Source organism: Scomber japonicus, chromosome 9 (genome assembly GCF_027409825.1).
Source record: "Scomber japonicus isolate fScoJap1 chromosome 9, fScoJap1.pri, whole genome shotgun sequence".
Classification (NCBI taxonomy): domain Eukaryota; kingdom Metazoa; phylum Chordata; class Actinopteri; order Scombriformes; family Scombridae; genus Scomber; species Scomber japonicus.
In genome coordinates this window covers 39,762,170-39,834,258 of record NC_070586.1, presented here as the reverse complement: position 1 = coordinate 39,834,258, position 72,089 = coordinate 39,762,170, and the positions used below count along the sequence as shown (strand labels likewise).

At 41.2% G+C, this 72,089-nt stretch overlaps 1 protein-coding gene across 1 annotated transcript; it reads right to left on the bottom strand.

Moving 5' to 3' along the window:
• Window positions 1-32,028: 32,028 nt before the first annotated feature.
• LOC128364333 (myosin heavy chain, fast skeletal muscle-like) lies at window positions 32,029-42,501 on the bottom strand. Its single transcript, XM_053324872.1, has 39 exons — window positions 42,295-42,501; window positions 41,992-42,135; window positions 41,745-41,901; window positions 41,607-41,634; window positions 41,415-41,526; window positions 41,239-41,331; window positions 41,095-41,158; window positions 40,874-40,972; window positions 40,680-40,783; window positions 40,446-40,584; window positions 40,221-40,339; window positions 39,971-40,120; window positions 39,714-39,884; window positions 39,327-39,630; window positions 38,825-38,904; window positions 38,653-38,740; window positions 38,450-38,567; window positions 38,221-38,344; window positions 37,988-38,124; window positions 37,620-37,875; window positions 37,224-37,466; window positions 36,930-37,106; window positions 36,664-36,809; window positions 36,488-36,578; window positions 35,980-36,369; window positions 35,702-35,828; window positions 35,500-35,618; window positions 34,891-35,087; window positions 34,612-34,795; window positions 34,358-34,523; window positions 34,058-34,182; window positions 33,638-33,946; window positions 33,354-33,557; window positions 33,114-33,239; window positions 32,860-33,030; window positions 32,622-32,726; window positions 32,435-32,530; window positions 32,177-32,308; window positions 32,029-32,087 (listed from the first exon to the last, which is right to left on the bottom strand). The coding sequence occupies exons 1-39, from the start codon at window positions 42,499-42,501 to the stop codon at window positions 32,070-32,072; spliced, it is 5,820 nt and encodes a 1,939-aa protein (XP_053180847.1). The 3' UTR covers window positions 32,029-32,069.
• Between the last annotated feature and the right edge of the window lie 29,588 nt (window positions 42,502-72,089).

Sequence of the window (72,089 nt, the reverse complement as noted above, 5' to 3'; positions counted from 1 at the left end):
CAGGCCTAGGCACTGTGACTTCAGGCATGACAGTGCCAGGCCCAGTGGTGGTTCTAGGAGTGATGTAATGAGGTCCAGGGGTCAACCGGAGTTATGATGAGCCGTCCAAAAACCACAAATACTTATACACTTACACTTGAAAGTTTTTCTAATACAATAGATTTCTTTTTCAGAAGCTGTAGTGTCAGGAACAAGGGACAACTTCCCTATGTCCACAGCAAGTAAGTTGAAATTTTCAAGGAATGTCAAATGAAATAGTACTGAACGGAACAAGATGCATCAGAGCAACACATTTTTGTTTGTTGCATCAGAATTTCAGTAAAAAGGTGCTCGCCAAGTTAATTGACATCCATTCGGAGATTAAAAGCCTTCACAGGAGAGAGCCTGCCCTTTCAGCCACCAGCATTAAAAGGTTCGAGACCATGGAGGACTTTAAGAGAGTAGAGCAACGTATGGATGACAAGCAAGCTTTTGACACCTTGGTAGGATTTCCATCAGGATCATAAAGATTAGTATATGCCATATGTTCCCAATTTAGCATGGTTTAATGGGGTGAAAATGAGACTATTTACAGAGTGCTTGCACCCTTCTATAATTGAAGAAAGCAACAGGTTGAACTACACAACCCTGTCGCCATCTGTGTTTGGGTGTCCTTTCTGCCCCATATTCACCACGAAAAGTTAAAGTGTCATCCAGAGGCACTTGCTGAATCATGTGGCAAATGCAGTGCATTTCAAGGGTATGGTCATGAAGAGTATCTTTTTGAGATTTTGAGCCTTTACATGTAATTTTAAATGATTTTTTGATTTGCATGTCTAAGGTCATATTTTAACCAGTGTTATACTGGGTTGCACTCCTTTGAGGTCTATGGACAAGTTTATCACAGAAAGCAAGTTACTTTCTTGTGATCCCTAAGGAAAAATACATCTGTATATCTATAGGATGTTAAGTAAATACGTGTTTCTCAGGTACTGTATGATTTTTAAGACAAATTATTTTAAATTATTCAATCTGCACTGCAGAGATGGAGGCCATTTTCACTGTCCATTTTGTGGAACTACAATAATCCGGAAAGACGCCATTACAACATATGTTATACAATGCAAAAATAAATGTGATGTGGCCAAACTCACATCAGTTCCACCTTCTTAACCGCTTTCACCTGAGACCCACTCTGCTGCTGTTTTATCACCAATGAGTGTGGAACATTCATTCTCACTACCTTCTGTATCAGCCATGAAAATTGACCATTCCTATACAAAAACAACATCCCTGAAGACCCCTGCAGTTGCTCCAGTCACTCACAGGTACAACCTCAGAGGAGCCCATTGCTTCAGAGGAACAAGTCACTGTGGGATGTCCCAGCAACCCATGTGAAGTGCCCGCACTGCCCAGTTGTCCTGTGCAAGAGGAATTTGTTTTTACATATCGAAAGAAAACATGGCAAAGCAAAAGGACATAACGGTACAATCTCATTTAAAAAGTACATCTGTTGACCAAAGTAACGGCCTCTATGCCGTTAGAAAAACTTGCAGAGGCGGAAGAAGCACGTCCCCTTGTCTGTACTCGTTGACGTTACTGGTTCCAAAAATCATATCTGCCTTTCCATTCATGAACTGAAATTACACCATTATAGCACTTTATGGAGAGTCTTTGTAACACATAACATTAAAAAAAAACACCTGGCATTGTCCCTGTGTAGTTATTATGCAGTCCTATTGTGAGTGTGTGTTCGTGTGTGTGAGAGTGAACCCCCCACCACCACCACACAAACATAATATCCCCCTACCACCACCACAACACAAACATAATATTCACATTTGTATTCATAATGTTGATATTAAAGTTAAATCCATGAAACGTTAACATGATAACTTGATTAGTGTAGGCTTCTAACTAACTTCTGAGTTTTACAGTAGCCTATAAACTTGTGGAGTCAATTAACTAGTCAATCATACCGTTACAATAAACATGTAACTGCAACAAAGTTCATAGATTTGTGTGTAAACGTATGCCAAAATTGTTACTGTTCTGGAAATGGAAAAAAAGTTTGGTTTTGTAACAACTGGACATAACGTCATCAAATTTGGTATTGTCTGTACCTATAGCCAGATATTTGAATGTGTCATTACTTTAATATTTAACCCAAATCAAGCTTACGTGTCATTAGGTTTGTTACGAAAATGGAGATAGGAGTTTTGTGCCGTCACTGATTATTACAGGTTACAGAGTTTATTGTAACTATTTGTGCGCTGTTTCTCCTGTTGTTTAATACATTTGGCCAACATCTATTATAAAAGATAAGTGCTATTAACATGTCAATGATGGACTAAATTGCACTTCAACCTACCGTTTTCACCAGGCTTCAAAATAAATCATTATCCTTTACAGCGTTTGTGTAAATTAAACATTGTATATGTATTTATTTAGTCTAACATTACAAACACCAGCAGAGTGTCTCCAATCAACAGCTTGCGTTATTCTTCGAAAGTTGGTTGAAGCAATTACCAACATTTCTGGCTCAATACCTGCCTACTGGCAGGTGAACAAAACTGAATGAATATTTTCTAACACAATATATTTCTATTGAAAAATGCACAATAAATAACAATGGCACAACAACAATAAATAACGCCATACATAAGAATAATGCATAGACATAGAAAACCTGCCAACCAACAATACACACATAATGAACATTAATATGTGTGTGTTAAAATGATTTTAACATTGGTAAAACATTGGTAAATTATCATACAAAATGAATACATTATAAACATGATTCAAATAGATCTATATTTTAAATTATGATGTGTGTGCGTGTGTGTAACTTCCTGGACAATAAACACCATGAACAGCTAATAAAACATTAAAAGGCCAGTGTGTGTGTGTGTGTGTGTGTGTGTGTGTGTGTGTTAAAATGAATATAACATTGGTAAAACATTGAAGTCCATCGTCCCATTGATGTTCTACCTAACAACATGCAAAATAAATGACACACCAAACATAAAATACAAATTATAATTTTACATAGATTATAACACCTCATTTAAATCCTATCTCAGCACACTGCACTTTATATTATCCTGAAATAAATCCTATCTCAGCACACTGCACTTTATATTTATATTGAATTGCTATCAAGCTCTCAGTGCTCTTTCGTGTTGCTTCTATTATGATTTAAGTAAACTTCTTAATGTCTTGTTGTGATGTTATGATATACCAGCATGTTTTATGTAAATGTGTTTTTAAAGTCTGTGTAAATATATGAAATTAGGCTTCAAATATACATATATCATATATCACGTTATTTCCCTCTAAATAACTCCACTGTGTTTAATTACTGCTCTTTCTCTCACACATAACAGGATGAAAATAACTGATATTAATAATCTAAATAATGTCAGAGTAGGCTGCTGTATGAAGCTTTCTTCCCAGATCTTTTAATATTGTCAATAAACCACATCACTAACGTGACATGTATCACTGATGTTAGAATAGAGGTTAGTACTGTGAAGGTAGTAGCGTTAGCAACAATGCTAACGTAATTTATACATAGGCTGAGCTACTCCTCTGCTTTGACTTTGCCTTCAATCATATTTGGTCTCAACACCTTGTTAAATACTGTCAGGCTTATCATCACACTACTGCTACTGTACTATCAGAGAAATAAATGCTGCTATCAAACTGAAGCTACCGTCCCGCAACAGATGCTGAGCTGCTGACTGAGCAGGATCAGGGTTGTTGTGCGTAGTGATAGTAAAGACACCATTTGGTCAGAAGCCGAAGACCCCGCCCTCTCTCCCTTGCAAGTAGCCAGTTTCCTTTGCGACACCCTGTTTACAAAACATTACCACGTAGTAAACCTGTCAAAAGTCTGTGAGCTCGCGCAAGCACATGCGCATAAGTACTTTTGCCGCACAGCTTGTGAAAGTGAGTTTGCAAGCCTGTGTGTCTATGCACAGACTTCCAAAACGGAGTTCGCCGGCAGCAGACAAAATGTACAAGTCTACAAAACTATGCTTACAGATACAAACTTAAATGCACATATTTGCAAAACTACCATTACGGATACAAACGTAAATGTATACATTTACAAAAAATCTGTTTACAGATACAAACATAACTGTACAAATTTGCAAAACTACAGTTACGGATACAAACATAAACGTACAAGTTTACAGATACAAAACCCTGTTTTCAAGTACACCTTTTTGAATGATATAATATTCCATAACCAAGTGTCACCTGTCAATCAAAGTCACCACCTCTACCAGAAACATGGACGCTACGTCTCAGAGCTTTCTGCTGCTAACTCAGCTAACTGGCTAACTGTAGACTGTAGTAGTAGTAGTAATGTGTGATGAATGTATTTATACCGCTACAACAGCAGGGGCTAATTGATGATTTTCAGACCCACCCACTAAATCCTGAACACAGAAATGTTGAAACACAGTTTGTGAAGCCTAGCTCCACAATTCAAATCTAAATGGTTGAAATGCTTTTTACACATTTTTTAGAAATACATTTATGACCTATTTAATGTGTTTAGAAGAAAATGTCTGAATTCACTTTACACAGTCTTTAAATGGTACACAAAATGAAGACAGATATCTGCCTTCTGTACGCAAAAGGTAGACTAAGCATTTTCTATTCTATTTAATGAAAAGTAAATGTGCAACATCATGACTTTTGACGGACTGGTGAGAGAGACCTTTTTTTTAGATTGATACCGTAGTTACCTGATGGCTCTGACATCGTGGACAGTGGGGTCACCAGGTTTGATCCCTGGGCGGTTAGACCTGCAGAGCCTCAGATTGGTCTTGGTAGAAGGTATGATCCACATATTTGACTTCATATGGGTTGTGCTTGGACCGCGCACTCTTCATCAGAGCAACGTATTCAGCTGGGACATAGATTTCCTGGTTTCTCAGACGTCTCTCGATGACACTGTGCAATGAGTCACATTCCATCTGTGTGTGTCCCTTCTACAGGAACTTCTGGGTTACCACATTCTTTGTCTCCATGCAGAAGTTCAGAAGAGCGTTGCTGAGCACTGAATGGTGGTTTTGGTACCCACAACCGTCGCTCCACAAAATGTATTCTTCATGCTCCTTGTGCTCAGAAAGGAAATTGGCGACACAGGACGCAAACTCACTGAGTTCCCTTCACCTTCATGCCAGACATTGCAAGTCGTGTTTAGTTCCAAATCTATATCCCCAACACACACACACACACACACACACATATATATATATATATATATATACACACACACATTATATAAGCTTCCACAGTGCAATAGCCCTAACCCTAACCCTTTTCTTCAGGGGCACACATCTGCGGAAAGCCGTGTCTAGCCTCTCCATAACTGGACACAGTTTGTTGCAGAGGAATGTATGTTTCCTCAGACATCCTAAAGTTCTGCAACCACTGGGCGTTTGTGAAGCCGGGAACGATCACATCCCACCATTCGGAGGCTCGGTTGAACGCCCAGACCGACAGTTTGCGGCGGCAACTTTGCAACGAGAGAACCATCTGAAACGCATGCACAGCATAAAAGTTAATAATGACATCATTACAACATTTTACAGATGGACTATTGTGTACGAGCTAGCTAGCAAGCTGGCCATAGCTACCATTACCATACCCTCATACACCATCCCTTAGCAGCTCGTATCCTCTCTTCTTCGGCTTCATACTGCTTTACGGCTTCCCAAACTCTCCTGTACTTTTCTATTATGTTTTGTCTCTTTTCTGGCTCTCTTCACTCGCTTTGTTTGTGATAAAAAGCCACAGAACAAGAAGCAAGTCACCTCCATGACCTCCATTGTTTGTGTTTGTGTCGCACATAGAACAACGTCATGGCAGTTTCGTGCAGCCGTGCTATGATGACCCCGCCCACGTTGAGTAGGTACTTTGTAATGGAAAAGGTCTGTCCTGGAACTGTGTTGAGCAGAGCCAAGTCGAGTCGTGCTGGAACTGTGTAGTGGAAAAGCGCCATAAATGTGATGTCAACAGACTGCCGGCCACTGATTGGTCAGAGAGTCTTCACTGGAAGAGTCATTAGCTGCCCCACACAAGAATCAAACCCGGCATTTTTAAAATACTGGCAACAGCGTTACAGCCATTCGGCTCAATTTTCTTGCTTTGTGTGTGACAAAAGCCCCATACAGCAGCAAGTACACCATCGCCTCCATATCCTCCATTGTTTATCTGTTTGTGTCGTGTATAAAATGAAGTCACAGCATTTTGCGCAGCCGTGCCATGACGACCCTGCCCACGTTGAGTAGCTACTTTTTTGTAATGAACTGTGTTGAGTTGAGCCGAGTAGTGCTAGAATAATATAGTGGAAAGGCGCCATTAGGAAACAAGAACAGACAGTTTTGACAACAACACTTAGAGCCTAGATTCTAGCTTTGCTCATCCTTCTTATGTAATAATACTGCAGGTGTTTTCTTTTTGCACTTGGCCCAGATCTCTGGCACCACACAGAATTGTCTCGCAGATGAAGAGGAAGGCAGTGGTTCAGGGATAATTGCTTTGATGTCCTCCAAATAATACCAAACCTTCTCGCCAGCAAATCTTCTTGATGGGATGTAGAAGCAGTCGTCTCCAGCACAGCTCATTGTATCAACCTCGTACAGACCACTGGCAATCTGGATTAATGAATAAAAAAGATACATTAAAACAGCATAAAGTTGAACATCAACAGCATTAAGTGTAACAACTTGTCCAACACATTTTGTTTTGGTGTACCCAGGACCCATGTTCCTACTTTCATGGTCTCTTCAGACCCCTCTGGATCCCTGTGGGTGAAAACAAACTCCTTTGATTTCTTTACTCCATTTGCAAATGTAATTTTCACATTAATCAACATGGACTACAACATCATGTTCAGTCAAGGTTTCTTTCAGTTGTTTAATACACATGAACTGGTGCCCAGTGTTGTATAAATGAGTACAGACACGGGGCAGGTCTGTCTTGGTTAGCTCTACAAGTTTCTCAATCTTAGCAAGGTTTTCATGTTGAACTCAGTCGTAGTGCCATCCTGCAGTTTTTTGGTCATTGGTGTTGACCTTGTCACTCACTCCATGACACAAAGTTGTTTTTTGTTGTAGGATCCATGACCACAGGGAATTGATACAGCCAGTGGCGTGCACAGACATTTTGGGGGGCAGGTGTTCAGTGAAAAATAAGGGCACTTTGTGCGGCAACAACTAAATAACTCAGGCCACAAGGGCAGCAAAGAAAACACAACAGGAACTAACTCACAGGGAAACCAGAAGACTAAACACTGTGCAAAACAACACAGAGATTCGGACAAAGACTGAACTGAAAACCAAAACCTATATAAACATGGGGTAATAACGAACAGGACACAGGTGAGAGAAACACATGAGGCAATCAACCAAGCCAGGGGAAACACAGGAAGTAAAACTAACAAAACACATAAGGATAGAATAACATTTCAAAATAAAACACAAACTACACCAGGATGTGACACATGGAGAGTTTTTTAGTTAGGCAGCTACAATGATAGATCAGTGTACTGCATCCAAATAAGAAATATATGTTTTTTCTCGTCAGAACAAAAGAAGTGTACAAAGTGTTATTTTATGAAAAGTGAGCATTACCATTTTCTAAACCAGCATCCTCCTCGGTGCCATGTCTTTAAAGATTCTGATGACCTCACCATGATTTATCTGGATGTCTTTCTTTATGGCAAGTAGGAGAAGGTCAGAGAGGCGTTCTTCTCCACACAGACATCTTCGTTTGATTTTGATCATTTTCAGCTTTGAAAATGATCCCTCCACAGAAGCAGTTGTCACTGGCAATGTCGCATATATTTGTATCATCTTCACAAGAAGATGACCTGGCCGCTGGTTTCCCTCAGTATGGCAAAGATTTCTTTCTTTTGCAGGAAAGCTGGAGTGGAAGACCTTCTTAGTTCTGTCTTCAGCTTGTCCTTGTCTGCTCCATAGAAATCACAGAGAATGTGGACAGATATATAAATGCATAAAAAGAGATTTGATGCAGTGAAAGTAAAACAATTTTTCAATATATTATTTAATTTTTATTACACTTTAATGAGAGGGAACGTTTTGGGACCTAAGGGTAATAAGAGTAACTTCATTTTTAAGGGGCCTCAAGGGTTAATATATGGCTGCATTTCCTCTAAAGGCCAAGTCAGCATCTGTTTCTGCTCCCTCCCTGACCTTTGACACAGATGTGTGTGACGTTGAGAGGACAGAATCCCCTGCACACACTCAAAAAAAAAGAAATGTCACTGTTGTTGGCTATAAAACGTAGTATTATATTGTAATTACTCAACTTGAGTTAGTTGTGTTGTTTGAAAGCAAAAATATGTAATGTCAGGTTTACTTGGCATGGTTAGTACTCCAACTCAACTCTGTAATGTAAAAATGATGTCCAACGGAAAGCACTACATTAATGAAGTAGTTTGTCCTTTTGAGGACACCGTACATATCATCTGCCCTTGTTGGTAATTGGCAGGTGCATCTGTAGTTAACTGTCTTCTAAATGTCAATGTCAATGACTTTATACAGTATATTTCCTGTTGTGTTTTGCAGAACGACTCCATCGAAACAAAGAGAGCTTGCATCCTCCAAGCACTAGCTTTGTATCTCAATGAAGACCCTGAAGAGCTAGTGAAGGAATAAATTGTTATCATCTGTTTTAAAGTAATATTTGCATTCAACATGTAATAGTGTGCTAAATATGCTCTGGAGAGGTGTTTAGTTTTACCTCCACATTCACGTTCATTGTGCCGACAAATATCGCAGAATATATATTATTTGTACACATTTGACAAACCTTTCCAATGCCAGTTGTTTGTTAGAGGATTTTTTTTCTCCCTTGAGAAGGTCTTTACATTTTAAACTTATCAAGGTGAATATTAAAATGGTGGAAGTTTCATGTGAATTATGTGCTTTTAGTGGGAAAGTTTTCATTAAATGATCTTGTCTGTTTTTAGAGTGAGAACCCTGATGAAACCCAGAGAGATCTGGAGCTGACGGTCATCGGCATGTGATTAAACATCCAGGTGCAGGTTTTGATCAGCTTCATCATCGTTGAAGGTGAAAAGGTGCTTCATGGACTCAAAGATGTCGCCACTGCATGTGCCTTACTGTTTGGGATCATCTACAACCTGAACCTGAGCTATCCAAATGACCTCAGGTACACTTTTGAATTCATTCAAAAGATCCTGATGGATTCACACAGGCAAACAAAATCCAGGTACTCAGAAACACACTGCTGGAATGAATGCATGAAGCTATACAGTGTTACTACTACTTACTTGAGCTGTTAAGATTTTGTTAATTTGGCCCACAGACACAAGAATGTTTCAGTTTTCTTCTTGTCATGATTTTTCTCATTATGTGTCTTTTATTATTATTATTATTATTATTATTATTATTATTATAATCACCCTTATTATAATAATTATTATTTTATTATTGTGTGTACAGTAGTTTCAGTTGTTATAAGCTGCCTCTCATTGTAGCCACTGTCAGCCCTACTGGCTAAAAGATTCTGCCAATCTCATGTAAACATGTAATGTTCATACATGTGAAGCATGTTATGCTTTGCAGTGGGGTTTTTTAATAACAGGCTGTTTTGAATGGTTAATCTGAAAGACAGTGCTAGCTGCTCATTGTATCAATACAGTTTAATGACATTTTCCAGGTGAAGATGCTGATCTCTTATCAGTGCAATGTGTGTAAAATAATCCAAAAAGATTAATACATACAGTAGATACTGCTTGATCTCTGGCTGCTTCATCCATGTTCATCATCATCCATATTCTAGTAATAATAATAATAATAATAATAATGCATTTTATTTAAAGGCGCCTTTCAAAGCACTCAAGGTCACCTTACAAGGCACATATAACACACAACAGTACATCCAAAAATACAAATCAGGTGACATTTAGTGCAGAGATAAAGAAGAAAGAAAAAGAAAAAAATAAATAAATATAAATAAATAAAGAAAAAGAAAAAATAAATAAATATGAACGTGACTTCAAAGTGCATTAATATAATAAATAAACAAGAATGAAGATTGCATAGTTAATGGGAGATAGAGTATGCCACTCTGAATAGGTGTGTTTTCAGGCGGGATTTAAAGGTGAGGACAGAGTCAGAAGTGTGAATGTCAGGTGGGAGAGAGTTCCATAGGCTGGGGGCAGATCGGCTGAAAGCTCTTGACCCCATGGTGGTTAAGTTGGCAGATGGAGCAAAGAGCTGGTTGGCAGAGGAGGATCGGAGAGATCGAGAAGGTGTGTACATGTGAATAAGTTCAGAGAGATATGATGGTGCCAGGTTGTGAAGGATCTTGAATGTGAGGAGTAGAATCTTAAAGTCAATGTGGGATTTGATAGGGAGCCAGTGAAGTTGCTGCAGGGCAGGAGTGATGTGTTCAATAAAGGGCGTTCTGGTTATGATACGAGCGGCTGCGTTCTGTACAAGTTGGAGTTTGTGGAGAGATTTCCACGAAAGACCAAAGAGGAGAGAGTTACAGTAGTCCAGACGAGATGTGATCAGGGTGTTTACCAGGATAGCGGTGCAGGTTGGTGAAAGTGAGGGACGGAGACGATTGATGTTACGTAGATGGAAGCATGCAGACCGAGTAACGTTATTGATGTGGGCTTCAAAAGATAGTGTGCTGTCCAGGATGACACCCAGGCTCTTTACTTGAGAGGATGGCGGAACAGTGGAATTGTCGATGGACATGGAGAAAGTGTTGAGTGTTGCTAAGGTTGATCTGGTACCAATGAGGAGGACCTCAGTTTTTTCACCGTTAAGTTTAAGAAAATTTAGTGAGAGCCATGATTTAATTTCCAGTAAGCAGTCGGATAGAGCTGTGGGTGGCAGAGTGGAAGTAGGCTTAGTGGAAAGATAGAGTTGGGTATCATCGGCGTAACAGTGGAATTGTATGTCAAATTTCCTGAGAAATTTAGTAGATCAATGGCAAGAGACCTGGCACAACCCAGTCCACTTGTCCACTAGTATGATAATATTATCTTCAGATTCAAGTAGAGACTGACAATGGCTATTACCCAGCTGTGGCTGCACAACACTGCCCTCTACTGGTTGTTCAGAGGAGGGTGTATTCACATTCCAATTTGGTGGTATTTATTTGTGGATCTTGGTGTGAGGTAAGAATGTCTCAAAATTATGTCATTGAGAGAAAAGCCAAAAAGCGATCCACTAATGCAGAATCCACATACAAAGTCAAGCATATTTATTTTCAAATCTCGAAAATGTATTTACAAATACACTTTATTTATACAAATTAGTTTATTTATTTGTATGTCACATTTTTATATTTCTATATCTGTATTTGTATATTGATAAATGTATGCATATTTAACCCTAACCCTAACCCATAACCCCTAATCCTCTTTTTGATATGTATAAATCTTTTTGAAACAATTCTATCTCGATAGCCTATAAACTCCATTTAAATTTCATAAAGAGAAATACCTTTTTCAGTGCTAAAATAATTTTATTTTACTTTCAACATGCCTGCTTTCATTAGAAACGTTGACTGTTAACTAGGGCTTTCAGCATTAACGCATTAATAGTGATTAGATTAATGCAATCCATAACGCGTTAATATTTTTTCATCGCATTTTAATTTTGCAAGCCTTTTTGTCCCTTCTACTCACCCGTAGACGGCTCCTCGAGCTGTAGCGCTATGCTTTGAAGTGGCTTCCTGCAGTAAACCTACCGCGGTGATGGAAAGTAAGAGAGCTACTGGACTTGACATGAGATTGGCAGAATCTTTTAGCCAGTAGGGCTGACAGTGGCTACAATGAGAGGCAGCTTATAACAACTGAAACTGCTGTACACACAACGGCTTGTTTAACTTTAAAACACTTCCAGACGGTTCAGTTGACAAGTCAAAAGTAAAATGCAACCTGTGTCAAACAGAGTTTAACTATCACCGGTGTATGTTGAGTTTGAGTTAGCACCTCCACGCTAAACACCCAGGTGCAGCTAAGCGTTTTGGAGTGTGGGAGTCGCAGCAGAGCCGTGATTGATTCCCAGTTAAGACACAGGTAAGAAATGCTTTACATTATGGGCTTAAAACTGCTTTGAAATGTAAAATAAGAGGATTTAAACCCTTCAACAGGCAGGGATGGAAAATGAGATGTAAGTAAAATATTTCCACTCATATTTTTAATATATTGTAACGTCCCTCAATAAACACCGAGACATTAGCCGTTTTTTGCTGGCTCTTTATTCCTTTTTATTACACAGGCTACTGTGGGCCGTAGCCAACACCAAAACAACCAAACCTAATGTGGTAGATCCTTAGCTACAGACGTGCTGCCGTCTTCTTCTCAGAGGCTAACAACAACAACACACCTGCACGCTAGCTGCAAGTCTCACTCTCAAGATGCGTTCACAGACACTTGGGAAAAACAGCGCTTTAACTGAACAGAACAGAAACTGGCTTAAACTCTCAAATTTTATAACACAAAACAGTAACATGCCCAGTTCGTTACAATATTTTGGATTTTATGAGTTGTATCTCCACCAGGATGCGTTGCCCTTATTAAGGTATAAAATGATAAAAACACTTGTGTTTAACACACATAGCAAAGTGATACAATCTGGTCATTAATATCACACATACTAGTTTCTAAACTGATTTTTATCAATTCTATCAAAGTATAGACCTACCACAAGCTTCAACAGGATGTTAAAGAGTCTGTATCTCCTGGTGCATGCTGCCTGTTTAAGGGTTAAACATGCAATTCAACATGCGATTAATCGCGATTAACTATGGAAATTCTGTGATTAATCGCAATTTAAAAAATGTATCGTTTGACAGCCCTACTGTTAACATATGCTCTTAAAAAAAAGGAGGAGGTGCTCATTCATGTCTCTCCTACATTAACTCAGTGATTCATAAAGTTGCTAATATAAATGTCAGTCCACTACTGCCTCCAAGTGCAGGCATGGAAAGAGGCCAAATTTTACCATTCATTAAATAGTGCAGAATATGGTTTGTGTACAATTCCAACAAAGATAGTTTTTGACTTAAAGGGCATGGCAGTTTAATCATGTAGTTAACAACAATTTTTATTTCATGTGCAAGCTTTGGGGTTGGTTTTAGAAACCCATCAAGATTCCACTGGTATTCAGTTGCAGGACACTGCATAGTTGAGATCTTTAATAGTTCACTTCTAAATGACACTAATAAAAGATAGTTGTCAACACTCCACACTCTCATATGACACACACATTAAATCTCTCACCAAATCTGCCTTCTTCCACCTCAGGAACATTTCCAGACTCTGTCCTTCACTCTCTGACTCAGTTGCTGAGACTTTCATACATGCATTCATTACTTCACGTCTGGACTATTTGTAATGCTGTCTTGTATCCAATAAAACGCTGGACAGACTCCAACATGTCCAAAGTTCAGCATCCAGGGTTCTCACTGAAACCAAACCCTGGCAGCACATCACCCCCACACTCAAACAGCTGCACTGGCTTCCTGTTAAGTTCTCCATTAATTTCAAACTTCTCCTCCTCACATATAAATCTCTTCATACCCTTGCACACCAGTACTTAACAGACCTCCTTCATGTTCAGCACCCTTCACGGGACCTGCACTCTGCTGACTTGGGCCTCCTGTCCATTCTCCGCACCAGAAGGCAAACCTTTGGGAGCAGGGTCTTTAGTGTGACAGCTTCTACCCTTTGGAACTCGTTCCCTCATGGCATTCGCCAAGCACCAACTCTGGACTCCTTTGAATCACAGTTGTTCCTGCAGGCTTTTGCAGGCTAAATGTGTGTTTTTGTCTGTACTGTTGTTGTCTGTGTTTCTTGTTATTGTGAAGCGACTCTGGGTTTCATGAAAGGCGCTATGCAAATTAAAGTTATTATTATTATTAGTAGTATTATTATTATTGTTGTTATTATTGACACATTCTGATTAAATACTTATTTTACACTTTTAATATAAACTATGTTATAAGTCTTGGGGGAAATTATTTGAAATGCTTCTTAATATTGCTATATTTACCTTTTAGTTTCATTATGTTAACAAAAACCTCTGTGATTCTGAGTTTGTCAGTAATACCAAAATTATACTCTAAAAATACTTCATCCATAATTCATAGTTGATTTGGAAATGAAGGCACTTAATTACTTAAGATTACATGACATTAATATTTTAAAAGGGCAATGTCAGCTACAGCCAAGGAGCTTGACTTTGTAAATATGCACTGAAGTACCATCCATAAAAGTTCATCCACCTGTTATATATCTTCTTAAATGGACATGAACACAGTTGCCAACTGTATTCAGGTTTTGGCCAAAATAAATTCCACATGCAAAATGGACTTCATCCAGTTGCTTCATTTGATACTAAAGTAGATATCAAAGAAATATGATACAAATGTTCTGGCAGGACTTGAACATGTTAGATGTTAATTTGGCTCACCAAATTAAATAAAAATAGAAACACTTAGCCCCGATCATGAAGTGAGTTAACAGATGTAATGTCTTTCTTAACTGTGTTTGACTAGTTTCATGTACATGTACACATGTATTGTGTGCTAGTCAAGTGCAACAACTGTGTCAAGATAGTAGTTTGACTAACTGAAAATGTGCATTATTATTTCTGCTGCTCTCAGAGGCACATGAGTAATTTCTTCTGGCAGAATGAGTTTATATTATGTATTCATTATGTATTGATATCCTGATGGTGAAGTCCAGATTTAATTACCCAGAATACAATCAGAGTGTCTTTTGAACACTGGAATTGTTTAACGTGCATTGGTCTGACCACATGATTGCGGCCCAATGATGGCGTGTTTTTCTGTCCCTGGTGGGAATTAGTCCTCTGTCATTCAAGATAGCTTTGCTGCTTGTCTTTCTCTCTATCTTCCTCTCTCACACACACAAACACACACTCACCTTCACTAACAGACACTGCTATGAATGCACACATGCAAAACAATACAAATGTAAACTTTAATAAACTTCATTTGTACCTGCATATACACACATTTACATACACACACTCACACAGACAATAACATTTTGCAAAAAGGAATTTCGGGGGGGGGGTATCACTCCAGTCCAGGCAGTAGTAGTAGATAGTATCACACACACCATTCAAACTGTGGTGTATTGATTTACCACATAGTTATTGTATGGTAACTGTTCATGATCTATGTTGGCTAGATCTATGTGTAACCAGAACAGGTCAAGGTGCTGCGCGCATGCGCATTGTTCAGTGAAGCAGCATGGCTGAATAAACAGTAATGATCAGCATGTCGGCCTCCCTCTCGTGCATACACTACATTGGCGACGAGGATAAAAAACTGTTTTCTTTACGGGGAAGGAAAGACACACGGTGTCGGTACTAGTGAGTACAATGGCCCTGTATGGAAGAATTGATGAGTTTAAGCCGGAAAACGAGCCGTGGTCGGCTTATATTGAACGGCTTGAACAGTTTTTTGAAGCTAATGACATAGCCGACGGGAAGAAAGTTGCTACGCTATTGAGTGTAATGGGCGCAACTACATATGGACTTTTGAGAAATTTAGTACAGCCCCAAAAGCCTAAAGACAAGACGTTTGACGAGATAGTGACTGTTTTAAAGGAACATTTTGAGCCAAAGCCGTTGTTGGTGGCAGAGAGATTCCGCTTCAACCGCTGCAATCAAAAAGCTACACAGCCGGTTGCACAGTATGTAGCAGAGCTGAAGCAGTGCGCCGCGAACTGTGAGTTTGGCACGAACTTGGATGCATCACTACGAGATCGGTTCGTCAGTGGAATAAGAAACGAAGCCTGCCAGCGGAGGCTACTCTCCGAAAATGACCTCACGTTTGCCAAAGCGTTTGAGATCGCCCTCAATATGGAGACGGCTGACAGGGACGCACGTCAGTTGAGAGGGATGGAGAGCGAAACAGGCGGAGCTGCAAGCGTCCATGAAGTGAAGCTGCAAAGAGCCAGGAACTGTTACAGGTGCAATGGGAAAAATCACAATGCAAATGAGTGCCATTTTAAAGAGACTAAATGCCATAACTGTGGAAAGATTGGACACATTAAAAAGGCATGTCGTGCAAAGGCAAGGGCTGAAGATATGAGATCAAGAGACAAAAGACAGCAAAAGAAGAACACTAAATATGTTACAACAGAAGAAGATTCTGACCTTGAAATGTTTACTGTTTTGACTGTCACAAGTGAAGATACTGAGCTGTATGAAGCAACATTCTCAGTTAATGGTGTAGACTTAGTGATGGAAATTGATACTGGTGCCAGAAGAAGCATCATTTCAGAGAGAACATATAGAAGGCAGTTTTCACACATACCACTACAGAGAGCTAACGTAAAGCTTAGAGCTTACAATGGAGGTCGCATCCCTGTTTTGGGTCGGATCACACCCACAGTTGAGTATCAGGGTCAGAAAGCAGTTTTGCCACTTCTAGTTATTAAAGGGCAGGGAGCAACATTATGTGGTAGAGACTGGTTGAGGAAACTTAAACTAAACTGGGCAGAAATCAGTTTTTTGAAGCAAACAAAATGTAGCTCAGTCGGGGAGTTGCTAAAGAAATACTCAGAAGTGTTTCATGAGGAGTTAGGTACACTCAAAGACATTAAAGCCTCAATCATGGTCAGACCAGAGGTGCCTCCTAAATTCTGCAAACACAGGCCCCTCCCATTTGCAATGAAGGAAAGAGTAGAGATAGAGCTCAAAAGGCTGGAGGAAGCTAACATTATATCTCCAGTAAAGCATAGTGACTGGGCAGCACCAATAGTTCCGGTGGTAAAGAAGGATCAGTCACTTCGCCTGTGTGGCGATTATAAGGTGTCAGTTAATCAGGCACTTGAAACAGACACTTACCCTTTACCTCGCTTAGAAGAGCTTTTAGCTACCCTTAGTGGAGGTAAGATTTTCTCTAAGATTGACTTAGCAGCAGCTTATCAGCAAGTTTTGCTGGATGATGACTCCAAGAAATACACTACCATCAACACCCACAGAGGGCTGTTTGTGTATAACAGACTTCCTTTTGGGATCAGTTCCGCTCCCTCGATCTTCCAGCGGATTATGGAAAACATAACGAAAGACTTACCTGTGGTAGTTTTCCTTGATGATCTTCTCATTATGGGACGCTCGGAGGAAGATCACCTCCACAACCTTCAAAGAGTCCTGCAACGCTTACAGGAAAATGGACTACGAGTTAAACGCTCAAAGTGTGAGTTTGGGAAAACTCAGCTCGAGTATTTGGGTCACGTACTGGACGAGCGTGGCATTCACCCTTCAGAGGAAAAGGTGAGGGCAATACAAGAGGCCCCTGCACCTACCAATGTTAAAGAGCTACAAGCTTTTTTGGGTCTTTTGAACTATTATGGGAGATTCTTGCCCCAACAGAGCACAGTGTTGGCACCACTGTACAGACTTCTTCGAGGAAATGTAGTTTGGAAATGGACTGAGGCAGAACAGTCTGCTTTTGTGAAGTGCAAGGACCTGTTGACGAGTGACCAGGTTTTAGCACACTATGATCCCAGTCTTCCTCTCACACTAGCATGCGATGCCTCGGCATATGGCATTGGAGCAGTGATCCAACACACCATGTCAAATGGGGAGGAGAGACCAATCGCTTATGCTTCCCGCACTTTGTCTCCAGCGGAGAAAAAGTATTCCCAAATTGACAAGGAGGCTCTTGGATTGATTTATGGTGTAAAGAAATTCCACCAGTATTTATGGGGTAGACATTTTACTTTAGTCACAGACCATCGGCCCCTATTGACACTTTTTGGCGAGCACAAGAGTCTGCCTACATTGGCCGCTGCACGCATTCAGCGGTGGGCAATTATACTGTCAGCATATGACTACAACATTGTCTATCGTAAGTCAGAAGAGCACAGTAATGCTGATGGACTCTCCCGTTGCCCTTTACCTGAGACCAGCGACACAGGAACTACTGTAGCATCAGCTACTGTCCACTCACTGCTAGCAGAACATCTACAAAAGGCACCGCTCAAAGCCACTTCAGTCGCCCAGATGACACGCACTGACAGTGAGCTAGCCCATGTCTACAAGTATGTCATGGAAGGTTGGCCAGACAAAGTAGAAGACACATTGAAAGTGTTTTTCACTAAGAGAAGCGAGTTATCTACAGAGCAAGATTGTGTCCTTTGGGGAACCAGAGTCATTGTACCCTCAAAAATGAGAAAAGCAGTGTTAAAGGAAATTCACTCAGGGCACCAAGGTATAGTGAAGACTAAAGCTCTTGCTCGTAACTTTGTATGGTGGCCAAATCTTGACTCAGATGTGGAGCAAATGTGTAAAGAATGTGAAATATGTCAAATGGAGCAAAAAAGGCCTCAACACGTTCCACTAAACCCATGGGAATTTCCTGGTGAGTCCTGGAAGAGACTTCATTTGGACTTTGCCGGACCTTTTCTGAACAACATGTTCATGATTGTCGTGGACGCTTATACAAAGTGGTTGGAAGTGTTTCGCATGTCACAAATCACTTCGCAGGCTACTGTGACAAAGCTGAGGAGACTGTTTGCCTCCTATGGATTGCCGGAGCAAATTGTTACAGACAATGCCACCACTTTCACTTCTGAGGAGTTTCAGACTTTTGTCAAGCAGAATGGGATTCTGCACACAACAAGTGCCCCAGGACATCCAGCAACAAATGGTCTGGCTGAAAGATATGTCCAGACTTTTAAAACGGGTATGAAAAAACTTGCCCACACAACTGTGAACATTGATGACAGACTGTCCCTGTTCTTGTTGCAATATCGGACGACACCAAACTGCACAACAGGACAGTCTCCAGCTGATCTGTTTTTACACAGACACGTCCGTACAAGGCTGGATTTCTTGAAGCCTTGCACAAAAGAGAGAGTGCGCAAAAGACAGTACCAACAGAAAGACCGCCATGACCGCAGTGCTGCAGACCGATCGTTTAGCGTGGATGATGCTGTGTACCTGCGTAGCACTGTGGGAGGAGACCCCAAGTGGATTCCAGGGTTGGTGGTGAGACAGACTGGCCCTGTGTCATATGAGGTCAGAGAGCGAGATTCTGACACAGTACACAGACGCCATGGAGACCAGCTAAGAGCTCGGGCCATGGCTGAACCTGACACTGTGTTAACTGACCCTCATGTTGAACAGTTAGTTGATAAGGACTGTAGTAGTTCTCAGGACGTTGTTGACTCCACTGTGCAGTCACCGGAGCTCCTGGAGCTTGAACCTGTGGCTCTGAGGCGCTCCACACGAGTTACTAAACCACCCCAGAGATTTATGCAATGAGACTGTATGTTTACACTGTGTAAAATGGTATTACATGGTTGTTGCCAATTTGCCAGAAGTAATGATACTGTATGATGTAGATCAGAAAGGATAATACCAAAAATGCTACATAATATTATTGTGAGTGATTTGAGTTCAATTGTAGCCATTTCTTGTTACTTGTCTCTGGACATAACATGTTTACTAATGAAACAGGAAAAATGATGTTGTTGATATTTCCATGGTTATTCTCAGCTAAAAGGGGAGATAATGTGGTGTATTGATTTACCACATAGTTATTGTATGGTAACTGTTCATGATCTATGTTGGCTAGATCTATGTGTAACCAGAACAGGTCAAGGTGCTGCGCGCATGCGCATTGTTCAGTGAAGCAGCATGGCTGAATAAACAGTAATGATCAGCATGTCGGCCTCCCTCTCGTGCATACATTACACAAACCAATCATGCTTAGGACTAATGTTAGAACTGCCCACCTCATTAACATAAGGAGACAGAAATACAGAAATAAATACATGTGGAAATGTAGAAATACAGAAATGAATGTAGGAAGAAATAAATAAATGTAGACATAAATAAATACATAAATGTAGAAATACACAAATAAATAAATACATGTAGAAATGTAAAATTAGCCTTTTTCACGACAAAAAAATATTCATTTATTTATCTATGCATTTATATATTCATATGTGTATTTATTTATGTATTCATTTATTGTTATGTCAGTTCAGGAGTGTAGCAGCTCTGTGGTAGAAGGTGTGTTTTAGTCTTGTTGTGCAGGCGCTCAGTGTTCTGTTGCGCCTTCCTGAGGGCAGGCAAAGTAGCAGTGTCCATGGTGTGTGCTGTCTCTGGTAATGCTCTTAGCCTTCTAGATGCAGCGGGTCTGGAAGATGTCCTCGAGTCTGGGGAGCTGAGTGCCAATGATCCTCTGCAGTCTTGATGATGCGCTGGAGACCTTTCCTGTTCTCTGCGGCGCAACCAGAGTACCATACTGTGATGCAGTATGTGAGGATTGACTCAATGGCTGACCTGTAAAAGCTCCCCAGCAGCTGCTGTGGGAGGCGTGCCCTCTTCAAGCACCTCAGGAAGTGAAGCCTTTGAAGTCCTTTCTTGGCCATCATCGTGGTGTTGACGGTCCAGGTCAGGTCATGGCTGATGTTGACCCCGAGGTACTTGATGTTCTGCACAACCTTCACTGTCTCACCATTGATGGTGATGAGGCGATGGACAAAGGGCTTCTGTTTCCTCCTGAAGTCCAGGAACATCTCCTTTGTCTTTGCTGCATTGAGGATCAGGTTGTTTTCTTGGCTCCAGCTCACCAGGTTTTCTAGCTCTGTCCTGTAGACGGTCTCGTCATTTGACGTGATCCTGCCTACCACGATGGTGTCGTCTGCAAACTTCAAGATGGTGTTGGCCCCGTGGGTGGGTTTGCAGTCCAGAGTGTAGAGGGAAAAGAGAAAGGGGCTCAATATACAGCCCTGTGGTGCATCGATGTTCAGGGTGATGCTAGAGGAGACCTGTCTCCCCATGCGCACAGTCTGTGGTCGGCCCGTAAGGAAGTCCAGGACCCAGCTGCTCAGGTGTGTATTTAGGCCCAGGTGGTCCAGCTTGGTGGCCAGTTTATGGGGGTGGGGGTAGGGGTTAAAGGCGGAGCTATAGTCTATGACTAACATCCGCACATATAACTGTCCCGCTGGTCCAAGTGTGGTGTGGAGGGTTAGTGACACTGTGTCCTCAGTCTGTCTCACATCATGGGGGCTCAGAGTCAGCACCGGTGGTGAGTGTCCCTGCTGTGTCCACGTGTTGTTGCTGCTGGCAGTGCAGTCAAACCTGGCAAAGAAGCGGTTCAGGTCGTCTGGGAGGAATGAGCTTTGTGTGGAGCTGTTGCTGTTGTAGCCGGTGATGGTTTTAATGCCCTGTCACACTCTCACTTTAACAGCTCGGACTCAGAGTCCGAGCTGTTAAAGTGCTCCTCGATACGCTTCTTGTAGCAGTGCTTAGCTTCCTTGATGCCTTTCCTCAGTCTGGACCTTGCTGTTCTATAGGCCTCTGTGTCGCCTGAGTGGAAAGCTGCATCCCAAGCCTTCCGCAAACCAATCACAGCACCTTTCATCCATGGCTTATGGTTTGGGAGTGTCAATGTTATCCTCTGTGTGGTGACATTGTTCATACAGAAGGTGATGTAGTCCAATATGGATGTGGTGTAGGTGTAGAGATCTGTGCGGTTGTTGTGAGAGGCAGCCTGTTTAAAAATGTCCCAGTCAATACAATCCGGGAGCAGAAAGTCTCAACAGTGTCAGGGGCAGTGCACCATGAGTTACACACATAGATACACACACAGCCACCTTTATCCTTACTGGAGTCGGGCTGGACAGGCTGGACAAAACTGTTCCGTCAACCCGCTTACCCCACTTTTGCTTCCTCTCCCGTCTCCGTCTGCATTGCTTGCTGCTTCGGCTTGTGATCCAAGCAGGGACTGATGTGTGGAGCAACTCCTCCGGGATGAGAGGTGGTGGAGGTGGAATGTAGTTTATATTCCGAATGTGTGTGTGTGCAGTCTGTCGTAGGTTATGTAACCCGTTCCCAGTTCAAGGGAAAGGCTCACAGTGCAGAGAGAGAAGAGAAACATTACAAAAAACACCTCAAACCGGCAACTAAGAAAACCCAACATTCCCACATGAGCAAGCACTTTAACAGGAAGAAACCTCAGGCAGAACCAGACTCAAAGTGGGAGAACATCTGCCTCGACCGGTTGGAGTATAGAGGAAGGAGAGGAGAGAAGCACATTGAAGGTCTGGGACTGGAATCTGTCATCTGGACGTCTACAGACCCAGATTACCTGTGAGACGAGAAAGCACAGACAACTCCGGGGAGGAAGTTTAGCTTATTGAATGTATGTAGTGGTACATGAATGTTGATGGATATAGATGGATAGATAGAGAGAGAGAGGGAGAGGATGAGAGAGGAGCTCATTGAGTCATGGGAGTGGGAGTCCCCCGGCAGTCTAACAGCTAAATTCCACCGGATGAGTCTGCGGCCTGGCTCCGCTCCAGCACGGAGGCAGATCCAATCCGTTTCCATTCTAGTCAATGTGTGTGCTTCCACCGGCTACGGAACGGCTCCGTAATGGCTGCCGACCGGCTCCGGCAGTCCAGAGGCCTCCGGAGCACATACGCAGAGCTTCTATTTTTGGCGGATGCCGGACCACGGCGCAGCAATTCAGCACAGAGCAGATCATGTGGGACAGGATGTCAAGCACAAATACCAAATATAAAGGTCCGGTTTCAAAACAAAATACACTGTGTTCACGGCGGATCATATTTCCCAGCACTATACCTTGAAAACAACAAGGCAAATCAACAGGTCAGCACCCCTACTACTTCTCAGAATGGATGTGTTGGTTTTGTGATAATCTTACAAACCCCCCTAAACAGATAGCTCCAGAACTCCTTTCCACAGAAAAATGCAATGAATTTGCTTTTTCTTTTTTTTCTTTTTTTTAAATATATTTTTTTTGGGCTTTTTTGCCTTTAATGTACAGGACAGTAGAGATAGACAGGAAACAGGAGGCAGAGAGAGGGGGAATGACACGCAAGATAAGACCACTTGGCTCGGGATTCAAATCAGGATCACCTGCAACGAGGACTATAGCCTCAACACATGGGGCGGGCGCTCTACCCGCTGAACTACGCCCAAAATCCAGCCCATAAGGTTAAATATCAACACAAATCAACAAAACAATAATATGATGCAATCCCTAAGACCTCCCAGGAATAACTTAACTACAATATCAGAATTTAAAACAGTTGACCAAAAAACCATAGAGGAAACAGTGCAGCATCTAAAACCATCAACATGCTGTCTTGACACAATGCCATCAGATTTCTTTAAAACTATTGTGAACTCTGTCCAAACTGATTTGTGACAAGTAATAAATAGCTCACTTAAATCAGGTGTGTTTCCTAAACTCCTAAAAGTAGCTGCCATTAAGCCACTCTTAAAAAAGAGAACGCTGGATGCTTCCATGTTAACCAACTACAGACCTATCTCAAATCTTCCTTTTATAGCCAAGATCGTTGAGAAAGTGGTTTTTAATCAACTCAGCAATTTCTTGAACTCCAGTGGACTTTTTGACAAATTTCAATCAGGCTTCCGACCTAACCACAGTACAGAAACAGCTCTTATTAGAGTGTTAAATGACATAAGGTTGAACACTGACTCAGGCATGGTGTCAGTTCTGGTCCTGTTGGATCTCAGTGCTGCGTTTGACACTGTGGATCACAGTATACTGTTGAACAGGTTGGAAACTTGGGCAGGACTCAGCGGAACAGTCCTAGACTGGTTCAGGTCCTACTTGGAAGAGCGGAGTTATTTTGTGACCATTGGAAGTCATGAATCTGATCGAGTGGCTATGACATGTGGAGTTCCTCGGGGGTCAGTTCTTGGACCCCTTCTGTTTAGTCTATATATGCTGCCCTTGGGTCAAATTCTGCAGAACTCTAATGTAGACTATCACAGTTATGCAGATGACACACAGATATACCTAGCACTGTCCCCAGATGACTACAGTCCAATACAGTCATTGTGTCACTGTTTAGAGCAAGTCACTGATTGGATGAACCAAAATTTCCTTCAATTAAATCAGGACAAAACTGAGGTCATTGTTTTTGGCAATAAAGAGAAGAGGATTGCTGTCAGTAAACATCTCGAGTCACTCTCTCTAAAAACTACGGACCAAGTCCGAAACCTTGGCATGCTGATAGACTCAGATCTGACCTTCAGCAGTCACATCAAATCAGTCACCAAAACAGCCTTCTATCAGCTTAAGAACATATCCAGAGTGAAGGGTTTTATGTCTCAAACAGACCAGGAGAAGTTGATTCATGCTTTCATCTCAAGTAGACTCGACTACTGTAACGGTCTTCTGACTGGACTCCCACAAAAAAGCATTAAACAGCTGCAGCTCATTCAGAACGCTGCAGCTCCAGTTTTAACCAGAACAAAGAGATCAGAGCACATTACTCCAGTTCTAAAGTCTTTACACTGGCTCCCAGTCAGCTATAAAATAGATTTTAAAGTTCTGCTACTGGTCTACAAATCACTGAATGGTTTAGGTCCTGAATACATGAATGACATGTTAGTAGAATATAAACCCAGTAGAGCTCTGAGATCTACTGACTCAGGTCAGATAGTTGAGCCCAGAGTTCAAACTAAACATGGTGAAGCAGCTTTTAGCTGTTATGCTGCACACAACTGGAACAAACTACCAGCAGAAATGAAATCAGCCCCAACTGTGAACACTTTTAAATCCAGGTTAAAAACATTTCTCTTCTCCTGAGCTTATGATTGAGCTTTTAAAGCACTTTACATTTTAATGTTTCATTTGCACTCTATGTCCTTTTAATGATTTTAAAGCTAATTTATTATTTTATGCTGCAATCATTTTATTTATGTCTTTCTATTTTTCTATACTTTGTTTTTATTATGGGGGGTGGGGGTTAATTGTATGTTTTAAGTTTCTCAAATTACATGTTTTTCTGTTTTATGTAAAGCACATTGAGTTGCCATTGTGTATGAAATGCGCTATATAAATAAAACTGCCTTGCCTTGTGGTTATCTATATAGAAAGTACATCCCGCTATATTGCGCAATTATCTGTGAATTTGGGAGATCTCGTGGGTCCTCACAGGTCCTGCTGCCTGCCGGAACCGGGCGGAGCCGCAACACAGACGGAGGAGGTGGGTTTTGACGGACGGTGGAGGACGGAGCCGGAACGCAGTGCAGCCGTTCCGTAGCAGATCCGGATCCCTTGGAATTTAGGGGTAAGCCTATATCAGCATAAACTAGGAGCTGGTCCAGGACAAGCCTGGCCGGCCCTAACTATAAGCTTTATCAAAAAGGAAAGTTTTAAGCCTACTTTTAAACGTAGAGAGGGTGTCTCCCCCCCGGACCCAATCTGGAAGATGGTTCCACAGGAGAGGAGCCTGATAGCTGAAGGCTCTGCCTCCTGTTCTATTTTTAGAGATACTAGGAACCACAAGTAGACCTGCATGCTGGGAGCACAGCTCTTTAATATATGATGGAGCCTGACCATTGAGAGCTTTGAAGGTGAGGAGAAGGGTTTTAAATTCTAGATTTTACTGGAAGCCAATGCAGTGAAGCCAAGATGAGGGTAATATGATCTCTCTTTCTAGTTGTTGTCAGAACGTGTGCAGCTGCAGTCTGGACCAGCTGGAGAGTCTTTAGTTACTTGTTAGGACAGCCTGATAATAATGAATTACAATAGTCCAGCCTAGAAGTAACAAATGCATGGACTATCATTTTGAGACAGGATGTGTCTGATTTTTGCAATATTACTCAGATGAAAGAAGGCAGTCCTTGAAATGTGTTTTATGTGGGAATTGAAGGACAGATCCTGGTCAAATATAACTCCTAGATTCCTTACAGTGGTGCTGGAGGCAGAGTAATGCCATCCAGAGTAATTATGTCATTAGATGACAAGGCCAAGCACAATAACTTGAGTTTTTTCTGAGTTTAATAACAGGAAGTTGCCTTTATGTCCTTAATGCATGTTTGTAGTTTAGTTAACTGGTTGATTTCATTTGGCTTTACTGATAGATATAATTGAGTATCGTCTGCATAATAATGAAAATGTATTGAGTGTTTTCAAATAATGTTTCCTAAAGGAAGCATACAGTGGGGAGAACAAGTATTTGATACACTGCTGATTTTGCAGGTTTTCCCACTTACACACAATTTTTTCCCCCAACATTTACCGGGATTTCTATGGCTTCCTCTGTGACAGGAGTTGCATCTAAAGTCTCTCTCTCTCTCTCTCTCTCTCTCTCTCTCTCTCTCTCTCTCTCTCTCTCTCTCTCTCTCTCTCTCTCTCTCTCTCTCTCTCTCTCTCTCTCTCTCTCTCAGATGTTGCTTCTAAGGTCTCTGCCTCTCTCTCAGGTGTAACACTTTCTGTGGTCTGTGTTCTGTCTTGAATTCTGGTGCTAGTACTTGGTTTTAGCCATGCATTAAGATGTCTGCTACCCTTAGCTGCTTCCTGACGCTCCTTCTCCTTCCTTTTCTGTATCCTTTCTTTTTTTTGGCATTGTGCTGCAAGCATAATCAACATGATTCAAGTTTAAATACAGATGGTAATATTTCAAACACAGATAACCTACAGTTTATATCCCCAGAATGCTGAAATTACTATATTATTATTATTATTATTATTATTATTTTGTTAGCCCACACAGTAGTAGCAAAGTCACAATAAACTTTATATCTAAACATGAGACCTGTACTTCAGACCTGCAGTGAGGGAAATATGATCGTCATAAACACGGTGCATTTTATTTTTTTATTTCCTGTCCCACACGATCTGCTGGGTACGGTAGAATACCGTGGAGTTTTTGTACCGCCGTTTTTTTTTACATCCCTAACAGGAATTTATTAATGTTATTTAAAACACACACACACACACATACACACACACATAGGGCACTTTTTAATACGAGGCAAAAAGAGGGCCCTGTGTGTGCATGTGCCTGATCCAGAAGAGGAAAGGGAGAAGGTCATGTGGTCTGATGAGACAAAAATAGAGCTTTTTGGTCTAAACTCCACTTGCTGTACTTGGAGGAAGAAGAAGGATGAGTACAACCCCCAGAACACCACCCCATGGAGGTGTAGCGGAATTGAATAAACACTCGTTAAAAGGGGCACCACCGGACGCAAGATCCGGAAGTTATGATTATTTAATTAGGATTAATTAAACAATCATAACTCAATTAAATAGATTTGATTAAGGTAAATTTAATGAATCAGTCAAATATCTTTAGGCTCGTGAACTCTAGGCGTCAGGGAACTTTTAGTGTATTTAACCAGAAATAATTTGCACACGCACACAGTTTGTCTATGATACTAACAGGCTATTTATTTAAACACATGAATTAAGCAACAATAGGTATAACGTCATGAAACATATGCATACATATAACGTCAAATGGGGAGGTTAATTATTCTCAGGGAAGGTTAGTAGCAACTCAAACTTATGATGCAGCAGTGATGACTGAACAGTCTAAACTCCTAAATACTATTTAAAGCTATTCTGTCGATATTAAAATTATGAGGCAGTTGAATTGGAGGGGTCAGCTACCACGTATCACCAGCCTGTATGAGATGTAAAATGTCACCCTACTTTTGCAGCAGATTTTCGGATCACCAACCACGGATGGAGTCGCGTTTACGAAGCCCAGCGGGAGATCGGTCTCGATGGCCTTCGTCAGCGGGGGTACTCCTGGGTCTGCGTCCTGTTCTCAGTGAGGCTGGCTCTCGGGCGTGCCGGTTCTGAGGCTGCTTCTTCTGGAGCGGGTCTTCAGGCGGTGGAGAGACGATGTTCTGTGGCTGACTCAGTTATTGTCTTAACACCTCAGTTTGAATTACTGAGAAAAAGTCTTTCGGGCTTGTGATGAGCCTTGGAGTGACTGAGTTAACTGAGATTTGCTGTCTGAGTCCGAAACGGACAAAAATCAAGGCGCGTTGGCTTTAAGAAAAAGATCAAAAGGTAGATAAACTACACTGGGATAATAAAAAGGCAGCGACGTTAACTGGAGTACGACTGATTGACTTATAATAAAAATCAAGGATAAAGGCACAAAAGAAAAATGCTCTAAACTGAGAAATTACTAAAGAAAGATTAACTAATAGAAAAGTACTAAGAGATTATAAGCGAGCAGCAAGGAGCGAAAAACAAGAAAACAAGAGTAAAGAAAAAGAAACAAGAGAAGAGAACGAAATTTCAAAAACTGGCGCTTTTGTTCTCTGGGGGAGGAGGGGGTTACGCCCACTCTTGGGGTGTGTGAGCAGATCCCACCTCCTTGAGGGACAGTTAAAGGATCGTCTTCGATCCTAATTGAAATGCTAAGGTCTAATTTTTTTTTAATGTCTCATCACTGCTGTCTCATCAGTATGAGGGGAATAAAATAATCCTTCACCCTAATACAGGCATGACAGATATGAATTGGCATAACATTTGTAGATATTCTTAGATTCCAGTCCCACAATCAATTGAAACATGCATGTTATTTGGGAAATGATTATGATGGCTCTCTGATCTTACCAAATACAATTATGCTGATCTTATGTTAGCAGAGGTAACAAATTTTACTCAAATCATAACTTCTGGATTCCTGTTGGATTTTAACACCGTTTGTAGTTGCCAAAATGGTAGTCTTTAGCATGTCACACTAATATGAGATTTGTCGGGATAACATAGACATCAAAGAAATGTAAAACAGGAATATAATGTTACAGAGATCACATTGTTCATTAATAAAAAGGGTAACATGTCATCTTAAAGTCATTATCTTGATTGTCCGTTGCCTAGAGGGAAGAATTAAGGGTTCATTTGGAGGTTGGAGAAACAAAAGGTTGTTTCTCCTTTAAGTAACACATGTTATCTGTGACTTCACATGTGAATGATAAGTTTGGGTGAAAAGTTCGTTGGGGGTCGTAAAAGGGTTCTTCTTCAGCCTTTTCCCCCCAAAGATTATACCTCATGACAGGAAGAATGGATGAAGGAAAACAAACCAGCTCCTTCATGTAGAGTGAATTGTCATTTTACGACCCTCATAAAAAGGGATCAATGCATTCCTTTTGAGCCTGGCCCTTCTCTCTCTCTTCGGATCAGCCTCATGTTACAGAGGTGGAAACATCATTCTTTGGAGATGCTTTTCTGCAAAGTGGACAGGATGACTGCGCCGTATTGAGGGGAGGATGGATGGGTCCATGTATCGTGAGATCTTGGCCAACAACCTCCTTCCCTCAGTAAGAGCATTGAAAATGGGTTGTGGCTGGGTTTTCCAGCATGACAACAACCCAAAACACACAGCCAGGGCAACTAAGGAGTGGCTCCGTAAGAAACATCTCAACGTCCTGGAGTGGCCTAGCCAGTCTCCAGACCTGAACCCAATAGAAAATCTTTGGAGGGAGCTGAAAGTCTGTATTGCCCAGCGACAGCCCCAAAACCTGAAGGATCTCGAGAAGATCTTTATGGAGGAGTGAGCCAAAATCCCTGCTGCAGTGTGTGCAAACCTGGTCAAGAACTACAGGAAACATCTGATCTCTGTAATTGCAAACAAATGTTTGTGTACCAAATATAAAGTTCTGTTTTACTGATGTATCAAATGATTTCGTCATGCAATAAAATGCAAATTAATTATTTAAAAATCATACAATATGATTTTCTGGATTTTTGTTTTAGATTCCGTCACTCACAGTTGAAGAGTACCTATGATAAAAATGACAGACTTCTACATGCTTTGTGAGTGGGTCCAAGCATTGAACCCTGCGGAACACCGTGTCTTACTTATGTTTGCATGGAGGATTTATCATTAACCACTTAACACACGCCCCTGTTTTTTATGCTGTTAGCCTAAACGACATGCCCAAGTTGTGAGCAGCACAGATCCCACATAGTTTGAGACTCAGAGATGTGTCTGGTATCATTGGAAAGGAAACACTCTCAGGATTCTTGTAAAAGTGTCTTTGTGATTCTGTGACTTACTGACAAAGAGTGGCAGAGGTTACAATGATGGGGTTGTTTACTCGCCCATAGGTTTGCCTTTACAATGACATGTGTACAGACATTCAGGGACCTCTCAGCAGGATATAGACACAATGAGGCCACAGCCACAGGTCTTGGCTTCATGCAGTCCAAATTTGGAGTCAAAAGACCAAAAGATGAATTTTTCTGAATTATTTTTCAACAGGTATGTCCATGCGTTTTCCTCAGGTCCTTTTTGGAGACTCCAAATGGACACTTGGTTACCAAAGCTGTATAACCACAATCAAACACCAAAACTTCACAACCCCTTTGCCTACAATCAAAATCTTGGTCTCTAATGAAAGCTGACGCCATATTATTATTATTATTACATATAACCATATATTTTTTGTTTGGCCATATAAATCTATCTATCTATCTGTTTATTTTGGTATAAGTCATATGTTAAGTCGAAGAAGAACCAACCGTGTACCAAAATGCCGAGTGCGTAATGATATATGGTTCAACTCTTTTACGCACAGGGCGCACGCTGGTTACGCTTGGAGTTTGTTTATGGACAGCCAAACCTGATAGCTTAGTGTCATACACCGTTGGAAACCTCTGACTATTGGCTAAAAGGTTATCAACTTCATTTCACCGAATATTTCCATAGGCTGGAACAGCAGTCAATCAAAGCCATGTCGTCATTGTTGTCGGTCACATGTCCTCATTGGCTTTGGAGACATGTACTGCCTAATCCTAAACACCGATTGGCTTGTGTGTGGTGTCGTCAGAAGCAGAAGAGGCTCACGGTCGTAAACATCTAGTCACGTGTACTCTGAGATGGACGTGCAGGTCAGGAAATGACGTAAACGGACCGTATATGGTTTGTTATTTGTGTTATTACGTTACGTGTTGGACTAAATACATGTTGACATATTGAGGAAAGTATTCCGGTTTTATGGAAACGGATTTCATATTTCACAAGAATGGATACTTGGCGAGCTGTACAGAAAGTGCTGAGTCATAAGATGATCGTTGTGGATAAAGGGAAGACTTTGAAGGTATGTAGGCATTATAGCTTTTCTTACTTAGCTCAGGGGCTAGCCGAGCTAATCGCTAATACTATTACGGCTGTGAGCAACCATATAAGTCGTGAGTGGTCTTGAATGAATCAGGAGAATCTAAGCTTTCCAACGATGTACGGCATGAATATATATGTTTAAGGGTTGGTGTTTAAAACATTCAGAAGAACTTGTGGCTACCTCCTAACATCCGTCCCGTCCCGTAGGAGGAACAGCGTGCGTTAAGTGGTTAACATTTACAAACTAAAATCTATCAGATAAATACGATTTAAACCATTTTAATGCCAATTAAATGTTCAAATCTCTGTAACAGGATTTGATGATCATTAATGTCAAAGGCAGCACTAAGATCTAACAGGACGAGGACTGAGAGAAGTCCATTGTCTGATGAAGTTAAAAGTGAAAATCTTCAAATAAGCTATTACTATGTAGAAAGTTACACGGCTGATTGGCGACTGCTTTCTCAAGGATCTTAGAGAGAAAGGAGAGGTTAGATATAGATATAGGTCTATAGTTGGCTAGAACCTCTGAAACAAGAGTAGGCTTTTTAAGAAGTGGTTTAATTACAGCTACCTACTCATACCAACACAACCAGGTCATTTTGGATGCAACCACATTTTTCAATGGTCTGCTGTGTTTCATAATACAGGACGAGTAGGACTGTGTAACACTGTATTTATTGTATTCTCCCATAGGGAAAATACAGCAAACTACAATTTTGAACCCCTTCCTCGAAAATGACACAGGAATGCATGAAGTATCATATTTTGGCAGGGAGGTCAAAAATGTAGTTTTAATGGGGTAATTTTTGTCCTTAAGAGTCTTAAAGGAACAGTTATGTCTTTATAGTGTAGCATAGAACTATTATAAGTGATTGTTTGAAATAAAAAATAAATTAAAAAGAGTATCCTTGGAGAATTTGATACCATATGCATAAACATATGCCTAAATGATCAAGAAAATCAAAAATGAAAAGCCAAAAATGTCCTTAGTGAGAGAAACTAGAGAATAAATATTGTTATATTTTGAGGAAAATGTTTATTGAATAAACACAGTGTAAGAAGACAATGAAACAGCTAGTCATATTTTATGAACTTTGTCCAGTCTCGAAAAGGACGTCTCTTATTCAGCATGTTCAGCCTAGAAAGAAAACAAGAAAGATGATTCAGTATCTATTCTTAAAATAAAAAGTAAATTATAATATTTGTAAAATATTATCACATGGTTACCTTTCCATGATCACGGCTTTTAGCTCTCAGCTTGTTGACCTGGGATTCAGCGATGTCAGCACGCTCCTGAGCTTCCTCCATCTCATGCTGGACCTTCCTGAACCTGGACAAGTGAGTATTGGCCTGCTCCTCCTGCAAAGGTTTGGAGTTGAAGTATGTTGTATTTTTTAATTTTACATCCTATTAGTATGTTTTCTTTCTGTCATTTTTGATTTGTGCAACATTTTTGTATAACAAATTACAACACATTTGACTCACAGCCTCCTCTGCCTGTCTCTTGTAAGCCTTGACTTTGAGCTGCAGCTTATCCACCAGATCCTGAAGTCTGTGCACATTCTTCTTGTCCTCCTCAGTCTATACAAAAGAAGCAATGTTACTGCACTATATAGAGAGACATTTTCAAAACCAAGAAATCGTGATAGTTTTTAGTTAAATCCGAATTTACCTGGTAGGTCAGCTCCTTCACTCTCCTCTCATATTTGCGGACTCCCTTAACAGCATCAGCTCCACGTCTTTGCTCAGCTTCAACCTCAGTTTCCAGTTCACGAACCTGTAATGTGATGATGCATAGTATATCAAAGCCTTGTAGAGGAATTGTTGCAGTGAGAAAAGTGAATTAATTCCATATATTAAAAGTGTGAAAGTGTGATTAACACCATGAAGCAGATGTATTGAGAGCATACCCTTGACTCCAGTTTCTGGAGCTGCTTCTTGCCACCCTTCATGGCCAGGTTCTCAGCCTCATCCAGACGGTGCTGCAGGTCTTTGACTGTGACCTCCAGATTCTTCTTCATCCTCTCCAGGTGGGCACTGGTGTCTTGCTCCTTCTTTAGCTCCTCAGCCATCATGGCAGCCTGAAATGATGGGCATCATGCATAAACAAGTGTTTTGTGAAGTGAAGTTGAATTTTAGAATAAAGAAGACTATGTAAACTCACATCAGTGATAGCCTTTTTGGCTTTCTCCTCAGCATTTCTTGATTCCTGAATTGCATCGTCCACTTCACCCTGAACCTGTACAAGGTCAGACTCCAGCTTCTTCTTGGTGTTCAACAGGCTGGTGTTCTGAAAATTTAAAAAAAAATCACTTTTAATTGTATGTTATGTATACGAAAGCTGGTATGTATACTATATTCATTCTGTATAAAGGCATTTTCTTGTTAATTATTGAATATAAACCTGAGAGTGAAGCAGTCCAACACGCTCACTAGCATCAACCAACTCCTGCTCAGCCACTTTGCGTCCCCTCTCTGTCTGCTCAAGAGCGGATCTGAGCTCCTCAATCTCAGCCAACATTAGGCCATTTCTGCGCTCCACCATGGCAACCTGCTCCTTCATGTCTTCCTGTCCTCTGACAGCATCATCAAGGTGCAGTTGGGCATCCTGATAACACGTGCAAGGGTAAAGACTTAACTTTCTTTGCTCTGTAAGATTTGTTTATTCATTGATCAGACAAAGCTCACCTTGAGCTGTCCCTGGACGTTCCTCAGTTGTTTCTGAGACTCAGCAGCCTGCCTATTAGCATGACTCAGCTGAATCTCCATCTCATTCAGATCTCCCTCCATCTTCTTCTTGACTCTCAGGGCATCATTCCTGCTCCTGACCTCAGCATCCAGAGTGCTCTGCATGGAGTCAGTCACCCTCTGGCTGTTCCTCTTGATCTGCTCCATCTCCTCGTCCTTTTCTGCCAGCTTCCTGTCTACTTCACCTTTGATCTGGTTAAGTTCAAGCTGAACACGGAGAATTTTGGCTTCCTCATGCTCCAGTGTACCCTTAAAAGAAAAAGTTGAACATACACTTAAAGGTTATTTTCTCAAAAAAATCAAGAAAAAAAAATCTAATTAATACATGCAATTTAATGAAGCGGTCTTTTTGTATTGTACCTCTGCTTCCTCCAGGGCTGACTGAATTTCAGTTTTCTCAGTCTCTATTGTCTTCTTGGATTTCTCTAGCTCATGGATGCTCTTTCCAGTCTCACCAATCTGTTCAGTCAGGTCTGAGATCTCCTCTGTAGCATATTAAAAGCCAAAATTCAGTGCAATTAAGTATCTACATTTTATGTAGAAACCACATTTTTCCACCACAAAATGTCATGACCTACAGCTACAGAAGTCAAGGAAGAAGCTGTATAATCACTACAATGATGAATTAATATTACTTTAAATATTGTGGGATTGACTTACGCTGCAGGTTCTTGTTCTCTCTCTTCATGGTCTCCAGATGATCCAGAGCCTCCTCATAAGAGTTCTTCATCTTGAACAGTTCAGTGCTGAGAGAGCGAGCCTCCTTCTGGGCTCCTTCCAGCTCTGCCTGGCCCTCCTCATATTTCTGTTTCCATTCTGAAAGGACCTAGAATTATAAAGATTAATAACAATGATTAATTACCAAGATCATTTTGTATTTCATTCAAACCAGTGTGGTTTTGAGTTCCTGTTACCTTATCAAAGTTCCTCTGCTTCTTGTCAAGGTTGGCAGCCAGAGAATTAGCTCTTTCTACATCAATCATGAGGTCCTCCACCTCACCCTGTAACCTCTGCTTGGTCTTCTCCAGAGAGGCGCACTTTGAGTTCACAGCCTCAATGGACTCCTCAGCATCCTGCAGACGCTGGGCAAGCTTTTTCCTGTAGTGAAGAATTTGTTTGTTGATAGTAAAATATGTGGAATGTTTTCTGGAGAAGCAAGCAATTGATTGGAAGACTAATTTAAAATGACTTACTTGGACTCCTCCAGCTCCTCAGTGCGCTGGATAGCATCAGTCTCATATTTGGTTCTCCACTGAGCCACTTCACTGTTTGCCTTGGACATTCCTCGTTGCAGCTCAGCTTTAGCCTCTTGCTCCTCCTCAAACTGCTCTCTGAGCAGATCACAGTCATGGCGGGCTGATTGAACACCATGGGCCAGGGCATTCTTGGCCTGATGAAATGGAACACATATTTTACTGACCCAGATGTATCACAGAAATATGTAAGTATTATTGAAGTACCATAGACATGGGTTCTTTAAAATAAAACATTTATCATTGTGTATTTCACTAAAAGAATTGACTTTCTGACAATATTTTTTACCTACAACTATCATTCAACCCCTTTAACTGTCCTATGTCTGTCTTTGCAATATCTAACCCTTTAACAAAGCATTTTCTCAGTAGTTATTACTTGGCCAAACAGAAATGAAGTTGAAAACAAGTTAATATAATGAGGCAAATTTTAGGTAAAACAAATGTATAAATTAACTTCAATTTACTCTCTATTGTGTCCCTATGGAGTACCCAGTTCCACCAGTAGGCTATTAAAATCGAATAATAGGAGATAAAAGTGCTTTATACCTTCACTTCCTCCTCAACATGTCTCTTCAACTCCTCAATCTGTTGAGTGTAAGCCTGTTTGCCCCTGGTCAGCTGGGAAACAAGAGCATCTTTCTCCTCAAGCTGGCGAGAAAACTCACCTGAATGACAAAATGTTAATGAGTCATTAATGAAAATGATCATATGTGGTTTTTATTACTAGTTTTGATCACATGTGACTCACCATTCTCTGTCTGCAGTCTTGCCCTCTGTGCATTAATGTCATTCAGCTGGCGCACATTCTCATCATTTTTGGCCTTAAGCTCACTCAGCTGGTCCTCAACAGTTCTGCACATTTTTTCCAAGTTACCCTATGAAAACAAAACATGATGTATTTAGAAATATTAACATGAACAAAGCAAGTGTTTTGCATTTGTCTAAGTTGGAGACTACTTCATAATTATCGTAGAAAATCCATATTTATAACCATAATAACAGCCAATATTTCAGTTATAAACTTACTTTGGATTTAGCTACAGCCTCCATGTTGCTGGAGAGATCATCAATCTCCATCTTGTACTCGCTCTTCTCCTTCTCCAGCTTCTGCTTGACACGCTGGAGGTTATCAATCTGCTCTCCCAGCTCTGCGACACTGTCGGCCTGCTTCTTGCGGAGAGCTGCTGCGGTAGCTTCATGCTGGAGGGTTGACTCTTCAAGATCACGGCGCAACTTCTGGAACTCGGCCTCACGCTTCTTGTTCATCTCAATCTGAGCAGCTGTTGCTCCACCAGCTTCCTCAAGCCTCTCACTGATCTCCTCAAGTTCCCTGGAGAGGTCAGCCCTCTGCTTCTCCACCTTTGCCCGAGCAGCCCGTTCAGCCTCAATTTCTTCTTCCAGCTCCTCAACACGTGCCTAGGTTGGATGATCCCAATATAAAGACAGCTTGTTAACTGAACACACTGTGAGCAGTGGTTTTTCAGTCACAGAGTATAACATTCATATGAGTATAACATTCATTTCAAATACTAACCTGGAGCTCCTTGATCTTCTTCTGAAGCTGAGCACCAAGAGACTGTTCATCCTCAATCTTGCTGAGCAACTGGCTGGTCTCAAACTCCTTCCTGGAATAGGAAAAAGGTATTGCTGTTGTATTGAATTATGGCAATTAATCAATGTAAGGATTAAACATAAAAACAGAAAACGTACTTCTTGATTTTCTCCTCAGATTGCTGTTTGTCATTCTCCAGATCCATTATGGATTCCTGGGACAGTTTCAGATCTCCCTCAAGCTTCCTCTTGGCTCTCTCAAGGTCCATACGGAGCTTCTTCTCTTGCTCCAGTGATCCCTCAAGCTTTTGAGATGATATTATAACGTTCATATTAAATAATGTTTTGAGTTGTTATCACGGAATGTCGATTCTCACACACAAATTAACAATACAGATATGTTATCAAAAACAATGTTTCCTCACATCGTCCACTTGTTGTTCCAGCTTAGTCTTGGCCTTGGTCAGAGTGTTGACTTTGTCTTCCTCTGCCTGGAGATCATCCAGTGTTTGTTGGTGAGCCTCTTGGAGGGCTTTCTTCTCCTTGGTCAACTTGGCAAGAGACTCATCTTGAGATGCCATCTCCTCTGTCAGGTTTTTCACCTGAAAATGTTGGGAAAGGTGCATTATTTCCATCACTTTATACCCATATGTTTGAAAGCTAACATCAAATACACTGCCTTTAAAAATAAATAAATACAGGATTAAAATGATTCCAACCTTGTTTTCTGTGGCATGTTTCTCCTTCTCCACTTTAGCCAAGGTGAGCTCCAAGTCATCAATATCTTTCTTCAGCTCAGAGCATTCATCCTCCAGCTTCCTCTTCTTGCCAGTCAGCTCAGCATTGATTTCCTCTTCATCTTCCAGTCTCTCAGTTGTCTCTTTGAGTTTGGCCTCAAGTTGGATCTTGCTCTTAATCAGGCCTTCACACCTTTCCTCAGCATCTGAGAGGTTCTCAACTTCCTACAGTATATTTTAACATACAGTAAATTAATGGGCAATGTATTCTCTACATGTACATGAATAGTTTAAGGGTTAATAAAAATGTTAACTACAATATTCAATTAATGGAGTGTGGATATGGCAGAGTCACTCTTACTTTCATATCCTACTTACCGAAGCCACTTGCAATTGCAGGTCATTCTTTTCCTGCAGCAGGGAAACCATCTTCTCCTCCAGCTCCTTCTTCTTGGCTAGGGCAGTAGCCAGGTCTGTCTGCATCTTCTCATAGTTCTCCTTCATCGCAGACAGCTCCTTCTCAGTCTCAGCACTCTTCAGAAGAGGCTTGATCTTGAAGTACAGATTCATCCATGGCCAGTTTTTCACATTCATGAATGAACGGATATTGTACTGAATGGAGAAAATAGCTTCCCTGGAAAATTAATACGAATTAAATGTAACTTTTCTGTAATGTTATTTCATTACAAACAACAAAAACAGCTGTTATGAATAAAACAGTTCAGTCTACTGTATGATAATCCTACCTCCTCTCCATCATCTTTACAAACTCTTTCCTCATGAGATATCCTCTGCTGAGAGCTTGAGTCATGGTCACCAGAGCAGCCAGTTTTTCATCTCTCATCTCCTCCAGAGCACCCAGCAGACCAGCTTTAAAGAACACCTGTGTGGTTGTTTGAAGGGACTCAGTAATCAGCATTCACTGATACAAAGGGATGTATGTACATACCATATCTTGACACTGTTCATAGAGATTAACCTTTGTGTGTCCAAACATGTATTGAGTGTGATCCACGTCAATAGAGCCTAGCAGCTTCTCACTAGCTTTCTTGTTGTCAATGAACTGTCCCTCAGGGATGACGCTGGCATTCAATACTTTGTATCTACAGGAAAATATTGTATTGTTACTTACAGTGACCCCACACCTTGGCGAACTGTTTTTAACTCAACTGAAATCAACTAGATTTGCTTATATTAAATTATATCACCTTTGCTTGAAGTCACCATAGAGGATTCTGCTGGGGAAGCCCTTTCTGCAGATTCTGATGCCTTCCAGCACACCATTACACCTCAGCTGATGGATGACCAAGAAGTTCTCCATAAGACCTGAAAGTTCCAATATCATATTCAAAATGTTTTTTTCATTAATGTGTCACATTCAGTGTGCAAGATTAGGCCAGGTGCTTCTTACCTGGGGTCTTTGATTCATTAGGAATGAGGCAACGGACAAAATGAGGGTGAGTGCTCCTCAAGTTGGTCATCAGCTTGCCCAAGTTCTCCTGTGGATCAGCAACATAAGAAAAATGGTCAACAGTATTTCAAAATTATGGTTTTAATAGTTTAACGTATGAAACAATACATACCCTGAAAAGAGCAGACACAGTCTGGAAGGAACCACCCTTCTTCTTCTTTCCACCCTTGCCACCACCACCAGCAGCAGGTTCTGTTTTCACAAACATTAAATTTAATTAATGGCACTGAATAAGTAACTTTTCTTAAAGTTTTCTCTTTGTCAATTAATTGTGCGTGATTATACATGCATGTGCGTGATTATACATGCATGTATATATTAATACAGAATAGTCAGCAACTATATTCAAGGCCTGAACCAAGTGTACCAGACACATGGTTTCTTACTCCTCACTACAAACATAGTGAATGTCGTACAACATCATAAATTGCGACTGATTAAGCTGCTAATAGCTAATGTAAATATCATCATTGTTGATCACTTTCTTGTACAGGCAGTAATAGAAAATAGTTTTTAAAATTGTGGTTAAAAAAATGTAACGTGCTTTTGATAGAACATATCAGCTGTACTGTTACTCAGAGTTTCTGATCCCTCTACTCAATCTTATTTCGCACCTTCTCCACCATGTTTTGCATACAGGAAGCACAGAAGTTTGTTGGAGGCCTTCTGGTAGAGCTGGATAACTGAGTCATTCAGGGGGTCCTTGTTCTTGTCCAACCAGCCTTGGATATTGTAGTCAACTGTACCAGCATAGTGAACCAGGGAGAAGTGAGCCTCAGGCACACCCTTTTTAGGCTTTGGCTTCTCAAAAGCCTTGGTCTTGCCAAGATGCTGATCATGCAACTTGTTCTTGAAAGAAGTGTCTGAGGCCTTGGGGAACATGCACTCCTCTTCAAGGATGGAGAAGATGCCCATTGGCTGAGAAAAAAAATCACATCAAAGGTTTAACAGTGGAAGCAAACATGATTTAAAAAATCACTTTGATTTGATTGACTACTGACCTTCTCAATAAGCTCAATGCAGGCAGCCAAGTCCATACCAAAGTCAATGAACTCCCAGACAATGCCTTCTTTCTTGTACTCCTCTTGCTCCAGGACAAACATGTGGTGGTTAAAGAACTGTTGCAGTTTCTCATTGGTGAAGTTGATGCAGAGTTGCTCCAGGCTGTTGAACTGTAATTATGGTGACATGGTGATAATGAGTCATAGATAAACATTGTTGACATGATGAAAACTCAAATATTCTTCAGATCACTCACATCAAAGATCTCAAATCCTGCGATATCCAACACTCCAATGAAGAACTGTCTTGCCTGCTTTGTGTCCAGCATCTCATTGATACGGATGACCATCCACAAGAACATTTTCTCATAGATAGACTTGCACAGAGCACTGACAGCATTGTTGACCTAGAAATAAAGATTTTAGAATCATCACAATCATATTTTCTTGTTAAAATGGAGATATTGCCATTTTATTTGTTCAAATATTGAACTTTCTTTATCTTACCTGTGGCACAGTCTGACCTTTGGTTACCATCTCATTTCCGACCTTGACTCTTGGGTAGCACAGAGCTTTCAACATATCCGCTGAGTTCAGGCCCAGGAGGTAGGCGATTTTATCAGCCACTGATGGAAAAACAAACTGTTAGCCATCTGTGAACTGGGATATGTTTACAAATATATGTTATTAATCAATGGTAGATTTTCTATAAGATATCATCATCCGAGTTACCCTCAGTGCCATCAGGTTCAGCCTGCTCCTCGCGCTGCTTCTGCTTGAATTTCATGTTGCCATGATGCATCACAGCACCAGTCAGCTTGTAGATGCCCTGCTTCTCCTCAGCATTGAAGCCCAAAATGTCAATAGCAGTCTACATTGTACATGAGGAAAAGTTATTGGTATTTAAAAAAAACTTCCCGGTTGCATTAAGCATGCAAGATATACTTAACTAAAATGTTTTCTTACATCTGTTGCAATGAACTCCTCCACATCATCAATGCTCTTCACAGTGATTTCACCCTGACTGACCATTGGGTAGTCATAGGGATTGGTGGTGATCAGAAGAGCCTCTATAGGCGCACAGTAAAAATACACATCATTGCTTGGTTTTGTCTCTGGCATTATTTAAGTTTCAGTGTCAAATTTTCAAAGTCACATACCCAGGAGCTGAGGTTGGTGGCCAGTCATCAGCTGATAGAAGATGTGGTAGCTCCTTTCAGCAGACAACTGGAAGGTTACACGGGACTTCTCCAGCAGATCTAAGAAAAATAAATTTAACCAGAGACTGTGTGATGACTCTATTTCAGTTTAAAACTGTTACTTTATCAAAGATATATGACACTCCAGATGAATCTTGATTCACATCATGGTTGAAACTTACAAGTTTCAATATCAGCTGAAGCCAGCTTCCCAGAAGAGCCAAAGTGGATTCTGATGAATTTACCCTAGGGAGCCAGATCATTGATAACATCAGCTTTTGGAATTTTGTAACAATATGTCTTGAGTTGTTCCCTGGATTACTTACAAAACGAGAGGAGTTGTCATTCCTCACAGTCTTGGCATTACCATAGGACTCCAGCAGAGGGTTGGCTGCAACAATTTGGTCCTCAAGGGAGCCCTGCAAGAGAGGATTTGAGTTACATGGGCTAAACATTCACATTAACTTTCCTCTGACAAACAATTTTATATTAAACAACCAACCTGCATCTTTCCAGGAGTTGGCTCAGCCTTCTTGCTTCCAATAGCTGCAATTGTTGCAAAGTACTGGATGACACGTTTGGTGTTGACAGTCTTTCCTGCACCGGATTCTCCACTGGGATATAAGAGACTAATGTCAAGATTCTGCTTTATTATCATAATATGATTTAGCATTACAGTTTCTGCTATACTTACGTGATCAGGATAGACTGGTTTTCACGATCTGAAATAAAAAACAGACATTTCACATGAATTTCTTTTTTGTAATTCCCTCAATAAGCTTATGTGTAAGCTTAATTCTACATGACTTAACACTGCTAACTTTAATTTTACCTGTGTGCATGAACTGATAGGCATTATCAGAGATGGAGAAGATGTGAGGTGGTGCCTCAATCCTCTTCTTGCCTCTGTATCCGCCAACAACTATAGCATCATACACAGGAAGCCACTTGTAGGGATTCACAACAACACAAAACAGCCCAGAATAGGTCTGTAATAGAACAAATAGAAAATAAACACAGTATTAACATTTAAATTCTCAGATATAAATACTCATTGCATTAGTTAAGTGGAAACTTACGTAGATCATCCATGATGCAAAACGCTCTTTGAGGTTATACAACACAGTAGGCTCGTTGAGGTGGGTCATCATGACCATGTCCTCAATTTTATCATACTTTGGAGGGTTCCTGGGAAAGATTTCATCTTCTTTTACAGTAAGTGTCTGGAAAAAGAGAAACAGTAAAGGTGGTTTTCCTAAGATTTCTTTTTCAAATTTAGAGTTCATCAGATGGATGTCCTTGTCAACCACTGTGTTAGTATGAACTTAAAGCCACTACAAAACACCCACATAGAAACGTGTCTTCATTGGAAATACACCTACCTCTTTTCCATCCAGAGTCTCAATGGTGGCTTTGCCACCTTCTCTCTTCACAAGTTTACCCTTGACATACATTTCTTCCTTATGCACCACAAAGAAGGAAGTTTTGGCATCAAAAGGAGCGGCTTGAGCCTCAATCCTTTCCTTCTCTGGCTTCCGGAGGTAGATGGCCGCCGGGCCATAGCACTCCATCTCTGCGTCTGTGCTCATGGTGGCACTTTAGTGGAGACTGAAAAGATCACAGAAATATCAGCATAATGCAGAAATGTAAATCTTGTATCCATCTGACGTTGGAGATTTGACATGCTTTACCTCAACTGGCTCCAAAAAAAGATGACTGGTACAGTATTTGATGGAGTGTCAAGATGCTATAAAAAAAGGTGGTGGAACATCAGTACAATATTTTTCAGTTTGTTTTTCTCATTTTAAATCTTACTTGCAGAATGTCAGTTTAAGAGCAGTCAAGTGTGAAGCTAGTAAAACTTATTCACTCAGCGCCTCAGTGCCAGCTGTACTCAGTTCAATTATCAATTTTCAAAACTGACTTCCACAACCAGAGAAATAGTGCTGCTCTTAATGGTCACTTAGTATACAGTATGTGTTGAGACAGGGTATGTACTGGATATAACTAATTGTGTGAGTATTTCAAATTCAAACATTCCAATTGTTTTGAAATAATGTTGATATGCCATGAAATTCCATGTGAATGTCGCCTGAAACAAAGATAAATCAGACAAAGAAATATGGACAAAATACTTCTGTAATTACTTTAACTCTACTGACTGATCAAAAGGATTTAAAACTGAGATCATAGTCAATGCACTCACCTGTGTTGGGTGTCTACCAGTTCAAGGGGAAGTCCAGGGCTGCCTCTTTTATAGAGCGTGGGAGTGCTTGGTCAGCTGCAGTCTCTGACTCAATTTGGTCATGGCCTTATCCTGTTACTTATGGCAGTTATGCAGTTGGTAAACAATTTTATTTTAAAACTATATAATGCATTACAATTTGATCACAAATGTGAATGTGACATACACAAGGTGGGTCTAAAAATATTTAATAAAATGTAATATAAAACTGACAATTGTTTAGTGGGAAAGCGGAATATTTACAGTAGAATAAATTTTATGTACATTATACTGAAGGCGAATACCTTCCTCACAACTAAAACCATTTTAATTTACTTTCAACATGCTTGCTTTCATTAGAAATGTTGACTGTGAACACATTCTCCTAAAAAACTAAACAAAAGAGAAATTATATATAGGTATATACATTCACAGATAATTCAGTAAGACAACCAACTAAATCAAGGTCTACCTCAGTAATCATAAATATAAAAGTATTTAGAGTGAAAGAAGGAGGAGCATTTACATTTCTCCCCTAGATTAATCATCAGTGATTCATAAAGTTGCTAATATAAATGTCAGTCCACTACTGCCTCCAAGTACAGTCATGGGATGATGGCCAAATATTATCATTCATCAAATACTCCAGAATATGGTTTGTGTACAATTCCAACAAATATAGTGCTTTATTTGAAGGGCATGGAAGTTGAATCATTTAGTTAACATGCTTTTGGAAACTCATTATTTTCACCATTAATATAAACTATATACTAAGTATCAGGGGAAATTATGTCCAGTGCTTCATAATGCTTGACAACAATTCATCCATAATTCATCGCTGTATTAATCTTAAAAATCTTATAAATGTAAACTTGTTAATTTGGAAATGAAAGCACTTTAATAGTTAAGATCACATCACATTAATATTTTTAAAGGGCAATGTCAGCGACATGAATGGAGCGTGACTTATAAATAATATGCCAAAATATTTGTTGTCTACAGTTACAGAACTTTGGCACATCTAGTAATACTGTAATAAAACTTAAGATGAAGTACCATCCATACAAGTTCATTCACCTGTTATATATCACCTTAAATGGACATGAACACAGTTGCCAACTGTATTCAGGGTTTGGCCCAAATTCAGTTCCACATGCAAAATGGACTATCGGGTTCCTTAATTTGATGCTAAAGAAGATATCAAAGAAATATGATACAAGTGTCCTAGAAAAATTGATAAAAATAGACACAACCATATCATGAAGTGAATTAACAGATGTAATGCCTTTCTGGTTCTTAGGACATAAAGTGATTAATATCAGGAATTGGTTAGAGAATTTAAAATGACTGAAATATGAATATTAGCCATCACTCTTCATAGCTTCTTCTCTGCTGATACTGATTGTAGAAGAAATAAGTGAGCATTAAAGTGGCCCATTTGGTATACAGTTTGCTCTAATGACATTTTGGATTCTCCTATGATGAAATAAATCCACTTTGATGTATCGGTGGTGTTCATTTCTTTTGCTGCTAATGTGGAATGGATATTTTTAACCTGTCACCATACTCCCTTTAGGAGGGTATTCAAGCAGTAAAAAAGAGATGTGAGATCCAGACCAAACAAAAAAGTCCTCATGGCTAGCAGATGAAGGTTTGCCAAATGTCTGAATAGTGATGACTCGTTCTGCTAAGTCGAGTTTTGATTTCTTCCAGGAAACTCAGTGCAAAGAGTTGCATGACTTGGCAATGCACAACTATTGGCCGCCTGTGACATCCCAATTAGAATATTGCATGGATGCAGGGAAGGCCTGAGTATCATTTGATTTGATAATCTATCTATGAATTACAGGAACGTCTGTCTGTCTTAATTAATATAACTTTTGATAAATGATGTTTGAGATATGGCACAACATGTGAAAACTCTGGTTGTGGACAACACCAAAACACAGATATTGTAGCACAAAACACCAATGAAATGTGTCAAAGTCATGAGTAAGAGCAACCATTAAAAAAGTCTAGGCTTGTAACTTTGCCATATTATAACCTGTTGTCAGTAGCCAAGTGAGCTGTTACTGTTACTTTTCATGATCACTCTCTTTAGTCTCTGTGGCTGTGCATTGATGTGCATAAATTAGTCTTATTGAAATTAACTATTAGTTATGAGCAGCAGCCAAATTCATTCATCATATTCATACCACATTTCTGGGCATCTGATCTTTTGCAGACCACCTGATTGTGGTCTACTGTTGTAAGCCACCTTTGCTGATGCTAACATGCCGAAAGATAGTCGTACCAGAGAACAGAGAAAGGATACGCAAAGCAATGCGTCATGCACGTAATACTCAGTCATTTGAAGCCCAACATGCTCGCATGCTGTTATTAATTGATGCAGACATTTTTTCTATTGTGATTTGATCTATTAACAGATTCTTCCAGTGTGTGATGTTCAGTTGATTTCTTGTTTTCCAGTTTAGGAGGATTGTTTTCTTGGTGACAGCTAGGGCTGTGAACAGTGTAGTTTTAGTGTGATTATGTAATTGTTCAGATGCTATGTCAGAGTTGAGGGGATAGAAGGATGCGGCAGCCAAGTATATGTGATAGTAATCTGTGACTTATATCCAAAATTGTCTAATTGGTGTACAGTGCCAGAGAGCATGCATGTAATTGTCTGTGGTGTGCTGTGTGCAGTAAGTGCATTGATCTGATGTAGTGAAACCCATTTTATGTCATCTCTCACCTGTGTAGTGTGTTCTGTGGTTAACCTTGAATTCAATGAGTTGTAAATTTGGGATTTTGCAGTGAGTGAAGTTATTTTTGCATATTTGAGACCAGAAATCTGTATTTGGAGTGAAAGAAAGATCCTGTTCCTACTTTGAGGTTGGGAGAAAGATTGTCAGTAATGTTTAGAAATGTATATATCCTGGAGAGTAATTTAACAGAGCTGGAAATCTTTGAAAAGTCATCTTTAATAATTATTTGATATTGTGTGTTAAATGTACTGTTGATTTTGGGGAGAATGGTGGACTTAAACTGTAAATATTGGAGATATTGATTGTTACTAATATCGAACTTCTGGATTAATTCTTGAAAATTGATGATTTTGGAATCCTGTACAATATGGTGGAGATGTGTGATACCTTTGTGTTTCCATGACGTGAAGTTTAATGGTTTCCTGTTTATTGTAAAATCTGGGTTGTTCCAAATTGGTGAGCGAGTGGATGGTGCAACCGTGGAGACTTTGATACGAAATATTTTCCACCAAGCTGTCAGAGCTGAGGCTATGGAGATATTCTGAAAACAGGTATCATTTTTAATTGTTTGGCTGATGAATGGGACGTCTGAAAGGTTTATATTCTTGCATAGTGCCTGTTCGGTTTCTAACCAGTGAGAATCATGACGTGAAGAGGTGAGCCATTTTAACTGACTTGACAGGTGATATAATTCGAAGTTGGGTGCATCTAGTCCTCCTTGAAACTTGGGTTTTTGTAGTGTTGATAGTTTTATACGAGGTGTTTTATTTTTCCAATAGAATTGAGATATTGCTGTGTTGAGGGAATTAAGCCAGGGTAAATTTGGAAGTGAAGGGATCATGGTGAATAGGTAATTAATTTTAGTGAGGACTGATATTTTTATTGTTGAGATTCTTTCTGCCAGTGAGATTGGTAGATGTGTCCAGCGACTGAGGTCATTTTGTATTGATTTGAGTAATGGTGTGCAATTTAGATTGAACAGTTCTGTCAGCTTGGGGGATATGTGGATTCCTAGATATTTAATATTTGCTATAGGAAGGTGAAACTGTGAGGTGGAGGGCTGCCACATCCCTTTGGTCCATGCAGAGGGGTAGAATGGTGGATTTTGATAAGTTGATGGAGTAGTTGGATAGAGATGAGAATGATTTAATGACTGACAGACATTCTTGTAGTGATGAGTAGGGTTCCTGGAGGAGGATCAACACATCGTCTGCATGGAGGATTGTTTTGTGTTCCGTGGATATTGATCTGATACCTTTGATGTTATTGTTTTGTCGTATGCTAGCTACAAGTGGCTCCAAGAAAATTGCAAGTGGGCATCCTTGTCTAGTGCCATTGTGAAGCATGAATTGTTGTGAAGTTAAACCATCAGTTGTGATAGTGGCTGTTGGGGAGGTGTATAGTGTCCTAATCCAGTTAATGAATGACTCTCCAAATCCACATTTTTGTAATGTTGTAAATAAGAAGGACCAGTTGACTCTATCAAATGCTTTTTGTGCGTCTAATGAGAGGATTATGATAGCCAGACCCTCCGTCAATTCCTTTATTCTGCACCTGCTACCAGTGGTAGTCAAATCGACCATTCAACCCCTGTAGCCCAGGCCAGCCAGTAGCTAGACCTAGGTGAACATATTTTGTTGTACCGACATCTTCTCGTGTTTACTCAATGCTAAGTTTTCCATTCAAGTCCTTGAGTTTGGGTCCGCCACCAGTGATGGTCAGACCCTCCGTCAATTCCTGTATTCTGCACCTGCTACCAGTGGTAGTCAGGTCGACCATTCAATTCCTGGAGCCCAGGCTCGCCAGTTGCTAGACCTGGGTGAATATAGTTCATTATATTGACACCTTCTTGTATTTATTCAATGTTAAGTTTTCCATTCAAATCCTTTATTCTGAGTCCGCCACCAATGGTGGTCAGACCCTCCGTCAAGTGCTTTACTCTGCACCTGCTACCAGTGGTAGTCAGATCGACCATTCAATTCCTGGAGCCCAGGCTAGCCAGTAGCTAGATCTGGGTAAAGGTTGGAACTTTCCCATCATATCATGCTTAGTTTCACTACTGGTATGGATTACCAATGACAAAAAGAAAATTCATATTTATTTTTCGATCCTTAGGACAATGATCCTTGGTTCAGGTGATAGTATCACAGTGCGATGAATATATGCATTGGCCCTTTGGATGCACTAGGAAGGGAGTACGCCACACTCTACTATCCAGTGCATATCCGGCCCAGGAAATTAAGAGAGTCATAGTTACTCCCGCCGTTTACCCGCGCTTCATTGAATTTCTTCACTTTGACATTCAGAGCACTGGGCAGAAATCACATCACGTCAGCACCCAACGTGGGCCTTTGTGATGCTTTGTTTTAATTAAACAGTCGGATTCCCCTGGTCCGCACCAGTCCTAAGTCAGCTGCTAGGCGCCAGCAGAGGCAACCCACCGGGCCCAATGGGCGCCGTAGCTGGGGAGATCTGCGAGAAGGGCCCGGTGCGCGTCCAGAGTCGCCGCCAACCGCCGTACCTGACCCCCCCGACCGACCCGACTTCCACGCAGATATACCAGTTCTCAGTGCAAGTGCATGAAGGCAAAGTTAAAGTGCACACATCTGTGCAAGTGTACAGCCAGACAAAAGCAACTTCTAAGACTGACATGGAATAAACCAGTTATTATTGTCGTATCTGAGTGAAGTTCTCAAAACAAATGTTAGCCCTATGGTCCTATGCTTGTTATTTTGAATACCTATTGTTTCTCTTGTTATTATTATTATTGATTTACCGTAAATTCCGGACTACAGAGCGCACCTGATTAAAAGCAGCATGCTCTAATTTTAGAAAGAAAATCAATTTTGTACTTGTACAAGCTGCACCGGATTTTAAGCCGCAGGTGTCCCACGTTGTGATATGAGATATTAGCTACGGTTGGTCCTATCGGCGATGCCTGACAGCCATAATGCAACCCCTCCTCAACCCCCCCCCCCCACCCCCCCTGACTACACACGTTTAGGGCGCACTAGGCAATCGTACCGTGCCCAAGCATGTTTGCCCCCTAAAGTCCAGATTACTTGGCTAGTGTGAGTGCAAGTTTACCCTGCTTGAGGGAGGCAATTTTCCAGGGAATCCCGGGAAATCGACGATTTTTAAAAGGCAACATTAGCTGAGCCCTGGTCATTTCAAGCAACACTAAATGCAACGTGGAGACATTATGCATATGGGTTCCCAATCCGACCACTTTTTGTGTATTATTTTGTCATTATTAAGGCAAAATAACTCAATTTATGTCCATGGACATTATAATGAATAGGATATAGGCTTAATATTAGTTTGGCATTAGCATGGACTTCATTACATCTGCTGCTTATCAAATGCTAAGTTTATTGTCTGTGACCCTCATAAAAGTAATATTTTACAAATCTGCATTATATAAACTAACGAAATTCGTTAAAGTAAGTCATTTGGCGACTTCTAAGTCATTAAACTAAGTCTTACTTTTACTGGAGTAATCTACCTCGTTCGCACCTGTCATTGTAGCCTACATCTTGTATTGGAAAACTTTGAATTAAAACTTACCTACTGAGCGAGCTCTCCCGTTCTCTCATATGAACGAGTCGGACTATAACGTGTATCAAACATGAAGCAAAGTGAAAAAATAATAAAGTACTGTCAGGTTCAGGCAACCTAAAACACTTAAAATATCAGACAAAGGAAGACAAGACAACAGGATTAGAGTTTCTACTTGCAAGGAGAACGGACAGGGATCTGCTCAGTTTCAATCTCCAACCTGTTCTGAGCAAACCTTGCCAAACGCTTTCTTTTTATTGGCTTCAGGATTTCCCTAATTTACATAGTCATTACTGCTCTAAAGGGTGGGGGTCACAAATCGGTCACAAAGCGGTCACAGGTGGACACACACTTCAAAGAAGTCCTGAGCAGGGTCACAGGTTGGTCACACACACTTCAAGTACTTCCTGAGCAGGGTCACAGGTCCTGAAAAACAACTTTAAAACAGCATGCTTGTAGACTATAAAGGTTAATGATCATAGAAAGGGTAAATATGAGATAACTTCTATACAATAATTCCAACATTTCCTTCCTGTTTATCACATATTTGCTCATCTTCTCATTTCACTTATATCAACCACTTCAAAAGATTTTCAGTTGTAATATCATTTTTATGAGAACAAATAGGTTTACACTCAGAGTTATTTGTTTTCTTTTTACTGTTTACCAATCAGAATCAACATTAGACGAAATCGGGAACAGATCAGGTAAATTTTCCTCAGGATCATCATTACCATTATCATCATGTCCAAGCAAAGGATACATCTGAGCAAATCGATTATCCACGGGTGTAATGGCTGTAGTGATTAGTCTATTAATTAAGGCACGAAGACAAGCAATACAACAACAGCCACACAAAGTCAAATTCGCTGCAAAAACTGCAATCGAGACTAGGACAGAAGATACCAGAGCTCTGTACTTCCCAAAGGCATCCATCTATGAATCCCACAAGGTTGTGTCAACACCGGAATGGTCTTTCATTTTACCATTCAGTGAACGCAGGCCCTCAATGGCCTTGGTCAGACTGCCATCAGCAGCCATATTGTTGGGGATAAAAGTACAACACTTTTCCCCAAACATTGCACATACACCACCTTTTTCTGCCAACAGCATATCTAATGCTATTTTATTCTGAAAAGCCATAAGGGAAGTAGCTGCCAGTTGGCCATGTACAGCTTCAAATCCGCTCTGGGTCCAATTTCCTAGTTTTTGAACATTGTAATGAATGTAGTTAATCCTGTCTACGTTTTTATTTATGGTACACCACCAACAGAGGGTGGACTCAAATCCTGCCGCTACTTGATCCGCCAGTTTGTATTCACTAGGTACACCGCGTGGAACACCGATAGCGTCAATGTAGGTTGGATCATTGTCTGTCAACCAAACAGTGGATCTTTTCTTACAAAGCCACTGTTGTGACACAAATTTATCTGATTCAGTGATCAGTCCTTCAGCTGTCATAGGAAGTACTGAAACTGGTAACATTAATGTCACTAATGCACAATATCCAGTCACATTTCTTAGCAACCTGTCAAAAAGTCTTTCGTCTCCACACCACCACCAAATGTCTCCTACTTTCTTGGAAAACAACGGCTTTTCCTTTTCTGCCGTCGTGACCGGGAAAATTGAATCCCAAATACTACAATTTTTTCTGGGGTTTGCGTTATTCATGACGTCTATAACACACTCCTGTGGTATCACTGCCGGGACAATTTGCAAAAGCGGTCTTGGTCCCATGCAAACTACACAGTCAGTCTTAGTCATATTGGCAGCTTGTTCTACCATTAACAACCAATTATTATTAGTTCCAGAAACACCAGTTGTGACTTGGAACCATTCATCCACCGTCACATTATTTGCCATCAGAATTCGTTCTCCTTTCTTGTAGATTCTTTTTGGCATTTCAGGTTTAGTTCGGCTTCCATAACATAGAACTGCTCTAAATTCAGGATCTCTTCCACCGGAATATGCCCACAGACTTATGGATTGACACTCAGAGTTATCAGACTGATATTTCAGTACCAGACCATCTTGGAGTCATTTTGACCGAAAGACCTCCTCTACTTGGTTTGGTGGCTTGTAAGATCTTCACTGACTTTCAGGTGTACCTGAACTCTAAATGTCCAGGTCCACCCTATTATCGGTCTTTGGCTCACCTCCCCTGTCAGGGTTTTCAGTCGAAATTATCTTTTTGCAATGTGTTAAATGGATCCAAATTGATCTTTTTGCTATTTTCAATGCTGTGGGGGTTAGTACCTGATACAGCCCTTCCCACTTTGGTGAGTGCCAGTGTTTCTTTTTTATGCTTCTTATTAGCACCCAATCTCCTGGTTCCACTAATTGGATTTCCTGCTGGGAAACAGAAGGATTTTCATCAGTTTGTTTCTGTTTTAGTTTTTCCAGCATGTTTCTCATGTAGTCAGCTAGATTAGCCTCTTCATCTATTTCCCATTGATTCTTGAATTGAGGTAACCTATAAGGTCTTCCAAATAATATTTCATATGGTGTTAACCCAGTAGTGCTTGTAATGTTAATATACAATTTTACCAGGTCTAAACATTGTGTCCATAATGTAGTTTCCTCCATACATTTCTTCAGCCTATTCTTAATTGTTCCATTCATCCTTTCTACTAATCCTGCACTTTGAGGGTGGTATGCACAATGATTTTTTAAATCTATGTGGAACATTACACCAATCTTCTTAACCACTTAGTTAACGAAATGGGTTCCATTATCACTATATATCTTCTCAGGAATACCATACCTGGGAATCATATCCTTACAAAGTGCTTTTGCTACCGTCAAAGCGTCTGGATTCTTGGTTGAGAAAAGTTCAATCCATTTTGAGAATGCATCTATTATGACTAAACAATATTTTTTCCCTTCACTTTGGTTTAACTCTATAAAGTCCATATGGATAATTTGAAACGGATACTGAGGTGTGGGGAAACGCCCTCTACGCGGCCTCAAATTACCTTGTGGATTGTGCTTAGCGCATGTCAGACATGCTCTACAAAATTTTTTGAATAAGAGTTGAATCCATAAGTGGTATAGTATTGATGTATCTGTCCTACAATCCCTCCTGTTGAGACATGTGTTTACACCATGGCTCAATATGCTGCCCATTTATATAGGTTCTTTGGTAGGATAGGTTTATTATTTGGTCATACATAGATGTCATTTTGCAATTTAGCTCCATTCTTTTCCCAAATGTTTTTTTCAGATTATGGACTTTGTTGTTGCATGTCTTTTAGTGTGGTATCATCTAAATTAGTTCGTTCTTCTAAGGTCAATATATTGAATTGACCTGCCGCAGCTGCTTTCGCGGTTTTATCCGCAAATGCATTTCCTAGAGAAACTTTATCAGTACCAGATGTGTGTGCTGCACATTTGCATACTGCTATTTTTCTTGGTAATTGCACTTGTTTCCACAGCCATGGAGGCTGCTATGACTGCTCTTACACAATGTGGTAGTGCACAAGCTACACTATCTAGCTTTGATGAAAAATAAGCTATAGGCTTCAACTTATCTCCATATTGTTATGCCAATACAGAGGTCATAAAATGACCTTTACAGTCAACCATCCGAACGAATGGTTTGTTATAGTCTGGCAATGCTAGTGCTGTACTGGACACTAACATTTGCTTTACTTCACAGAAAGCTTTTTCAGCTCCTTCAGTCCATTTTAGCTGAGATGTCATTTTAAGGTCTTCTTCATACATCAATTTATTTAACGGTGCCGTTATTTCAGCATAGTTTGGTACCCAATTTCTGCAATAGTTTGTCAACCCCAGAAATGACATCATCTGCTTTTTTGTTAAAGGTTTTCGAGCTTGGAGAATTGCAATCTTTCTGTCTTCCATTATTGTTCTTCCTCCCGCACTTAGATTATGTCCTAAATATTTAACTTGCATTTTACACATTTGGAGTTTACTTTTGCTTACTTTATGGCCTTCTTCAGCCAAATGCTTTAGTAAAGCTAAAGTGTCTTCTTTACATGTTTCCAAATCAGGAGAGGCTAATAACACGTCATCTACATATATTAAAAATTGACTTCCCCCTGGGGGTTGAAACTTAGCCATGCTTGCACTCATTACTTGAGAATTAATAGTTGGACTTTCACAATAACCTTGAGGCAATCTAGTATCTTTGGCCTCCAAAGGTAAATGCAAACCAATATTGACTATCTTTATCTATAGGTACAGAGAAGAACGCATTACTGATATCCACTACATTAAATACTTTAGCATCTGGTCTTAAAGAATTCAACAGTGTATATGGGTCTGGGACACACAGAGCTCTCCGAATCACTATTTTACATTATTGCATTATTTACAGCTTGCAAGTCTTGCACCATGCGCCATCCTACAGACGGTGCTTGCTTTTTAACTGGGAATATAGGTGTATCGCAAGGTGAATCGTTACATTTAATTATCACTCCTGCTGAAATCAAGTCTTCAATTACTGGTTTGATCCCTTCAAGTGCGTCTTGTTTCAGTGGATATTGTCTTACACAGCGTCTATATTCTGTCTTAGATCTAATTTGAACGGGCAAAGCTCCTTTCACCAGCCCAACATCAGTTGGTCCTTTAGACCATAGTTCATCAGGAATATTTTTTAACAAATCTTCCTCTGCTTCTGTTAACATTACTTGTCACTGTTTGTTAGAGGGGAACACATGCAAATGTATTCCTTCTTGCACTTGTATCTGCCAAAACAGAGCCTTTTTAGACAGGCCCGTTGATGAACTAGCCCATGTATTTACTGACGTGGCTACCCAGTCAGTGGCGTTCTCCCCTTGCTGCTCCTCCTCTTCTTGCTCCTCCTCTTCTACCTCTATAATTCATTCCTCTTCCTCTAGCACCTCCTCTACCTCCTCCCTGGTAGAAGATTTCTTCCTCGTCATGGTAAAAGGTCTCTACAGCCTTCTTACTCTTGTTCTTTTCTTTTACAACTTTCTCTGCATGCAAAGCGTGATTAACATATTCATCAAGAGTTCCTGTTGGAAGTCCTATGTAATGCCCACTATGAGTCTTAAAAGCAGTGGTCATTCTTATTTTGTATTCTTCGAACGGCTCATCCTCCTTCTGCTTAACTTCTTCCTATCTCCACATAATTTGCTCTTCGCCTAAAGTGTTGAGTAACTCTACCAATAAGGTGTCTTACCTGAGTAGTCAATTCACCATCAACATGTGCCAACACCACATTATTGTTATTTAGGGGATTCCAATCCCCTCTCACATAATGCCAATCAGGCCCCAACACAGTCATCCAAATCTGCTGTACCTCTTCACCTTCTTCCTCATCTCTAACTGTCCTTCCGTACCGCAACGCCAACACCCTAATGTCTTCCGTTCAGAACGTCCCTTGTCTTTCTTCGGACAGTGTCGAGCCACATGTCCGTTTTTGCTGCAACGCCAACAACACAGTATTCCTTCGGGCATCTTTGCCTACACTCCTACTTACCCTCACTCTACTTTACGCTTCCTTCATTCTTACTTTTTCATGGTAACTTCCTATTTGTACTTTTCTTGACAGGCTTATTTCTTAAAAAATTATATATATATATATATATATATATATATATCATTACTGAGTTTTAACAATTTCCAACTAGTTTATTTCATTATTATATTATTCTCCTTCCTTATGTATACTCATTACTTTGTACAAAGGTTATACTTCTCTATTTTCTATGTTCTAGGGACGTCTCCCCAACTTTTGATATTTATTACATTTTAGTGTCTTTTAGTTGCTTCTCTTAGTATCTCTTTCCGTACGTCCTTAATTTCACCAGGATCCTGGGTTTCAACATATTTCCAATCTTTGGAGTATATTTCTTACTTTAGTTTTTAGTTTAGTCCTTTAGTACTCGCTTCTTCCCCATTTTAGTAATTTTAGTCCAGTTATTCAACACCTAGGGTGTTCTAAGAACTGGTTTCTTGTTAGTAGGACAGCAAGAAATTTTCCTGTTGTGGTAATTCTCACTTCAACTCTTTCGAGTGGAGAATTCTTGCCTTTGCATCCACAAGAGGTTTGCTGTTTACAATCCTACTATTTTGGTATGAAATGAAGATACCTAATGGTATTTCATTTCCACTCACACTCTCATTCACTCACGTGCGTTTCACTGAGCTTACAGGACTTCGTCGTCCACTATTTTACTTTACACGGATATTTTCGGACTCCGTCATCCCTCGTTACCTGATAGTGACTAGTATTCTCAGGGTTTTTATCACAACGCCCAATGACCCTCAGTCAATCGCTTGTTTTTAACAAACTCTAACTCACCACTGTTGTCTTTCTCCTCTCAAACTACCGTCAACCTTCAGATCCCAACAGGTGGGCAAAAACCAGTCCTGGAATCTGGATCTTAAGAACTCTTAGAGTTCTGCCGTGGCCACAGTCTTTCTGGAGTCTACCATGCCCGCTGGAATCCTTAAGTGTGTTGGTATCCGGCTCGAAGGACCAAGTTAATGTCAGGTTCAGGCAACCTAAAACACTTAAAATATCAGACAAAGGAAGACAAGACAACGGGATTAGAGTTTCTACTTGCAAGGAGAACGGACAGGGATCTGCTCAGTTTCAATCTCCAACCCGTTCTGAGCAAACCTTGCCGAACCCTTTCTTTTTATTGGCTTCAGGATTTCCCTAATTTACATAGTCATTACTGCTCTAAAGGGTGGGGGTCACAAATCGGTCACAGGTGGACACACACTTCAAAGAAGTCCTGAGCAGGGTCACAGGTTGGTCACAGATCGGTCACACACACTTCAAGGACTTCCTGAGCAGGGTCACAGGTCCTGAAAAACAACTTTAAAACAGCATGCTTGTAGACTATAAAGGTTAATGATCATAGAAAGGGTAAATATGAGATAACTTCTATACAATAATTCCAACAAGTACGTAACAGCCGCATCATATGCTTTTCTTCGAGTATTTTCCATGTTGATGAGGGTGAGTACAAATGACTGATTTACAATAATAAAGTGCGCTTGATTTATCACACAATTTCATTGGAACTCTGTGAACTACTCATCAATTTTAGTGGTCTACTGTTACAAGGCAACATGTTTTGAGCGCCACGAAAAAAAAATAAACATGCATTAGCCGCACCGTAGTAGAAGCCGCAGTGTTCAAAGTGTGGGAAAAAAGTAGCAGCTTATTGTCCGGAATTTACGGTACTTTCTTCCCGATATAAAGTTCTTTTTTGAAAATTTCTTGTGAATAAAATGATGGATTGATTGATTGATTGATTGATTGATTGATTGGCTTGAAATAGGTTGGTACTCCTGATCCTAAAAATTATTATTATGGCCATATTTTGCGGCACCGCCTAGGGCATAGAAGCCATTTTTTAATCTGAGTGATGTTCATTTCCAGTTTATTCACCACACAGTCTTGACTTAATAAAATAGCATTAAAAAGTAAAATTCCACAGCAACTGTGAGGACATTTTCAGACTTTATGTTTAAAAAAGTATCATTTCGCTTGTGTCCATTTAATATATTGGGCTAAAAGTGTATTTATTTTTAATCTGGTCACCAAATGCTTGACATACCAGTTTCTCCTTTTAATTTTGAATCCATACATACCTCATATGTTAAAATTGGATAATCCAATCAAAAGTTATAGGCGTTTACATATTTTGTGGCGCCCCCTAGAGGTCTTATTTTTATCTGTGTGTTTGACACTCGGACCAAAATTGATCTATAGACCCTTAACTTCCACTTAGAAGTGAAAACCAAACTTTAACATCAATTTGAAATGACTGAGACAAATTACCCATGCACAAAACCCCAATATATGCTAGCTACAAGTGGCTCCAAGAGAATTGCAAGTGGGCATCCTCGTCTAGTGCCATTGTGAAGCATGAATTGTTGTGAAGTTAACCCATTAGTTGTGATAGTGGCTGTTGGTGAGGTGTATAGTGTCCTAATCCAGTTAACGAATGACTCTCCAAATCCACATTTTTTTAATGTTGTAAATAAGAAGGACCAGTTGACTCTATCAAATGCTTTTTGTGCGTCTAATGAGAGGATTATAGTTTCCATTTTCTTATTGTTTGAGAGCTGCATTAAGTTAAATAATGTCTGTGTGTTATAAGATGACTGCCTTCCCTTGATAAATCCAGTTTGGTCTGGATGTATTATGAAGGGGATGACTTTTTCAATTATGTTTGACAGTGCCTTGCTTATGATTTTAATGTCTGTGTTAATTAGTCGAGGTCTTTAACTAGATAGGTGAGTAGGATTTTGTCAGGTTTTAAAAGCAGGGTAACTGTCACAGCCCCTGCCGTGACCTGCTGAGTTTCCTTGTCTGTCTTGTCTCCTCCCCTTGTACTCCTCCCCTGTTTTGTCTTTGTTTCCCTCTGGCAGAGGCGGGGCCCAGTGGTGGAGGTTTGGCACACCTGTTTCTAATCACACTCATCAACTGCAGTATAAAGACCCGGTTCATCCTTCCACCCTCTGCCAGAAAGTTCTGCTACTTATGTGGTAACGCCTGGCTAAAACCCCCTAGTGTTTTCTTTTGTCTTCTGCTTTGAACTGATTACCTCTGGTGTAACCGCTCTTTCCTGTTCCCTACTGTTTTGGCTACTCCACTCGCTGCTGCCCTGCCTCTGTTCCCTGTATCCAGCTGCCTTCCCGTTATTGACCTTGCCACACCCACCTTCCCTGGAACCCTCACCCCAGACCCAGCCACTGCTCCCTCACTTCCCCACTCACCTTATCATTAAACCCTGCCTTTGAGTTACCCCTGTGTGTTCGCTTGTCTCTATGGTCCCCTCTGGGGTCCTATTACTTCTGGTTGTGACGGAACTATCTGGCCAAATGGACCCCGCAGACCCAGAGTCGGTGCGCTTATCCACCAGCACTCCCGGACGCTCCAAGACATTATGGGGGCTTTAAAGTCTTTGTACTCCAGTGTCACTGCCCTCGGCCACCAGCTGGATAAGGTTTCCTCTCATGTCTGCCAGGCCTCTGCCGTCGCTTCCCCGTCGCCTCCTGCCGCAGCCCCAGTTGCCCATCTCCAACCCAGGGAGCCCCATCTCCCAATACCTGAACGCTAATCTGGGGAGCTGGGAACCTGCAGCAGTTTCTTGCTCCAGTGCTCCCTGGTGTTCGAACTGCAGCCCCTCACTTATGACTCCGACCGTACCCAGGCGGCATTTATAATCAGCCTCCTCACCGGTCGAGCAGCACAGTGGGCAGCTGCCATGTGGGAGCACAACCCCCAGATCTGCTCCTCCCTCCCGACCTTCACTGCAGAGATGAAAAGACTCTTTGCGCCTGCTCTGACCGCTTGTCCCTCCGGCTCCCCCACCGTGGCCCCTTCCGGGGATTTCCATTCTCCCGTACAGGCTCTCGACGAGCCTATGCAGCTAGGTCGCACCCGCCTGACACCCGCTGAGTGTCTGTGAAGGATGCAGGAGAGGCTGTGCCTTTATTGCAGGCTGCCAGGCCATGTCCGCCTAAACTTCCCCAGTCTCCCAAAAGCCTAGGCCCGCCTGAGCTAGGGGCGACTCAGATGGGCCATAACCAGTCCTCCAGCTCTCCGTCCCCCCTGAGAACGAAGTTGGAGGCAGCCCCCCTATGGAACCAGGTTTCTATTCCTGCGAGACCTTTGGTAGACTCCGGTGCAGACGAAAGCGTCATCGCATCACATCTGGTGGACCAGAATGCCATCTCTGTCCTCCAGCTACCTGAACCCTGGAGAGTAAACGCATTGGATGGCAGGCAGTTGGCTCTCGTCACTCACCAAACAGTCCCTATCCCCCTTGTCACTTCTGGTAACCATCAGGAGCTAATTCAATTACTGGTTATCTATTCCCCCCACACTCCCCTCGTTCTTGGACTCCAATGGCTCAAGCTCCACAACCCTCACATCGACTGGTCAAAGGTACTGTTATTAGCTGGAGTATGTCCTGCCATCATAATTGTCTTCTGTCTGCTCTCTCTCCAAGGGCCTCCTGCGGTCTCTCCTCCTGTCCCTCCCGATCTCTTGCGGGTCCCAGAGGATTACCACGACCTAGCTGAGGTATTCAGTAAACAGCGAGCCCTCTCCCTTCCACCTCACCGTCCATATGACTGCACCATCAACCTACTGCCTGGGGAACCTCTCCCGTCCAGCCGTCTCTACAACTTTTCCCGGCTGGAGAGAGAAGCCATGGAGAAATACATCCAGGAGTCGCTGGCTGCTGGGATCATCCGCCCCTCGTCCTCTCCGGTGGGTGCAGGCTTCTTTTTTGTCCACAAGAAGGACAAATCCTTGCAACCCTGTATTGACTACAGAGGATTAAACACCATAACCGTGACTTCCGGTTTGAAGAGCTAGGCGATGGCAGCATAGGAAAGTTGCTCCCGACACTTCGAAGGAAAAATTGCCCACAACAACTCGAATAAACTCACAACGCGAGACAAACTGAATTTAAGACGGTGGGTTTGAAGAATGCCTAAATATCAGTCGAAAAAACTCATGCAGGCGGCGCTGAGGACGTTAATGGAGGACGACGAAGCTAACGTTAGCAAGGGGCTCCAAGCTAGCAACGAAATGGAGGACTCCGACTCGGACCACGGCCCGGAGCAGACGGAAGAAGCGGTTACCCTTATTCTGAGAGAACTAAGAGAGTTTAGGAAGGACAACAGTCAGCAGCTGAAAGGGATCCGTGAAGAAATAAGAAAAACGAACACGAGAATAGAGGAGGTGGAAAAGAGGATTGACACAGCCGAGTCGCGGGTACAAGTGATGGAGGATGCGGTTACGGAGCTACTGAATCTACAGATTCACCTGGACGCAAAGCTGACGGATTTGGAGGGTCGCTCCAGGAGAGAGAACATCCGAATCCACGGAGTTAAAGAGGGGGAGGAGGACGCCTCTACATCGATGGTGAGTTACGTGGAGCGCATGCTGCGGGAGGGCCTGGGGCTCCAGGACTCCTTTGAGCTGCGGGTGGAGAGAGCGCACCGCGCCCTGATACGGATGCCGCCAGCCGACGCGCAGCCGAGGTCCATTGTGGCTAAACTGTCAAGCTACAGAATGAAAGAGGAGCTACTGAAGCTGGCCTGGCAAAAGCGGGGATTTAAACTTCACGGGAAAAATGTGAATCTGGATCACGACTACGCGCCTGACGTGCTGAAAAAACGAAAGGAGTATGCCGAAGCGAAAACAGCACTGAAGGATAAGAACATTAGATTTCAAACTCCGTTCCCGGCCCGGTTACGTGTGCACTACCCGGAGGGGACAGTGCTGTACGGATCACCGGAGGAGGCGACCGAGGACATGGCGAAGAGGGGGTTCCCGGTCACGGTCATTAAACGCCCCGAATCTCTACTGGAACAGATTCAGGAGTTCACATGGAGAACGAACAAGAAACCGAGGAGCCGGAAGACAGCAAGCAAAGAGAGGAGCTACGTCGAAAAACTAAAGGATTTCAGGCGCCAGGATCCAGCATGACAACATGACAATTCTGCTAACTCACAGGTAAACTGAAAGTAAGGAAGAAGAAACGTCATGTTTTTGTTTTTTTTGTTTTTTCTTTCGCAACTGTTTTCCTTAAAGAGGACAGTGACCAGTAGAATGCGTGTAATTAATGGACAGTAGCCTACAGGATCATTTTACAGGCTATAACTATGGAAGTACTGTGACGTCGGGAGTTTTGCTTTTCTCTGTCAGACAGCCGGATGGACACTAAAACAAAACTGCAAATGGCTGAGGGCCCTCTCACACCAGCCGGTGAGGGAGGATTCCCCTCAAGGCCCCCTTGCCATCAGGGCCTCAGAAGGGTCGAGATGAAGACCTCACTATTGGAAGTTGACTTTTCATACGTTATTGTGTTTGTGTTGTTCCTCATTAAGAGGCTTGTGTTGCTGCCGTTCCATGCAGCTTTTGGGGTGCTGCCTGCGATACATTCAGGTGAGGGTGAATGTGAGTGGATGCGAGAGGGTTTTCCTTTTTATTTATTTTCAATATAGGTCATTAAATGCAAACTATTAAAATAGCAACTTATAATGTGAATGGTCTAGTCAACCCTATCAAAAGGAGTAAGATTTTGACAAAACTAAAAAGGGACAAAGTCGAGGTGGCGTTTTTGCAAGAAACCCACCTTTCTGACACAGAACACGCTAAATTAAAAAGAATGGGCTTTAAGTATCGGTTCTCATCATCATATGCAAATGGGCATAGGAGAGGGGTGGCAATACTTATTTCAGGTAAACTTTGTTTTGAGCCTTTAATAGAGAAGAAGGACACGGAAGGAAGATATGTGCTCTTGAGAGGTAACTTAAATGGCTCATTGGTAACTTTGCTGAATATATATGCTCCCCCTAATTCTGACTGGAGTTTCTTCAGCCAAATATTTGATTTAATTATAGCAGAATCTCAAGGTGTATTAATTTGTGGAGGGGATCTCAATATTAGATTATGCCCTAAACTTGATTCATCAAAAATACAGGTAGCTCAGCCCAGACATATGAACAAAAAGATCAATTGGACAATAAAGGATATCGGTTTAGTAGATGTGTGGAGAGAATTGAACCCTACTGAGAGAGATTATACATATTTTTCTAATCCACACCAGTTGTATTCAAGGATTGACTACTTTTTAATCCTTAGTAAAGATTTACATAGGGTTAGTGACTGCAGCATAGGGATTATGGATCTTTCTGACCATAGCCCTCTGTATTTAAAACTAAATCTTGATCAGTACCAAAGAAACACTTTATGGAGATTAAACATACATATATTGAATCAAATGAAAGACAACATTAAGAAAGATATTACCGACTTTTTGGAACAGAATGACAACGGGGAGGTTACAACCCCGATATTGTGGGATGCAAGTAAAGCAGTGCTCAGGGGAAAGATAATTGGATACAGCTCGCACTTAAAAAGAACTAGGCAAAAAGAACTAGGCTAAAAGAACTAGACCAGCTCCAAACAGAGTTGAAACAGTTAGAACAAAAACATAAAGATACAAATGACAAGAAAATTAAAGAAGCACTCAGGAAGAAAAAGAATGAAATAGATGTGATCTATACAAGAGATATACAAAAAAAGTTAATATTTACAAAACAGAAGTACTATGAAGGAGGGGGGAAAGCCGCTAAATTGTTGGCTTATAGGCTGAAAAAGCAACAGGCAGAGAATTCAATTCACAAAATTAAAAATCCGATGACTAACTCAATACACTATAAATTGGAAGAGATACAGAATAGCTTTGAAACATACTTTCAAAGGCTATACTCCCAAACTCATGTTGATAGAGGGAAAATGGAACAATTTCTTGAGAAAATTAATCTCCCGAAATTGACGGATGAACAGAGTAACCAACTCGCAGCAGAAATTACAGAGAAAGAAATAAAAGTAGCCATAGCCCACCTCAAACCAGGGAAAGCCCCCGGCCCTGATGGGTTCCCTTCAGAGTGGTATAGGGAAATGGGAGATTCATTGAGCCCTATGTTGCAGTCCACCTTTAAGTGGGTCCTTAAAAAGAATATAATACCCCCCTCCTGGAGAGAAGCAGTAATTTCACTCATTCCAAAGGAGGGGAAGGATAGATCTGAATGTGGCAATTACAGACCGATCAGCGTGTTAAATCAGGACTATAAGATCTTTACACATATACTGGCCAAACGAATAGAAGGACTGTTACCACAAATCATTAGCCTTGACCAAACGGGTTTTATTCGTCAGAGACAAACCCAAGATAATATCAGCCGGACTCTACATGTAATAAGTCATATAATAGAACAGGATTTAGAAGCAGTATTAGTAGACGCAGAAAAGGCGTTTGATTGTGTGAATTGGTCTTTCTTGTTCAGAGTCCTGGATAAGTTTGGTTTTCACAACTCCTTTATTAAGACAATACAAGCTCTTTATGATAACCCAAGGGCCAGACTAAAAATTAACGGTGTAATTTCAAACCCCTTTTCACTGGAACGTGGAACAAGACAGGGTTGCCCTATCAGCCCCCTTTTGTTTGCACTTTTTATCGAACCCCTGAGTCAATGGATCATACAAAATAAGAACATTAAAGGAATACAGATGAGGGGAGGAGAACAAAAGATTTCCTTGTTTGCGGACGACATACTGATACAGGTATCCAGTCCAGAACAATCGCTGGTACATTTGTTTTCACTTTTGGATCAGTACGGATCTTTCACTGGATATAAGTTGAATGTGTCAAAAACACAAATTCTAAGTTTCAATTACAGCCCCTCAGAGAATATGAAGAAAAGTTATAACTTGAGTTGGGAAGCTGACTGTATGAGGTATCTGGGGGTGAATATGCCAGCAGATTTGTCAAAACTGTTCTCATTGAATGTTGTCCCCCTGAACAACAAGATTAGAGAAGACATTAGGAGGTGGGATTTAATACCATTCCTTAATTTTGGTTCTCACATCGAATCTGTTAAAATGGTTGTCCTGCCGAGGTTGTTGTATCTATTTCAGTCCCTCCCACTAGATATACCTGATCACCAGTTCCAGGAGTGGGATAAACTCGCAGGGGTGTCGACCAAGAATAAAATATAAAAATTTACAGTTAGCAAAAATTAAGGGAGGGGTTGCACTTCCATGTTTAAAAGATTATTATATTGCAGCTCAATTGAGACCGTTAGTGTGTTGGTGCAACCCAGATTATAGAGCCAGGTGGAAGGAGTTAGAAGTGGCCATAACAGCAGAGTTCCCAATTCAAGTGGCAATAGGGGATAATGATTTGATGAAGAAATTAATCGATCATGGAAACCCCTGGATTGCGGCACCACTAAAGCTGTGGATTAAGGTAATAACCAGAAAGAATTTGAAGGAGGCGATTAAAGTGTTGAGATGGTGTGCATTTGATCCACATTTCATGCCTAAAAATTTAGATGCAAGATTCAAGGCCTGGAAGACTCATGGACTAACATCATATTGTACTTTCTTGTCTAAGGGTTCAATGAACAGTTTTCAGAACCTGAAGAGACAGTTTGGTCTAAATAATGATGACTTCTTTAGATTCTTACAAGTTCGTCACCATGTTGAACAAATGATAAAGGAGATAAAACAAGAGCAAGGGGAAAATATTCTACTAAAAGTATTTATGGATGCTTATGTTTCAGGTTCAGGCCAAAAAACCATCTCAAGACTCTATAAGGGTTTACAACAAATGAAGGATAGTTCACTGCAGGTAAAACAGAAGTGGGAGAGGGAAGGAAATTTTGTTATAAGCGAAGACGATTGGGAATATTTATGTGAGAAACAATGGAAAACTACAAATTCAACATTATGGAGAGAGTTTTGTTGGAAAACCCTTATTAGATTTTTTATCACACCAGCTCAAAAAAGACACTATTCCAATTCAGCTACGTGTTGGAGGCAGTGTGGATGCCTCGAGGCAAATCATTTCCACATATTTTGGTCTTGTTCAATATTACTGCCTTTCTGGCAAGAGGTCTACAACATTTTGCAAAAAGTATTTCAGACAAATATTACTTTTGAGTTTACTTCTTTATATTTTGGTATTTTACCATCAGAAAATATCTCCGCTAATGATAAATACTTATTTCAGATTCTAAGTGCTGCTTCTAGGAAAGCTATAACAAGGAAATGGTTAAAACTAGAAAGACCAACGGTGGACGAGTGGTTTGAAATCATTTATAACATTTTCAAGATGGAGAGAAATACATTCGCTCTAAGACTGAAACAGGATCTGTTTGTGAAAAGATGGGAAAAATGGATTAGGTACGTCACTCCTGTTCGTCCATCGTTTAATACCAAATCTTATATCATCTCCTTTTGTCTTTTGTAATTTTACTTTTCAACCCCTATGCATCAGTATTTTGTCTTGGAATAGCAGACCTACACCCCAGCATTCTTGTTCTAATCCTAAAGGGTAAAGTTCTAAATGTATGTATTTTATTATTTTCATATTCTGTGTGATTGAGGGGGGGACCAATTTTCCCTATCTGTACAAATAGTAGAACCAGGGATGTTTTACTGTGTAATGCAGAAGTACTTTACATAGGAAAGGAGAAGATTGGAGGTTTGATGTGAATGTACATGTATACCATGAAAATCACAATAAAAACAGAATTGAAAAAAAAATAAACACCATAACCGTGAAGAACAAATACCCCCTGCCATTGCTCGACTCTGCTTTTCACTCCCTGCACCAGGCTACGGTGTTCACTAAGCTTGACCTCCAGAATGCCTACCACCTGGTCCGCATCCAGGAGGGGGACGTATACTCCGTTGGGGCATTTTGAATATTCAGTGATGCCCTTTGGTTTGACTAACGCTTCGGCTGTGTTTCAGGCGCTGGTCAACGACGTGCTGCGGGACATACTCAACAGGTTCATCTTTGTGTACCTGGATGATATCCTGGTTTTCTCCCGGGACCTGGAGGAGCACCGAAACCACGTCAGGTTAGTCCTCCAGAGGCTCCTTGAGAACAGCCTTTTTTGGGTTTCATTATTGAGAAGGGACAGAGCCGCTCTGATCCCGCCAAGGTCCGGGCAGTGGTGGAGTGGCCAGTCCAAGAGAACCGCAAGCAGCTCCAGCGGTTGCTGGGATTCGCAAACTTCTACCGATGCTTCATTCGGGACTTCAGCAAGGTGGTAACCCCTCTCACTCAGCTCACATCAACCTCCCAACCGTTTTCCTGGCCCCCAGAAGCCAATGAGGCTTTTTCTAAGCTTTTTCCAAGCTGTTTTCCTCTGCCCCTGTCCTCATTCACCCTGACCCCTCAAAACAGTTAATTGTGGAGGTTGACGCCTCCGACATGGGGGTTGGCGCTATCGTCTCACAGCATTCTATGAATAAGTTGCATCCCTGTGCTTTTTTTTTCTCACCGTCTGTCTGCTGCAGAACAAAATTATGATGTTGGGAACCATGAGCTGCTTGCAGTAGTGCTGGCCTTGGAAGAGTGGAGGCACTGGCTGGAGGGGGCAGAAGTCCCATTCACTGTCTGGACTGACCACAAGAACCTGGCTTACCTACAAACAGCTAAGCAGCTCAATTCACGGCAGGCCAGGTGGGCCCTCTTCCTGGGGCGTTTTAATTTCACCTTGTCTTACAGACCCGGTTCCTGCAACATTAAGCCAGATGCCCTCTCCCGTCAAGCCCCAGCTGTCCAGCACCCTGCCGGAGACCATCCTGCCTCCCGCCTGCTTCGTCAGAGCTGCCCAGTGGGAGATTGAGAAGCTGGTCAACGAGGCTATCCGGGATGATCCTGGCCCAGGTAACGGACCCGCTAACTGTCTCTTTGTTCCAGAACCCCTGAGGTCACATGTGTTGCAGTGGGGGCATGCGTCCAGTCTGGCGTGTCACCCTGGAGCCGCTCGGACCCTGGAGCTCCTCCGTCAGCGTTTCTGGTGGCCCTCCATCTCCCGTGACACACGCCAGTTCGTGGCTGCCTGCGCCGTCTGTGCCCGCAGTAAGGCTTCCCACCAACCACCTGTTGGGCTGCTCAACCCGATACCCATTCCCAGACGGCCGTGGTCCCACATCACAGTGGATTTTGTTACGGGCCTCCCCCCTTCCGAAGGTAACACAATTATCCATTGTCGACCGGTTCTCCAAGGCTGTGCATTTTGTACCCCCAAACTCCCTTCAACACTGGAGACCGCCAACCTGCTCGTCCTGCATGTTTTCCGCCTCCATGGTATCCCGGTGGACATCATTTCTGATCGGGGTCCCCTATTTTCCTCCCACGTGTGGAAGGCGTTTTGTAGGGCACTGGGGGCGTCGGCCAGCCTCTCTTCCGGGTACCATCCTCAGTCCAACGGCCGGACGGAGCTGGCAAACCAGGACCTGGAGGCTGCCTTGTGTTGCATGTGTGCCCGTCATCCCGCCTCCTGGAGTCTCCAGCTGCCCTGGGTCGAATATGCCCACAACTCCCTCTCCTGTTCTGCGACTGGTGTGTCTCCCTTTATGGTGATGCTGGGGTTCCAGCTGCCTCTGTTTCCATCGCAGGAGGAGGAGGTTGCCGTGCCCTCGGTGCAGGGCCATCTGCGACGGGTGCGCGGGGTGTGGAGGGAGGCCCGAGCCGCATTGCTGAGGTCCGCTGCCAGGAACCAACGGTTGGCTGATCGTCGTCGTGCCCTGGCTCCGGTCTACATACCGTGTCAAAAACTTTGGCTGTCTACCAAGGACCTGCCCTTGCAGGTGGAGTCCCGGAAGCTGACTCCACGGTTCATCGGCACTTTCCCAGTGGAAAAAGTTATCAACCCCTCTGCTGTGCGTCTCAGGTTGCCGGCCTCTCTCTCAGAATCCACCCTACGTTCCATGTCTCCCTGCTCAAGCCTGTCTCCTCTTGTCCCCTGAGCCCTCCGGCCGACCCCCCTCTGCCCCCCCCCGGCTCGTGGATGGTCACCCTGCTTTCTCAGTCAGCCGGATTCTGGACGTCCGGCGCTGTGGCCTGTGGCCGGGCTTCTGGTTGTGACAGTAACTACAGCTGTATTTATCGTTGGAGGTATACTGTTGGTTATGAGGAATTCATCAATCATTCTGAGAAAAAGGGGTGAGATGGTGGACCAGAAATGTTTATAGAACTCAGCAGGGAAGCCATCAGGGTGCTCTATTATTTTCCATTTTATTGAGTTATGAAATTCAGCTGGGGTTAATGGTTGTTCAAGTGAATTAGTTTTTTCTGTTGTTAAATGGGGTAAATTAATATTATTGAGGAATTTATGTATGTCAGAAGCATTTGGGTTGTGAGAGGATGTGTATAAATCTTGATAATAATTCTTAAATACAGTGTTGATATCTTTCAGATTATGGTATGGCTTCCCCAATGAGTCTTTAATTACTATTATAGTTCTATCTTTATTTTGTTTAGCCACATTTGCCAGATATGTGGTTGATTTATTACTGTTTTCAAATGTATTAAGTCTGAGTATTTCAATAAGAAACTTTTTTATTTTATTTAACAGATTGTTCAGTTCCATTTTGTATTTCTGTAGTTCGCAAAAAATGTTATCAGTAGGATTGGTTGCATGAGCATTTTCAAGTTCTTTAATTTTCTTTTCCATTTCAATTTGTGATTTTGTGTCTTTTCGTTTTTTGTATGATGAGTATAAAATTTAAACAGCTTTCCCGGTTTGCCAGAGTAGAGTTGGCGAGGTATTCAAAGAGTCATTCATTTCCATAAAGAATGTCCACTCTCTCTTAAAATAACTGTCAAATTCTTGATCCTCTAGCAGTGATGTGTTGAACCTCCATCTGGAAGAAGTACTAAAAGTTGTCTTTGTGTGCAGTTTAATCGAGACTAGTGCGTGATCACTGATTGTGTTTGGATGGATTTGTGTTTCAAATATATCACAATATAATGAGTCGCTAGTGAGATAAAAGTCAATTCTAGAGTATGTACAGTGTACTTTTGAAAAATGGGTGTATTCTGTCATTAGGATGATTTAGCCTCCAGCTATCACAAAGTCCACAATCCTCCATACACTGTTTTAAAACTATAGTATATTTAAGTGTTCTTATATTTCCAGTTGTGTTTGATTTATCTATTGTTGGATCAAGTATTGTATTGAAATCTGCCCCTATGATTAAGTGTGAGTTGGGTAGATTTTTAAGGATAGAGAAAAGACTGTGAAAGAAAGAGGGGTCATCATTATTAGGGCCATAAAGGTTAACTATTGTGAGAGGGTTGCTATCAATGGATATGTTAACCACTTAACACACGCCCCTGTTTTTTATGCTGTTAGCCTAAACAACATGCCCAAGTTGTGAGCAGCACAGATCCCACATAGGTTGAGACTCAGAGATGTGTCTGGTATCATTGGAAAGGAAACACTCTCAGGATTCTTGTAAAAGTGTCTGTGTGATTCTGTGACTTACTGACAAAGAGTGGCAGAGGTTACAATGATGGGGTTGTTTACTCGCCCATAGGTTTGTCTTTACAATGACATGTGTACAGACATTCAGGGACCTCTCAGCGGGATATAGACACAATGAGGCCACAGCCACAGGTCTTGGCTTCATGCAGTCCAAATTTGGAGTCAAAAGACCAAAAGATGAATTTTTCAGAATTATTTTTCAACAGGTATGTCCATGCGTTTTCCTTAGGTCCTTTTTGGAGACTCCAAATGGACACTTGGTTACCAAAGCTGTATAACCGCAATCAAACACCTATAACTTCACATCCCCTTTGCCTACAATCAAAATCTTGGTCTCTAATGAAAGCTGACGCCATATTATTATTATTATTCATATTATTATTATTATTATTATTATTATTATTACATATAACCATATTTTTTTGTTTGGCCATATCTATCTATCTATCTATCTGTTTGTTTTGGTGTAAGTCATATGTTAAGTCGAAGAAGAACCAACCGTGTACCAAAATGCCGTGTGCGTAATGATATATGGTTCAACTCTTTTACGCACCGGGCGCACCGGAGTTTGTTTATGGACAGCCAAACATAATAGCTTAGTGTCATACACCGTTGGAAACCTCTGACTATTGGCTAAAAGATTATCAACTTCATTTCACCGAATATTTCCATAGGCTAGAACAGCAGTCAATCAAAGCCATGTCGTCATTGTTGTCGGTCACATGTCCTCATTGGCTTTGGAGACATGTACTGCCTAATCCTAAACACCGATTGGCTTGTGTGTGGTGTCGTCAGAAGCAGAAGAGGCTCACGGTCGTAAACATCTAGTCACGTGTACTCTGAGATGGACGTGCAGGTCAGGAAATGACATAAACGGACCGTATATGTTTTGTTATTTGTGTTATTACGTTACGTGTTGGACTAAATACATGTTGACATTTTGAGGAAAGTATTTCGGTTTTATGGAAACGGATTTCATATTTCACAAGAATGGATATTTGGCGAGCTGTACAGAAAGTCCTGAGTCATAAGATGATCGTTGTGGATCAAGGGAAGACTTTGAAGGTATGTAGGCATTATAGCTTTTCTCACTTAGCTCAGGGGCTAGCCGAGCTAATCGCTAATACTATTACGGCTGTGAGCAACCATATAAGTTGTGAGTGGTCTTGAATGAATCAGAACAATCTAAGCTTTCCAACGATGTACGGCATGAGTATATATGTTTAAGGGTTGGTGTTTAAAACATCCAGAAGAACTTGTGGCTACCTCCTAACATCCGTCCCGTCCCGTAGGAGGAACAGCGTGCGTTAAGTGGATAATAATAATATATCGCCCTTCCGGATCTGAAATTTGAATTTGAATTTATTAAAGTATAGCCCCTTGAGATGTAGCATCTCATTTTCAAGGGGGTTCCTAGACATACATATACATAGAACACACAACAACAATACACTACATTACATTATAGACATACATAAGATGACAGATACAAACAAGTGCAGACATTTGCTCACACACTCCCACACACCACCCCTACCCACATAAGTCTAACAAACAGAATAGAGATATTGAATAACATAGTAGGAATAACGAAAATGGAGGAAGAAAGAATAACCATAAATAAATGAATTAATTAATTAAAAACATGAGCAATTTGTTTTAAGATATAAGTATAGTGACATAGTGAAAAGAGGTAATAGAACGCAAAGAAGGAGGGAGATCATTCCAATCCGATGGGGCTTTATATTGGAACAAAGAAAAAAGGGAAGTTCATATGTCTGAGTGGGTATGGCAAATTGTATGGAATCATAAGTTCTTTTCAATAAGGAGGACAATTGAAATAAATACATTTGAAAAGAAAATGAAACCAATGAGATTGTCTTCTTGATTTGGGTTGTAACCAGTTCAATGAATCAAACATGAGACAATGATGTGTTCTCAAAACAAATCTACATAAGGAATTGAATAATATAGTCAGAGATTTAAGATGAGTGTCTGAAGTGTTTTGATAAACAATATCAACATAGTCAACAAGTGGTAGTATCAGTTGTGTGATTGACCTTTTTTGACATGAAATGTGAAACAGTTGATTGAACGGTAAAGTGAAGCGAGACAACCATATGCTTTTTTTAACAATGTAATCAATATGAGGTTTAAAGGTGAGTTTGGGGTCAATCCAAAGTCCAAGATATTTGAATTTGTCAACTTTGTCAACAGGGGATCCATCAGAAAAATAAATCTGAAAATCAACTGACTGCGGTCGGAGATGATGTGTATTGAAAATCCTATATCGAAATCAGACTGTAAAGGGTTCTGGATTTGTGCTATATCAGATTTAGAGGTGTATATAACATCATCAGCATATAAGTGGGTATGACAGTTTGAGCAAATACAATTCAATAATTAAGAAGTCAGACTGATGACCTTGAAAAACAACACATTGACGACGATTATGGAGATAAGCATTAACCAGAGAAGAGCATTTTGATCGAGACCAATTGCAAAAAGTTTATCAAGAAGCAAATAGTGGTCAATCAAAGGCCTTAGACAGATCAATGAAAATTGCACCAGTAAAATGACCCTTGTCAAAGGAGGTGAACACATCATTGTCAGGGTCTGTCGTGTCTGTTTCCTGTTTTATTTTGACAGTCTAGTCTCTGTGCTCACTTCCTGTTCCCCGTGTGATTACCTGTCCCCGCCCTTATGTGTTTCACCTGTGTCTCATTATCCCTTCCCTCCTGTGTGTATATAACCAGTGCTCCCCTGTGTGTCAGTGCCAGAATGTCTTGTCTCCCCGAGCAGCGTCCCAGCCGTGTGTTTC

Bases quoted from the DNA above. Each gene is read 5' to 3' on its own strand.
- LOC128364333 (XM_053324872.1), bottom strand. From the start codon at position 42,501: ATGAGCACAGACGCAGAGATGGAGTGCTATGGCCCGGCGGCCATCTAC. The intron at 36,810-36,929 runs GTGAGGAAACAT...TCATCTCAAAAG, and splicing joins TGGAACAACAAGTGGACGAT to CTTGAGGGATCACTGGAGCA. The intron at 33,240-33,353 runs GTTTATATTCAA...TTAAATTTTCAG, and splicing joins TTGGACTGCTTCACTCTCAG to AACACCAGCCTGTTGAACAC.